The 72089-nt window shown below is 44.3% G+C and overlaps 1 long non-coding RNA gene across 3 annotated transcripts; it reads left to right on the forward strand.

Moving 5' to 3' along the window:
- Nucleotides 1–4564: 4564 nt before the first annotated feature.
- Nucleotides 4565–53351, forward strand: LOC115090667. 3 transcript variants are annotated; one of them, XR_003856462.1, is made up of 6 exons: nucleotides 4565–5259; nucleotides 7439–7655; nucleotides 16443–16624; nucleotides 21581–21716; nucleotides 46998–47056; nucleotides 52426–53351. It is a non-coding gene; the product is annotated as an uncharacterized LOC115090667 (long non-coding RNA). The 3 variants fall into 3 exon arrangements; XR_003856463.1 differs by having other exon boundaries at nucleotides 16443–16496; XR_003856464.1 differs by having other exon boundaries at nucleotides 16447–16624.
- The last annotated feature ends 18738 nt before the right edge of the window (nucleotides 53352–72089 follow it).

The following is a 72089-nucleotide window of genomic DNA, read 5'->3' on the forward strand; positions in this document are numbered from 1 at the left end:
GATATGCTTTCCAAATACGATCATATTTAAATTGTTCATTTCTAAGTGTGCACCACAGGCGTTCTATGTTAGCCACCTCACAGACTTGGGCTCTCCAATTTTTAAGCAGGGAGACCGTTTCTAAATAGTGGCAATTGTAAAGTAAGTAGCCAGCAATAACTGACCAACTAAACCTCTAAAAGGTACCAGAATACCAGAGCCAGCCAATTTTCCCAATAGTCTGGTTAGTGGCGTAATATTCACTGGAATGTTAAGAATATCAGCCAACTCTTGAGTGACAACAATCCAAAACATCCGAACTTCTGGGCATTGCCACCACACATGGAGGAAGAATCCAATACCACCGCAGCCCCGCCAACACTCTGGACTCAGGTAAAGATAAATGGCTGCAAAAAAGGCAGGGGTAGGGTATGTCCTGAGCAATAATCTGACCATCAACTCCACACGTTTCTTACAAATGGAACTTCGATGTGCCACCACCCAAATACCCTTCCAAGCACGAGCATCCAAAGAAACCCCAAGATCACCATTCCAGGCGTCCATTAACCGAGAGGAAGTATCTGACCCTAGTTTACCCTGTAAAATTCCCCAATACATTAAAGAAATTCCTCAGGTAAGTGAACAACACATTCATCGGACAAATTGGCACAGATAAATCGAGAAGCCAATGCCTCACAAAACTGAAAATAATAAACCTTGGTCTCCCACATCTAAATCAAATTCCTCACACAGAGAAGCAAATTAAGCAAACTGACCCTCATCCCACAATTGGGCAATACTGAATAGCCCTTTAGCACACGCCATCCCTTAAAGGCTGGCAAAAAAGTCAAGCCTGAAACCAGTGAATTCCATAAATAGGGGATACTAAAAGCACATTGGTATTTTGCAGATCCAAGAAACACAAAACCTGGCCCCACACACCAAGGGGCTGTCTTGGCTGCAGCTCTTCCCATCCAGGATCCCCATTTATGTTCCAATTGACCCCTCTCCTCACCCAGCCCCCAACAGTCTTGTTCCGCAGCTCCTCCCCTCCAAGACCCCCCTCCTCACTCAGTCCCCAGCCCCCTCTCCTCCCAGTCCCCAATAATCTTGCTCCCCTCTCCCATTCTCCAGTCATCTTGGTTCCAGCCTCCCCTCCTCTCCTCTCTCACTGTCACTCATAGATCACTAAACATTTTCTCAGCTCAGTTCAAACACCGGCACTGAGATCCTAGAAGAAATAGCTTCACAGAATTTACATATCCTCCTACCGTCTGCCCTTAGATCCACATGGGTATAGAAGCTGGCTCAGAGTTTAAAGATGTCCCATCCCACACTACCTTCTGGCCTGTTTTTCACATGGGGAATAAGGTTCCACCGTCTACCCCAAGTAGCGTTGCCAACTGGCTCCAGATTTTCAAGACAGGTTGATTCAGTCATGGTTTTACCCCATTGCATGCGGAGATTTATTTGCTTTCCCTATTGCATTCCCTAAGAAAAGCAAGACTATAAATACCTGCATGCAGGTGAGTAAAAGCAGAACTGGATCAACCTGTCCTGGAAATCTGGAGCCAGTTGGCAACCCTAACTCCAAGTCCTACCTTCTACCTCATGTTGTGCTGCTGCTTCAATCAGTACCTGAGTTCAGCTGCCATTTGACTGCATTCAGTCCCCACGATTGGTCCCACCTATGAAGCCCCCAACCTGTTCTGCCAAAACTTATTTTTATTGGCTCCCTCTGAGGTGCAACCTGCAGGCAGCCACAGCCTGCTGTTTCAATTAGCTGCACAGATATGCTGCTGAAAAAAAAGTTCTAGGGCTGAGGAGTCATTGAATCCCTTGAAAGCCCTGACCACATGCCACTATAGATAGACATGGTTTAATGGGACACAGCCAGCATGCATTTACCCAAGGGAAATTTTGCCTCACAAATCTGCTACATTTTTTTGACGGGGTTAATAAGCATCTGGATAAAGGTGAACCAGTGGATGTAATATATTTGGATTTTCAGAAGGCATTTGACAAAATCCCTCATGAGCGGCTTCTAAGAAAACTAAAAAGTCATAAGATAGGAGGTGATGTCCTTTCATGGACAGGTTAAAAGACAGGAAAGGAAGAATAGGATTAAATGGTCAATTTTCTCAGCGGGCCATGTGACAGGGGCTCCTACCATGTGACAGGGGCCGGCCAATGGCATGGCTTCCCTGTCACATGGTAAGGGCAAAGGGCCATCGGCGCCATTTTTATTAGTGGCAGCCGATGGTACGAGAGCAGGAGATCGCTCCCCACGCCCCCACTGGACCACCAGGTAATTTTAAAAGGTTTTGGGGGGTCGGGAGGGTGGGGGAGGCTAAGGGGTAAGTTTTAAAGGGTCAGGTGGGTTTTTTTTTATCGGGCCATCGGCTGAGGGGGGATATGATAGAGGTCTATAAAATCATGACAGGTTTAGAACAGGTAAATGTGAATTGGCTATTTACTCTTTCAGACAATAGAAGGACTAGGGGGCACTCAGTGAAGTTAGTTGGGATGCCCTGACTCTCCTGTTTCATTAGTATCCTTCTAGGATACATTTCTCTGAACCATGTTCCTGGAGAAGTCCATAAACTGTTATTAATCAAGTTGACTTAGGGAATAGACACTGCTACTACTGGCATCAGTAGTATGGGATCTGTTTAATGTTTGGTACTTGCCAGGTACTTGTTACCTGGAATGGCCACTGTTGGAAACAGGATGGTGGGCATGATAGGCTCTCACTCTGACCCAGTATAGCAACTTCTTCTGTTATGTTCTTCACAGACCCAACAAGAAGGATGACTGCCACTAATCAGTACGTAATGTGTCTTGAAGGAGGCTCTTCTCCAGACCTTAAGCTGGAAAGCATGCTATAAAGTTTAGGGATGATCAAACATGAGAGAGGAAGGGAAAAATGGAAAATAAAGGTATTTTTTTGAGTATCTGCCTATTCTACCAGGGTGGGGGGTCATAAAAAATGTGATTCTCTTCAGGGCTGGATTCTCTCAGCAGCTGGCCCTTTCACATTCCCTCTTACTCCCAGGGATGGATCCTTTGTAGGTGTGGGGGGAGAGGAAGATATACTTCCAGGGCCCTATGTGACAGGATTGACCTTTTTACACATTCTTGTTTGTCCTTTACTGTTCCCTTAGGGAAGGATACTCTGCTCTCAACACTGTAGATGCTGTGGTTACCATAAATAAGAGACAGGAAACTTGGGTTGACTGTCCAAATATCTTTACTGATGAGTAATCAGATGTAAAATGTAAGTCTATGTCTATGTGTGCAACAGTCTCTTTACTTGGTGCCAGGGGCAAGGGAAAGATTCACCATCCAGGGCTTGAATTAATGAGGTTCCAAGGTGGTCAAGAATCTTCTTGTTGGGGAGGAAAAAAACCCTTCCAAATGTCCAAAAATATATTACTGTTATTGTTTGTAAGGTTTTGGGTGGACCCTTGGACACTGTGACTGCTGACAACGCCCATGGGGGAAAGTCCCGTGAGGGGCCACAGGTCAGGCTCAGCTTTAGGACACACAACACAGATAGATCTTTTAATAACAGTATTGAGGAGCCACCAGAGGTGGCAGTAGTGAGCAGAGATGAAGCCCGGCTGGGCTTGTGGTCCCTCAGGGCTCTGGAACAGTGATCCCACAATGGCTGTGCTGTAGTGAAAAGAAACTGAGATAGTGAGTACAATGAAGTATATGCAGGGTTCTGGAATAGAGCCTCGTTGGTTGAGTACTCACGCAGCGGTTTCTCTCGGTAGGAATCACAGGAGCTGGAGTAGAGGCAGGTACTCGAGGAGCGAGTACCTGGTTCCAGGGAACAGCTCTGAGAGAGAAGCAGATAGTAACTCACTGATGGTGTAGGCAGCGGTATCTTCCAGGCTGAAGTGAAGTCCAGGCAGCGAGTCCAGGAACATGGGCTCTCGAGGAGCGAGTACCGGTTCCAGACAGCGACCTGAAAGAGAAGAGAGAGGCCCCCGAGGAGCGGGTACCCCAAATAGAGTAAGTCCAATAATGGAGAGGCAGAGTAGCTAGGTACGGAGAGCGAATCCCATCCGTAAGGAGTTCACCAGTATGAATACCTGTTGCTAACTCGATTAGCTAGCAGTAGTGTAGGCTTTTTGTATCCAGGATGTGTGACATCATCACAGGGGGTTGCCCTTGGGGTTCGCGCCAAAGAAAGTATTTGAAGCAGGGCCACGTGGCATGCACACCCTAAGGCAGCTGGACAGCATAGCGGGATGCAGCGCCCAAGCCGGATCGGGGACGCCGGAGAGGACCGCAGGCAGACGCCGCGGCAGCCAAACATCCGTCAACCGCGGGAGGAGTCGCCAGAGAGGTAAGGAGGGCAGAGTGGAGGCGTCAGGCAGCGACAGTTGTAACAATTACCCAGTCTCTGCCTAGGGAAGAGAGATAATTGAGAACTCTGTGCAAAGACTCCAGAAGGGTGGGTCCTCAGATGTAACTCAAATTGGAGAAATTACTTACCTGATAATTTTGTTTTCCTTAGTGTAGACAGATGGACTCAGGACCAATGGGTAGTGTACTCCTGATAGTGAAGATAGAATGGATAAAAAAATAAATAATAAAAAGACTAATTCAGCAAAAATGGAGCACAAGTGAAAAACAGGCATTTCTGTGAGAAACATGAGCAGCCCAAGGCCAAGAAGCCAGTGAACAGAAAAAGTATATCTCAGATAAGACACTTGGCAACCTGTAACATTAGCCATAGTTTTAGAGAAGATTCAGTATTTTTCCATCTCTTATATGGAAGTCCCGGAAAAGAAAAAAATAGTAAAGCACTTTGCTGTCAATGATTGTATATAAGAAAGTTGTATGCCATGTATAATTTGAGTAGATTCTGGGACAAGTCATTATTGGAACTGTCTCAAACTATTCCCGAGAATCGACTGTATTTCTCGCATTCTTAAACTGTCTCTTATTTCCTACTGTTACTTAATAAAAAGATAATTGCTTAGTTACAAGGCTGAGAAATTTCTTTACCAGTTATACAAACCCGAGAGGAATGGTCCTCGGGAGGTAAGCGCAGAGAGAAAAGGTCCCCTGTGAAGGACTTTTACCTGGAGACACCTTCCCCACAGATGAACATTTCTGGCGAGCAAAGCCAGGAGGGCTGTAAGCCAGGAGTCGAGCACTGTGTGGATATCCCCAGGAGAAGGCGGTCAGCTGAACTCACGGATCCTGATAACATTGCTGATGAGACATTGGTAAGCGATTGAACGCGCACCTACCATCAATGGGGTGAGTCACAGCCTTGTTGTAACCTTTTATATTTTTTGTGTTAACTTCAGGTGTGTTTATCATAAGTTTTGTTGTTCTTTTTATTTTGCGAATTTCCTATCTTTTTCTATTGATAAGAATGCGACAGTTTTGTAAGAAAGTTTTTACTTCCACATCAGAAGCCCAGGCTTTTCAGTCTATGCCCATAGCACACGTGATAAGCTATTATCGTCCTACTGAGAAGCAAATTAATGTTCATCTGTGGGGAAGGTGTCTCCAGGTAAAAGTCCTTCACAGGGGACCTTTTCTCTCTGTGCTTACCTCCCGAGGACCATTCCTCTTGGGTTTGTATAACTGGTAAAGAAATTTCTCAGCCTTGTAACTAAGCAATTATCTTTTTATTAAGTAACAGTAGGAAATAAGAGACAGTTTAAGAATGCGAGAAATACAGTCGATTCTCGGGAATAGTTTGAGACAGTTCCAATAATGACTTGTCCCAGAATCTACTCAAATTATACATGGCATACAACTTTCTTATATACAATCATTGACAGCAAAGTGCTTTACTATTTTTTTCTTTTCCGGGACTTCCATATAAGAGATGGAAAAATACTGAATCTTCTCTAAAACTATGGCTAATGTTACAGGTTGCCAAGTGTCTTATCTGAGATATACTTTTTCTGTTCACTGGCTTCTTGGCCTTGGGCTGCTCATGTTTCTCACAGAAATGCCTGTTTTTCACTTGTGCTCCATTTTTGCTGAATTAGTCTTTTTATTATTTATTTTTTTATCCATTCTGTCTTCATTCCCCTCTTGAAGAATTATAGCTAATAATTCTTCATACCTGATGGCTCGTATCCGGCTGTCTTAGGTTGCCCAGTATCACCCATCCTAGTGATAGGAGACCCAGATCTTACTCGTCATAGCCAAGCATACCATTCTTACCATCGGTTTTACATAAGGGATTCAGTTTCAAGAGCACGTGGTTCAGCGTATAGAGTAGACACAAAGTTATTCTGAGAGACCATAATCTCAGAAGTGGAAAGCATCTGAGGTCGAAATTGTTGCAGGCATGAGCAAATGCACGGGAGACAGAAACATAACAGTAGGCATAAGGCAAGGAATCCAATAGCAAAGCCGACTAGGCCTCGCAGGTGAATGGCCAAACTAGAGAACCAGGAAGAGAAAGAATCCCACCAAGATATAGATAACCCTCCTTTAAAATCACTAACTTGAAGTCTAGCTAAATCTTGTATCTTTTGCATAGCGTTGCATACAATGTCAAAACGAATTACCACAACTGTACAATATTCTGAACTATTTAACACAGTGCATAAGCCATCTTGAGCAGCAAGCATATAATCCAAGCCATGTCGATTATATGTAGAAACTATGGTAAGTTCATCAACAGTTTGCTGTAAAGCTCTTAAAGCAATTCCTAGCTCATGCGTCACTTCATGTAACACAGATTGTAATTGTCTAATAGCCATACCTAATTCAGCAGCTACTGCAGGCTGAGCGAAGGGTAACCAAGAAGTGTAACCTAGTTTTGGTTAAAGGGTAGGTAGGGTGCAATAGTGGAATAACTCTGGAAAAAATAGTTAAACGTAACTACACAAAAATCAAAGCATGTGGGGAGTTTGAGGAAAACTATTCCATCATATAACCAATAATGTCCAACATAAAGATTTGTGAAATTTTGTATCACAGTATAATTAACACTGTCATAAGGACCATAAACAAAAGGAGAATTAAATCTACCTAGTATAACACAAGGTATAAAGGGAGAGTCAAGCTCAGGTGTACAGGCAATGTATGTGGAATTGAAAATATGAGTGTACTGAGTTTCTGTGGCTACATTCACAGTTTCTGATAGTGTTAACACACATGTGAGGCAGAGCGGACTAACAGTCATAGAAAGGGAAATAATTGTACAATTGCATTTCAGTAGGAGTTCAGTGATGGGAGTTTTAGGTAAAATGGTTCCCTTATGAATAATCCATGTTTTATTGTATGTGTAGTAAGTGTAGTTGCAAGGAATGAGGTTCAGGGAAGTAACATTACTAAGGCACAGGCAACCATTTCTAGGTGGATCAGCAGTAAGTGGGGGATGTACAATATTACCCAAATGTGTCCATGTTTTTTTCCTGCTAATGGATCCAGGGTAACATTATGTTCTTTACTGTCTTTAAATCCTAAGATGTGGTGCAATGGTACTGGTATGGTGATAACTAGGACGTGAGAGATGACCGCAGGCAGACGCCGCGGCAGCCAAACATCCGTCAACTGCAGGAGGAGTCGCCAGAGAGATAAGGAGGGCGGAGTGGAGGCGTCAGGCAGCGACAGTCGTAACAATTACCCAGTCTCTGCCTAGGGAAGAGAGATAATTGAGAACTCTGTGCAAAGACTCCAGAAGGGTGGGTCCTCAGATGTAACTCAAATTGGAGAAATTACTTACCTGATAATTTTGTTTTCCTTAGTGTAGACAGATGGACTCAGGACCAATGGGTAGTGTACTCCTGATAGCAGTTGGAGATGGATCAGATTTCAATCTGTCATCAGCCACTAGTACATATACCCCTGCAGGAAGTGCAGCTCTTCAGTATTCTCCTTGAAAAGCATTGTGGATATATGTGTGACTGACTAATTTGATTAACTTGGATAACTTCATAACTTGGTTAACTTTATAACTTGATTAACTTGATCTGGTTGATTGACTATAACTGGAGACCGCCAGTGTACTCAACCGGAAAGCGTCGACACCTGGTAGGGTAGGTGTCCTAAGTGAATGAAAACATGGCTTACCCTTGAATCATTCGAATTCCATGCATAACGGCAGCCAAGGGTGGGATGCTGAGTCCATCTGTCTACACTAAGGAAAACGAAATTATCAGGTAAGTAATTTCTCCATTTCCTAGCGTGTAGCAGATGGACTCAGGACCAATGGGATGTATAAAAGCTGCTCCCGAACCGGGTGGGAGGCTGCCCGTGACCCACTTAGTACTGCCTTGCAAATGCCGTGTCCTCCCAAGCCTGAACATCCAGGCGGTAGAATCTGGAAAAGGTGTGATGGAGGACCATGTCGCCGCCCTGCAAATCTCGGCGGGGTGGTCAGCATTCTGGTTCTGCCCAGGATACTGCCTGGGCTTGGTAGAATGGGCCTTGACCTGTAGAGGCGGTGGCTTGCCTGCTTCTACGTAGGCCGCCTTGATGACTTTCCTTGATCCAGCGGGCTATGGTTGCCCGCGAGTGGACCGCTTCCCCTTGTCTCTTCCAGCTGTGAAGGATGAAAAGGTGGTCCGTTTTTCGTATGGGTTCCGACATTTCCAGACATCTGAATAGGAGTCTGCCGATGTTGAGGTGGCATAGACTCCGAGCTTCTTCCGAATTCTTCAAGACATCCGGCGATGGTAGCGAGATGGTTTGGTTAAGATGGAAGTGTGACACCACTTTGGGAAGGAACGAAGGGACCGTGCATAGCTGGATGGATCCCGGGGTGAGCCTGAGGAAAGGTTCACGGCAGGACAGTGCTTGTAGTTCTGAAATGCGGCGGGCTGAACAAACCGCCAGCAGAAATGCTGTCTTTAACGTTAATAGGCAGAGGAACAGACCTCAGAGGAGCCTGAAGGAGGTTCCTGCTAGGAAATCCAGGACCAGGTTGAGATTCCAAAGAGGTACCGGCCACTTTAGTGGTGGGCGAATGTGTTTGACTCCTTTCAGGAAACTTGACACGTCCAGGTGAGAGGCTATGCTGTCGCCCTCGCTCTTGGAGCCGTAGCATGACAATGCAGCCACCTGTACCTTGATGGAATTCAGGGACAGCCCCTTCTGTAGCCCATTCTGTAAGAATTCCAGGATCACGGGGACTTTAATTGAGTGTGGCTTGATGTCATGGCCTTCGCACCAGGCTTCAAATACTCTCCAAATCCTTATGTACGTTAAGGATGTGAAGAACTTGCGTGCTCAGAGTATGGTGTCGATTACAGCCCCTGAGTATCCGCTCTTTCTCAGGCGAGCCCTCTCATTGGCCAGGCCATAAGAGAGAATCGAGCTGGATCCTCGTGGAGGATCGATCCTTGTTGAAGCAGGTCTCTGTGTGGAGGCAGTGGCAGGGGGTTCCCTGCCAGTAGTCTTCTCATGTCTGTGTACCACGGTCTTCTTGGCCAGTCCGGTGCCACTAGAAGTACTAGTCCCCTGTGTAGCTGTATCTTGTGAATGATTGCGCCCAAAAGGGGCCACGGCGGGAAGGCGTATAATAGGGTCCCCTGTGGCCAGGTCTGTACCAGGGCATCGATCCCCTGGGACTGAGGTTCCTGCCTGCGGCTGAAGTACCTGGGTACTTGGGCGTTGGACCGGTTTGCCAGAAGGTCCATGTCCAGTGTCCCCATCGGTTCACTATCAGTTGGAACGCTGCGAACGACAGCTTCCATTCTCCTGGGTCTAGACTTTTCCTGCTGAGGTAGTCCGCCGCGATGTTGTCTTTCCCGGCGATGTGGACGGCCGAGATCTCCTGGAGGTTTACTTCCACCCACGCCATTAGGGGGTCTATTTCCAGAGACATCTGCTGGCTTCTGGTTTCCCCTGCCGGTTGATGTAGGCCACTGTTGTGGCGTTGTCCGACATTACTCTGACCGCTTTGTCTCGAAGTCTGTGAGCGAATCATAGACAGGCTAGTCTGACTGCTCGCGCTTCTAGGCGGTTGATGTTCCATCCCGACTCTTCTGCATTCCACTGCCCTTGGGTGGTTAACTCCTCGCAGTGTGCTCCCCAACCTCGTAGGCTGGCATCTGTGGTGAGCAGAGTCCAGGTTGGGGAAGATAGTATTGTTTCCCAGCTCAGGTGGCTGTCCTGCAGCCACCACCTTAGCTGTGTCCGGACTCTGCCCGAGAGTGATAGACGTACGGTGTAATTCTGAGACAGTGGATTCCATCGTGATAGAAGTGAGCGCTGCAGGGGTCTCATGTGAGCTCGCGCCCATGGCACTACTTCCAGTGTGGATGCCATCAGACCGAGGACTTGCAGGTAATCCCATGCTGTGGGACGAGGTTCGCTCAGCAGGATTTGTAACCAGTCCCACAGTTTTGATCTCCTTGTGGGAGTCAGGCTGACCTTGTCTTCTTTGGTGTCGAATCGGACTCCTAGGTATTCTAGAGACTGTGAGGGCTGTAGACAACTTTTGTTTGTGTTTACCACCCAACCTAGGCTCTCCAGTAGAGTTTTGACTCTGTTGGTTGCTTGGTGGCTTTCCTCTGGGGATTTTGCCCTGATCAGCCAGTCGTCTAGATAAGGTGTACAAGGATTCCTTCCTTCCTCAGTGTTGCCGCCACCACCACTATGATCTTGGTGAACATCCAGGGAGCTGTGGCTAACCCGAAGGGTAGTGCCCGGAACTGGTAGTGACGGTCCAGGATTTTGAAGCGTAGATAGCGCTGGTGTTCCTGATGAATTGGGATGTGTAGGTAGGCCTCCAAAAGATCCAGGGATGTGAGAAACTCTCCCGATTGTATCGCCCTTATTAAGGAGCATAGGGTTTCCATGCAGAAGCGGGGAATCCTCAGGTGGCAGTTGACCGACTTGAGATCCAGGATGGGCCTGAACGTCCTCTCTTTCTTGGGGACGATAAAATAAATGGAATAATGCCCAGTATTTATTTCCTGTGGAGGCACTGGGGTTATGGCCTCGAAGGCCAGTAGTCTGGTCAGTGTAGCTTCCACTGTCGCCCTCTTGGAGAGGTCGTGGCAGGTGGACTCCACGAATTTGTCCGGAGGGATTCACAGGAAATCCAGGTAGTACCCCTCCCGAATGATGGCTAGGACCCACTTGTCCGAAGTTATCTCGACCCATCTGTGGTAGAATAGGGCTAGTCTGCCCCATATAGCTTCTTCCCTCGGACGGGTCGGCTGAATCTCATTGTGGGGTATGGCTGGGGCCTGAACCTGAGCTGGTTCCCCTTTTGTTGTGCTTGTTCCGAAAGGACTGGTTCCTGCCCGCCGGGTGGGGCGCTTGATAGTTACTTCTGTATGGATTGAAGCGCTGTGAACTTCTGCCCCTGGAGGACCGGGGAAAGGGTCGCTGGTTTCTCTTAGTCCTGTCCTCTGTTAGGCAAGGCAATGGGACTCGCCTCATTTGTTGGCCAGTTTCTCTAGCTTGCTACTGAACAGGAGGGATCCTTTGAGGCGAGTTTTGGAAGATGTGTTGGCCGACCAGCTTCGGAGCCAGAGTTGTCTCCTGGCCGCCACCGCAGATGACACTCCTCTGGCCGCTGTGCGCACCAGATCTGAAGCAGCATCCGCAAGGAATGATACTGCTGGTTCCATGGCCTCTCCCGGGGTGTTGCTCCTGGTCTGAGATAAGCAGGCACGTGTCACTATGGTGCAGCAGGTCGCTATTTGTAGGGACATAGCGGCTACGTCAAAAGACTGTTTAAGGATGGATTCCAGACGCCGGTCATGAGCATCTTTGGGTGCTACTCCTCCCTCCACTGGGATAGTAGTGCACTTCGAGACCACACAGACCATGGCATCCACTCTTGGGCATGTCAGAAGGTCTTTGGCCGCTGGGTCCAGGGGGTACATGGCTGCCATGGCTCGTCCCCCTTTGAATGTGGACTCTGGAGCACTCCATTCCAGGTCAATTAGCTTCTGGATGGCTTGTAACAGAGGGAAATGGCGGGAGGTCTGTCGGAGGCCCTCTAGCAGGGGATTCGGCTTAGGCTCCCCTGAAGTACCTGCGCCCGGGATAGCGAACTCCTTCAGGCTGTGGGTGACCAGGTCAGGGAGCTCGTCCTTGGTGAAGAAACGTCTCATGGTTCGATGGGGCTCTGTCCCCGGGGAGAGTTCCCCCTCTTCTAGGGGCTCTGCTTCCTCTTCATAGTTGTCCGTGTCCCCATAGGTGAGGTTTCTCGGCGGTGGAAACCTTTGTCTAGGCCTCAAGGGGCCTGGTGCATACAGGTCTTCTGGTGGAAGATGTGGCTGATCACCCGGAGGTTTCGATTGCATGTGAACAAAGGTGTGTAGCCCTTTGAAGAACTCCCTCCATGAGATAGACGCTGGATCCAAGCTAAGGGACGTTGAGTCCCTGGGGGTCCCCGTCTGTGGGGGTGTCCCGCTGGAATGTACTAGATCCGGGGTACCCACTGAGGAGCTATTACTCAGCCCTGGGTGGGGACTGGCCCTGGGCTGGATCTCCCAGGGCCTCCTCGCAGTGAGCGCACAGGGCATTGGCCTCCTCGCTTTGTGCAGCTCTGATATGGCATGCTGGGCAGAGGCCTTGTGCCCTTTATCTCTGTTTCCAGTGGTGCCATGGCTATCGGCGGGTAAAACTCTTATGCGCTCCGGCGCGTCTAAGATGTGCATGCGGGTTGTGCGCGCAGTTGTGTGCCTAAGTCGTGGTTATGCGCTTAGCCCGGTAGGCGAGCAACGCGCGTATATCTTATGCGCACGGCCCTTGTGCGTGTAACTTTGTGTGCACAAGGATTATGTGCGTGTAACTTTATGCGCACATGCAACTTGTGCGCCTAGCTAGACTTGAGCACTCGGTCGACGAACGGAGCGGTGAATAGGGCCAAGATGGCGACGGCAACCACGCGGGCAATATGACGACCACCTCGGAGGGTCTCCACATGGGTAGACCCTTGGAACTAACCGGGGCCTGGCCCTGCTAGGGCAGATCAACCCGGTGGCACTGGTCCCAGCCGGTGACCTGTGCGACTCCTCGAACCTCGGAGACCGGAGTCGACGCTGAAGATTTCTACCTTACCTTGTCTTCGGCGCTTTCCGGTTTCATTCCGAGTGGTCTCCGGCTGCGGGGGGAGAGGGCAAATACCTTCACCGCCGCGCTCGAGGGTGCACCCGCTGCCTCTCAGCCGCGCCCAGGATTGGGACTAGGTCCTCGCCGCGATTCGGCTGCCGGACCGAGGCTCACCTCCGAGGGACCACGGAAATCACCTCGGGAAATCTCAACTGGGGGAGGGACCCGAGGGTATCACTGCAGGAGAGTGGGGCTCATCTTCAGAGGTAGGATTTTCTTCAAATTTGGGTTTTCTTTGTTGATTTGGTTCTAACGCTGTGAGAGCGTGCAGATAGTCCCTAACTGCTATGGAGACGGAAAATACTGAAGAGCTGCACTTCCCGCAGGGGTATATGTACTAGGGGCTGACGTCAAATTGAAATCTGATCTGTCTCCAACTGCTATCAGGAGTACACTATACCCATTGGTCCTGAGTCCATCTGCTACATGCTAGGAAATTAGTATTACTCAGTTTTCATCAGTCCTTCTTGATCTCACTCATTTCACAGATCCCAAGTTGGGAAGGGATCCTGGAACACACAGCTTTTGATGTTCCTTACTAGGACAGGAAGAAGGAGCAACATAATTCTCCCTCCCAGATCTTCTAACAAAATGTCTTAGCCCCAAAAACTGATATTAACACTAGAGGTATTCCTTGCAGTGGGTCACCACCAATTCAGGGACAGGTCTTCCCTATCCCTGGGCATCTCAAATACAGGATTCCCCAGTCCCTGAGTCCAAGAAGGCCCAGATGTCTCACAAAGCGCATACCACAAAAATTCAAAAACCTGAAACAACCCAGAGGAAAAATCCCAACCAGCCAGTGAGTGGCTGGAAGAGGAAATGCCTCCCAATCCTGGTCAAAACCACCAAGCAGTGCTTGCCTGGCTCTTTTGACTGGGCCTGAAAAACAACATAAGCAAAAGCTCCTCACTTCCTCCTAACTTCAACTCTGTTCTGCACTGCCTCCAAAACCTACTCTTACAAGCTGCTTTTGTTAATCCTCTGGAGGCGGATCATCCCATCACCCTCAATAGGAGGGGCTGCATTTGCATGAATCCTCCCCTATCTCTAACCAACACTAGACTGCTCTCTGTATAATAGTGAGGGGTCCGTCATAAATATATACTGTCTTTGCTACTCATTCATCCATTTATTGGTACTTGCCTGTTGCATGGTATGAGTGTATATTATTTTGCTTTCTGTCTGTAGCTGCCTTCTCCCACTGCTTAGTGCTTCCAGGTCAATTGAAACTGGTATCTATTGAGCTTTCAGGGTTTTTTCCTCAATTTTTCTTTCTCCCCTTGTCTTCTAGCCTATTACAGCAACAGTCATAGAAACATAGAAATGACGGCAGAAGAAGACCAAACGGCCCATCCAGTCTGCCAGCAAGCTTTTGCACTTTTTTTTTCTCTCACATACTTATCTGTTTCTCTTGGCTCTTAGTAACCTTTTTTTATTCTATTCCCTTCACCCCCACCATTAATGTAGAGAGCAGTGTTGGAACTCCATCTAAGTGAAATAGCTTAATTTAGTTAGGGGTATTAACCACCGCAATAAGCAAGCTACACCCATGCTTATCTGTTTATTCAGACTGTGTAATTCAGTCCTTGTTGATTGTTGCCTGAATATAGATCAACCTTTCTTCATCTCCCCTGTCGTTGAAGCAGAGAGCCATGCTGGCTATGTATTGAAAGTGAAGTATCAGTCTTGCCTCCCCTGCCCTTGAAGCAGAGGACTATGCTGAGATATGCGTGAAGTGTCAACTTCCTCCCTGCAGTTGAAGAGAGAGCTATGCTTGGCTTTGCATTGAAGTGAAAATCAGACTTGCTCCCCTTGCTCCTTGGCTAAAAGCCACAGACCCTAACTACTATGGGAACAATCCTTGGCTAAAGCCACACAAAGACCCTGACTACCATGGGAACCTGGCGCATGCGTACCTTGAATCTGACCACCAAGTATTGCCACTGAGCAATGGCTGAGATTCCCTTTCCTCAGGGGCTTTGAATGCTCATTACCTGAAACAGGCCTTCATATTCATTAAACACAATTGATTTTATTCAAAAATATTTAGTTGGTTAAATTCTTACACCCGCAAATTAATAGCTGACACCCAAAGCATTTTATTACAAATACACAGCAACAAAAAGTCCAGGTTTTGAATTATTGCGCATGTAGTTTAAAGTATATGATTGCATAAAAGAGTATAATACAATGCAAATGAATGTATTTCCCAGGTAGTTACCTGAAAGGCAGACAGTACCCAGGCTAGATCTGAAAGGTATTTGAAAGCAGAAGGAGAAAATCTCTTATTCCTACTAAATAATGCATTAAAGTAATTATAACATTTTGTACAACAAAGCTGAAAAAGGGGTAATTTTTGGCCTAAAGGCAGGGAATTTCCATCCTAAAGAATGAGATTGACAGCTTTTCTTTAGGGATCTCCTAAGATAAAAGCAAAACTATGGGATCCAACTGCCATTTGTGTCATTATTTCTTTTAAAACGCTCACATTAAGGGGGCAGTTTTATAACAGAACTGCCTAATTTAGGTGGCAAAAATATACAAGTCCACTTTAAAAATTAAGGTCACCATATTTACCTGTGCACATTACCTCTGCTATTATGTTTGCTGAAAACTTTCAGGAAAGTTTTGAAAATCCAAAGTATGTGTGTAAGACCCTAACCCCTCCCACCCTCCACTCAGTCCAAGTAAATTGAAACAGGCATATCAGGTGGGCAATTTTGTAAAGGGCTATTTCTGCTAGAGAAAACACTTACACCCTATAGAAACGCTTTTGAAAAGTGTCCTCTTAGGGACTTATTCCATAGGCATAGAACAGAAAAAAAAATGTCTTTTTGACTTAAGTTCCCAGTAGAGTAAGAGCATTCTTAAAAATGCATTAGTTAGATTAAGCTACACTATTTCTGAACTGATAGCATTCACCATTTTTATTGCCTGTTTTTACTGTAAGAAAGTCTGTGCCATTCAAACAACTATCTTGCATGCCTGCTATAGAACTGAGCTTTGCATGCAGAATCCCATAGTTGTAACTGATGGCTTGGAGCATAAGGACAACATTGGAGAGATGGAAGTAGATAGATCACTATTGTTCCAATCCAAATAACCATAGGAATTTGCAACCAAAATCCACTTTAAATATAATTACTAGACAGATATGAGTCATGTAGTTCCAATTTTATTAGGAAAATAAAAAATCCATCTGTATAGTGGGGTGAAAGTGGCTCAGCCTGTTCCTGATGACCTGGAGCCATCTGGTAACCCTACAGAGCAGTAAATTAAGCTCTGAAACAGGGCAATGAAGGGGTGTTATGCATTTCAATGCATTACTCATCATTGCACAGCAAATCATACACTGTACATTTCATTCTTGTGCTTTCTTGCTGATATCTCAGGCAGTCTGACTTCATGGAGCTGGTGATTCTTCTTCTCGAGAACTAGCGCAATAGGTAAGCATACTACTAGTATGAAGAGAGCGACAGACAATAGCACAGTGATCACCACCATTCCCCCAGATCGCCTTGAAGCCCCGAATCATCGCTGAAACGTCCTGTCACTGCAAACACAGATATAAAAGGTATTTAATGCATACAACTCTTTGCAATGTCACAAGTATACCAGCAGCAGTTTCACCTACCCTTGTGTGGGAGGGGAAAGTAAAGAAGAATAAAGTGAGACAGCTACTTGTCCAAAACTTTTTTTTAAACCCAGCTATGCTAACTGCCTTTACCAGATCATCTAGCAATGAGTTCCAGAGATTAATTGGGCATTGAGTGAGACATTTTTTTCTGATTTGTTTTAAATGTGCTACTTGCTAACTTCATGGAGTGCCTTCTAGTCCTTGCATTATCTGAAAGAGTATACAACCAATTCACATTTACCCATTCTAGTTCTGTCATGATTTTGTAGATAGAACTCTGTCATATCCCGCCTCAGCCATCTCGTCGCCAAGCTGAACAGTCCTAATCTCTTTAGCTTTTCCTCATAGGGGAGCCATTTCATCCCCTTTATCATTTTGGTTGAGAAAGTATAGCTTGGCAACTGTAGTTAAAGAACACTGTTGAAACTTAAATCTTGTGATTTTGCAGAGATTTATTTAATCTACTGAAAAGTCACTTTAAATATATCAGTTGTTCTACCATATAGCCCCAGTCTACCACCATTGAAGGCCTACTTTTGGATTTAAATTTTTTAAATTGCTCTCCTTTCCACATCTGAGTTCAAATTAGACATGGTAGGTCCCTGCTGAGAGGGCTTACAATGCAAGGGATATATTTTAGGGGTGTGCATTCGTTTTCGACGTATTGGGAATCCGCAACGTATATGTCCCTATTCGTTGTATTCGTGGGGTCACAAAACGTATGGCGAACCCCCACGAATACAACATATCTAACGAATAAACCCCCCACCCTCCTGACCCCCCCCCCCCCCAAGGCTTGCCAAAAATCCCTGGTGGTCCAGCGGGGGTCCTGGAGCGATCTCCTGCACTCGGGCCGTCGGCTGCCGGTATTCAAAATGGTGCTGATAGCCTTTGCCCTTACTATGTCACAGGGGGCCTACCAATGGCACCAGTAGCCCCTGTGACATAGTAAGGGCAAAGGCTATCGGCCGCCATTTTGAATACTGGCAAGCCGACGGCCCAGAGTGTAGGATATGGCTCCAGGACCTCCACTAGACCACCAGGGACTTTTAGCAAACTTGGGGGGAACCTCCTGCCCTGTGACATAGTGAGGGCAAAGGCTATCTGTACCATTTTGAATACCGGCAGCCGACAGCCTGAGTGCAGGAGATCGTGGTAGGACCGCCGCTAGACCACCAGGGACTTTTGGTAAGTCTTGGGGAGGTTAGGAGGGTGGGGGGTTATAGTTAATTACATTTAAAAAGGGTTGGGATGGGGTTTTTTTGGGGAAACGAATACATACGTAACTAATGAACGGATCGGGGTCCTCCTGAGAACAGATGCAAACGGATTTGGCTCCCCACGAATTCGAATACCGAATGGGACGAATCCATCCCTGCTGCACATCCCTAATATATTTGCTAAGTTGCAGTATTTTCCCCCAAAATACCATGAGATTGACAAAGATGTGGTACTCACTCGTGCAGATATCCTGTGGTATTTTTCCTGGTGTTAAAAAACCACCAGAAAATGTACCACCCCCAGAGCAATGGTAGCCTTACAGCCAGGGCCACCATTTATTTATTTGTATTTACAGGCCTGAAATACCAAGGCCCATAGTGGTTTACAATTAAAATATGCATAATAAAACAACAACAAATTAAAATTCAGAGCATAAACACATTAAAAAACATTAAATCCTATTATACAGCTCCTTTAAATTAAAAAATAACAGAATGCCTGCTTGAATAGGAATGTTTTTAGAGCACATTTTTATAAATTTGTTTTTATTATAGTTTAAATATAATTACATTTAAACAGAAGAAAGAATGTGTATACACATTCCAATTCCAAAAGAAAAGTATAAAAACCAACAAAAGAAATATTCATCATACTGTCATGATACAAGTCCTCTTCACAGTTAGGAGGGAGGTTATTCCAAGTAATAAAAAAATAGAAATAACCAGAGGCACTAAGGGGCTGGATGTTAAAAGCTCTACTCGCGTAAATCCAGTGGATTTACGCGCATAGAGGGGGGCTACACGCACCGGGTCTATTTTATAAACGCCCAGCGACGTGCATAAAGCCCCGAGATGCTAAATCCTGGGACTTCAAAAAAGGGGTGGTCCGGGGGCGGGGCAGGGCCAGAGACCTCTGGCACAGCGTCCATTTGCCGCTGTGTTGGAGGATCACGTGCCAGCAGGCTGCGGCGCATGCAACTTGCGCCTGTCCGGAGGCAGGTGCAAAAGGTAAGATAGAGATCGGGGGGGGGGGGGGGGGAAAGGTCGCGGACGTCGACGCATGCAAGATGCACTAGTGTGCACCCCCTTGCGCATGCTGACCCCGATTTTATAACGTGCACGCCTGCGTGTGCATGTTATAAAATAGGGCATCCATGTGTGCGCGCCGGGTAGCGCGTGCATATGGATGCCCGCGCGTACCTTTGAAAATCTACCCCTAATATTTTATCCAGCCTAGATTGCACTTAACCAGATTACAATTCTCGGGGTTCTGGAAAAAATGTATTCTTCTGAAATGTTATGAAGCATTTACATGGAAATTTGAAAAAGAGGCCCCTAACACTAAAACTTTGGGCCTCAATTGAAGAAATTGTTTCCTCTGAACTTGGGTTACCTTAGACACATCAGGAAATATAGAGATTTTTTTGCCCACAAAACAAAAAATTCTTATTGAAATATTTTCTGCAAAACTATATTTTTATCTATTCTGAACAAAAGAAACTAATAATGTTGCTCTTATTGGAATTTTAACAATAGATGTTTCAAAAAAATCTATCAAATTGGGACTAATAGCAATCAAGGTATTAGCCATTCCTTCATCATTTGCCAAATCTCTCTTAAATCCAAAAACATACTGAATTGTACTAGATAATATAATTTCTCTATCAGATGAAAAACTTTAAACCTTCCATAAGTTATTCCATAGGTGACAATAAATGTTATACAAGGAAATACAATAAACACAGATTTTAGCATATAACATTCTCTAAATTCTCATATTGACCATGAAGATATAAGCTATCTCTAACATGAGCCTTATTCAAAGCTTAAACTGATGAAACTCGAGTCCCCATAGTCTATTCCAGAGATGTTACTCTTACCTCAAGATCAATCGTTTTTAACGTTCTTTCAGTAGAAAATTTATCATGTTGGTTCAAAGATTTAGTAAGAGTCTTATCCACCTTGCAGATTAACCTCCACACATTAATTGTGATACCTGATGGTTCCCTTATATTACTAGAATCTTGATCAAGAGGTAAAGGGTTAGTGGCAGCCTCTGCCATCTCAGAAACTCCGTCCACAGACACAGGCATGGAATCTCTAATACTTATCCTACAAAAAACCAGGTGGTATAGCTAGAGCTATAAGTGTTAAAGCCTCAAGTTACAACCCAGTCAGTTGTACTGTTGGCTGGTTCTGACCAGGGCTCAAAGATACCTCGGAACCCTGAAGATGCCTCGGAACCCTGAAAGGAATCCAAAGTCAGCATGGCTTTACCCAGGGCAAGTCTTGCCTCACAAATCTGCTTCACTTTTTTGAAGGAGTTAATAAACATGTGGATAAAGATGAACCGGTAGATATAGTATACTTGGATTTTCAGAAGGCGTTTGACAAAGTTCCTCACGAGAGGCTTCTAGGAAAAGTAAAAAGTCATGGGATAGGTGGTGATGTCCTTTCGTGGATTGCAAACTGGCTAAAAGACAGGAAACAGAGAGTAGGATTAAATGGACAATTTTCTCAGTGGAAGGGAGTGGACAGAGGAGTGCCTCAGGGATCTGTATTGGGACCCTTACTTTTCAATATATTTATAAATGATCTGGAAAGAAATACGACGAGTGAGATAATCAAATTTGCAGATGACACAAAATTGTTCAGAGTAGTTAAAACACAAGCAGATTGTGATAAATTGCAGGAAGACCTTGTGAGACTGGAAAATTGGGCATCCAAATGGCAGATGAAATTTAATGTGGATAAGTGCAAGGTGATGCATATAGGGAAAAATAACCCATGCTATAATTACACAATGTTGGGTTCCATATTAGGTGCTACAACCCAAGAAAGAGATCTAGGCGTCATAGTGGATAACACATTGAAATCGTCAGTTCAGTGTGCTGCGGCACTCAAAAAAGCAAACAGAATGTTGGGAATTATTAGAAAGGGAATGGTGAATAAAACGGAAAATGTCATAATGCCTCTGTATCGCTCCATGGTGAGACCGCACCTTGAATACTATGTATAATTCTGGTCGCCGCATCTCAAAAAAGATATAATTGCGATGGAGAAGGTACAGAGAAGGGCTACCAAAATGATAAGGGGAATGGAACAACTCCCCTATGAGGAAAGACTAAAGAGGTTAGGACTTTTCAGCTTGGAGAAGAGACGACTGAGGGGGGATATGATAGAGATGTTTAAAATCATGAGAGGTCTAGAACGGGTAGATGTGAATCGGTTATTTACTCTTTTGGATAGTAGAAAGACTAGGGGGCACTCCATGAAGTTAGCATGGGGCACATTTAAAACTAATAGGAGAAAGTTCTTTTTTACTCAACGCACAATTAAACTCTGGAATTTGTTGCCAGAGGATGTGGTTAGTGCAGTTAGTATAGCTGTGTTTAAAAAAGGATTGGATAAGTTCTTGGAGGAGAAGTCCATTACCTGCTATTAAGTTCGCTTAGAGAATAGCCACTGCCATTAGCAATGGTAACATGGAATAGACTTAGTTTTTGGGTACTTGCCAGGTTCTTATGGCCTGGATTGGCCACTGTTGGAAACAGGATGCTGGGCTTGATGGACCCTTGGTCTGACCCAGTATGGCATGTTCTTATGTCCATGAAGACCACTGGCCTATGAAATGCACATCATTAGAACCAAAGGTCTTACTTTTTACCCTTAGCTGGAGAAGCCACTATTTTCACCTTTCGTTACCTCCCTATCAATGAAGATTCAAATGGAAATCCAGAAATCAAATTCTCCAGAAGAGGTGTGCATCTTTGTTACGCAACTTCAGCAGTGCCCTGTCTTAAATAGAGGTAGGTAAGTGCCAGCTGATGTTACTCATTGCAAGGTGGAAGCAGATGCCCCAGGCAAACAGCCGCAGCCTCCTGGTCACACGGAACTTCTCTTTTCCATGCTCCCTCACTCGCATACCGCAGGGCCTGGTCCCAAATAGAGGTAGGTAAGTGCCGGCTGATGTCACTCACTGCAGGCTGGGAGCAGATGTCTCAGGCAGTCAGTCACAGCCCTCTGGCCACATGGGACCACCTCTCCCACGCTCCATTGCTTGCACACCGCAGGACCCAGTCTTAAATAGAGGCAAGGAAGCGCTGGCCAACGATGTTGCTCACTGCGGGGCAGGAGCAAATGCCCCAGGCAATTAATCACAGCCCACTGGTCACACGGGACTTCTCTCTCTCTCACACTCCCTTCCCTTTTAGAGCACTTTTAAATTCGTTTAGACACTCCATCATCCTGAATTCTTGTGGGAAAGTGTTCCGGACCATAGGTCCCTCAATAGAAAAAGCGCATTCCCTTGTTTCACAAAACCTAGCCTGTTGGACAGAGGGCACATCCAACAGGGCCCTCTGTAAAGAATGCAATGATCTTGTAGAGTTATATACCTGGAGCATCGCATTTATCCAAGGTAAAGCAGTGATGGCTATCAATTTGTGTATTAAAATTGCAACCTTGTACTTAATCCTTGATTGGACTGGGAGCCAATGTAAATTTACAAATGCTGGGGAAATATGGTCAGTTTTGCTACCAATGATTAAATGTGCTGCAGCATTCTGCAATAGTTGCAAAGGTTTGATTGATGTGGATGGAAGGCCCATAAAAAGGGAGCTGTAGTAATCCAATGTTGACATCAGGAAGCCTTGCACCATCTACTGGAAGTTATTGGGGAGTAAAAGTAGCTTAAGAGCTTTTTAGTAGCTGTAATTTATAAAACCCTGATCGGATAAATGTTCTTATTTGGGGGATGCAAGACAGCCTAGAATCAATTATTACTCCAAGACTTTGGGCCTGTGAAGAGATCAATAAACCAGCCCCTTCAATTTGTATGGTATTGTTTTACTATGACTGATCAGTACAACTTCCATTTTTTCCACATTTAATACTGGCCTATTATGTGTGAGCCATTTGCTTGATAGCACTCAAACACAATGAAATCAGTGCAGAAGTGTCAAACCATGAAGTAGATAACACAATATAAAACTGAACATCATTTGCATAGATTCGATATTCTTTGCAAACAGTAGCTAACAGCTGACCAATAGATTCCAAGTAGATATTAAATAAGAGGGCCGATAACTCAGAGCCCTTCAGGATATCTGAACGCATAGGAAAACAGAATTAAGTTAATCAATTTTCAGTTGTTGCTGTTTATTAGTTAAGTAGGAGTTAAACCACCTCCAGACTGTGCCAGAAATGCTTATCTCCCTTAAGCCTGGATTTTCAAAGGCCCACAAGTGTAAAAACCGGGGTTTATGCGCATGACTGGGCCTTGCGTGCGCTGAGCGCATTTTAAAACAGACCCAGCCACACATGTAAATCCTGGAATGCGCACAAGTGCCGGACCCTGAAAAGGAGTGGGCTGGGGGACGGGGTTTGGGCGGTGAGGGGTGGGATGGAGGCCAGCTGGGACAGTGACCATTAGCCGCTGTCCCGGGGAACTGCACGCTGGCCACCGGCCAGCAAGTAGAAACTACTTCTGCTCCGGAGCAGCAATAAGTGGTAAAAAAAAGACATTTCAGGTAGCTAGGTAGGGGTTGGGGTCGGGGTGGACAAGGGAAAGGGGAAAGGGAAAGAAGGTTAAGGAGGGGGGTAGGGAAGTTCCCTCCCAGTCCACTCCTCAATTGGAGCAGACTGAGAGGGAACTGGAGGAGGCCAGATGGTGTTGCTGTGCATATTACTCGTAAACTCGCCCCCCCTGTGCGGCATTCAGATTTTATAACATGTGTGCGCCGGTGCATCCATGTGCGCGTGCCAGGAACCGCTCACACATGGACGGCCACATGCTGCTTTGAAAATCTACCCCTTAGCCTGGACAAAAGGATCTTATGTTCACAGTGTCGAACGCTGAGAATATATCTAGCATGACTAGGACATATCCTGGAGAAGATTCTAATCCTTTCCTGATGGAATCAGAGAGAGCAATAAAATCTCTGTACTTAAGTAGCGCTGGAAGCCAAACTGAAATTCATTGAGAATTTCATTATCTTCAACAAACTCGACCAGTTGTTTTAATATCATGGATTCAATGATTTTAGTCACAAATCCAGCAGAAGAAATGGGCCTATACTTGGCCTCTAGTTGGATCGAGGTTAGGATGGATTCATATTTGAAATGATTTTAACAATGTCAAATTCACTGATTTCATAGAATGTGTCCCATTTTGCAACAAAAGAATCTGGGACTGGTTCAAACCATAGAGGTACCTTAGCAAAACTGTCAGTGATTTTTTTCCATTTTATTCTCTAAAAATTTAATATAGTCATTGCCCTTAAAGATAAAATAGTTGTTACTCACACATTAAGGGTCAGTATTAAGATCTGAAGTTAGGCTTTGCACAATCCTATACAAGACCTTTGGATTATTGTCACTATTTTAGATTAGGGTAATAAAGGCTGATTTGCTTTGCCTTCTCTATCTGGTCCCAAACGGACCCCCTAGTACCCCTTTCCCCAGTTGCTATAAAACCCCTGGAGATCTCGAGACCCTCTTTTCCACGCTCCACTGCATAGGGGAGCAAAAGAATATATAAGGCTGATCAGCACTAATTTATTTATTTATTTATTTAAATTCTTTTACTATACCGATACTCAAGACGAATGTCTTATCGTACCGGTTTACAATGGAACAGGGGGGAAACCAAATTAACAATTTAAGAAGAAGGTAAAGTTACATTAAATAGGGAGCGAAAACCTGGAAGATGGAATTTAAAGAACCTGGAAGATGGAATTTAAAAAGCCGGACCCAAGCCTGGAGTATTAGGAAGCACTCCAGGCTCCACTATACCACCAGAGATTCTAAGGTAATGGACTGAGCAGGGGGTGAGTTGGGGAAGGGATAATTTTCTTGACATAAAGGGTCGGGGCTTGAAAGGACGAGCATGAGCTGACACTGAATATAAAGCTCACTTTTTCATTATTACATTTTGGCTGCCTCAAGGAGCAGTGGTGTGAGGGTGGGAGAGGAGGGTCGGGGGGGGAGGGCATTATACACGCCATTCAGATCATTTAAGAGGAGCATTGGGATATGCGTTAATGTCCTGATGCTCCCAGGGAAAGTTAACTATATTTCTTGAGATGTAGCTAACTGTTGCGCACCCCGGCCGCACTAAGGCCACTGCACTAAGGCCACTGCCAGGTCTGCCGCAGCGAGTCACCTGCGCCCCAGACGCCCAGCGCCCGCGTCTCTGGCTCCTTCCAGCTCCCAGACCTCACAGCGTGGTTCGCGTCGGGGCTCCGCGGCCTCAGCCTCGCCCCTAGGCACGCATGCGTGCACTAGGCTGACCTTTAAAAACGCCATGGCGGGAAACTGTTCCGCGGCGCCCGGCAATGATGTCACCTGAGCCCTGTATAAGAGGCAGGGCTCAGTCACTCACTCTTCGCCTTGGCAAATGGGTCATCACCTTGAGTGAAGCTAGTTGCCATCCTTGTTCCTGTGCCTGTTCCAGTGTTCCAGCGTCTGTTCCTGAGTTCCTTCGTTCCTGTGTCTTGTTCTACATTCCGCTACCCAGGTAGTACCTCCTCGGACTGATACCCAGTACTGACCTCGGCCTGCCTCTGACCTCGCTTGGACTGATTACATGGTACTGACCTCTGTTTGCCCTGACAACGCTTGGACTGATTCCTGGAATTGACCCTTGCTTTGGCTGACCACCCTCCGGCGGATACCCTGGCTTTGACCCTTGCGCTCCATTCGGACACTCTCTTTGCTCCTCCTGCGACCACCAGGTCCACCTGCCTTGAAGCTGTCTGCGGCCTTCCTTGAGCTAGACCACTAGGTGCTGCGTACCCCGCCCGGAGGACCTTCAGTTCCTGCCTCATACCCGTGGTCTCCGGTACTCTCTGTTTCGGTCTAGCTTGCCTGTTCACCGACAGCTGCGCACCTCTTCTCTTGGTGGGCATCTCTCCGGGCCCATCTAAGCCCATGCGATCCAGGAGGCCCACCTAAGCCCAGGCGATCTGGGAATCCAAGAGCTCAACCCACGGAGCCCCCGGACTGTTATTGGTGAAGCTCCTGCTAGCCTCTGTCTCCTTGTGTGTTCCGCCTCCTGGCGGCAGCGCCCTCTGGGATCCCTCAGAGGGCAGTACCAATCCTGCGCCAGGCCAAGGGTCCACCTCCAGTGCAACACTAACTTTAGATCAACTCAGCTTGAGAATTTTGAGGCAAGGTATGTAATTTGGTTACCATGATATTGCCTAGTAATGAACTGATTTGCATGCAAATCAGCTTATTTAAATCCCGATGTTGCATCATGTTTTTTAGGGGAGCGATAACATGCGGTATTTGAAATATTGCACGTTATCTCTGCATTGGGGCATTTACCATGTGGTAAAGCCCTAACGCAGCTTAGTAAATGATCCCTTAAATTTGCACTTGAAGCAATAAGAATGAAGGGACTTGCCCAAGGTCAGAAAAAGCATCAGCAAGTGAAGAAGAATTCAAAACCTGGCTTCCCTAGTTTTCAGAGCAACTACTCGGCTACTCTTCCACTTGCAAATTTCTTTATCTTTGGAACTACTATCACTTACATCCAGTGTGGAACTCAGACCATTGTGTACTTCAAAGTGTTATTGACTGCATATATCTGCACTCTTTCTTTCCCTAAAGAATTCAGAAGTACAAGTGCATGCATGCAACAAAATAAAATAAAGGTTGGATCAGCCTGTTGTGCAATAGCCTAGACTTTTATTGCATGTACATTTCTGTTCTGAACTGAAATATGCAAGCCATAGATTTTGCAATGCAAGATCAATAATACAGGAAATGCACAGAAGGATGAATGAGGACAAACTGCAGTAAATGGTCTGTCCAAGCCCACAGCTCAAAAGACAGAAAGTAGAGGCCATAGTCCTCCAAATGCAATGATTTCATATTCTTTCCCAGTTAAGAATCAAAACTTTCCTCTTCTACTAGGAAAAAACTGAGAAGGGGCAATAAAGGGGCATAAATAAGCAGAGAAAAAAAAATAAAGTCAGGGCTTAATTTAATAGCTTGACATGAAGCTTTTATTGTAGCTGCATTATATTTATATAATGGAGGTTGCATATTGCAACAAACATTTGTGTATTTTTTACACATGCATTCACTTTGAAAATAAACAGGCAGAGAAGGCAGGGGCCAAGCTGCTCTTAATCTTAGTCAGTTTCTTTGTTACTTTGGATATCAGGCTGTCAAAATTATCCTGGCATTTGAAAACAAGGCCTGTGGCAGTAGTCAGTATTTTACTATTAGGACAACTTACCATTTAAAGTCTTCACAACATCAGACCAGTCAGTGTAAGCTCTTGGGCTGCCATTTTCATCCAAAATAAAGAAATTCACCCTTAAATAAACAGGAAACCATTGCAAATTAAAAATGCATATTAGGTGATACACTATTGGCATAGTTATAACTAGATTATCTAATCCATGTTTTTCTCTTTGTACTTTCAGTACATTCATGATAAAGAAAGGACATTGTTGATTAAAATATATTTTATTAATTTGTGGAATTCAGCATGATATCTTTCCCTGGGTTTTTTTTGGCTTTTTATTACTTTATTGAAATTTTGAAATATAACAAATAAGTTAACCCTGTATCAAGAAACATGGGTTGCCTGTCAATACAATTCAAAAGTCAATATAAGGAAAAAGAAGAAAATGATTACATTGACCTAACAGCCCACATTTCTAAAAAAAAATCCTGTTTTCATTTTGTTTGACTGCACATACATTATCCACTGAAACATTCAACCTACAACAAATTTTCATTATAGGTCAATCTATATATAAACTAGAAAACTGTAATAATGTTCCCTAAAATTAGGGAAAAGGTTTTTGTGCTGCCATACTAGCATTGGTCAACAGGTGGCAGTAGCCTATTACTTATGATAGATTACACTGCCACCTTGTAGTCACTCCGAGTACTGGAACCTGCAGGAACAAATGGATAACAGGAGTTCCCAAGTAATCAGTGTTTTGAGTAAAAAAAATTACTCTGTGATTCTTTTCTTACTTGTTTAAATTCACTTCTGTTGATTATGCGAAAGGGCTCCACTGTTTGGAAGTGGAATCCAAGGAGGTGTAGAATGAGGATTATATGTAATCCAAACTTGTATTAGAAATCAAAATATCTTTATATTAAAAAAAATGCCTTTTCATAATAAAATATTTGATTTACAGTTCAATTAGATTTTCCGTACAAGAGTTCCATTGTTTTCTAAATAAAATATTGTCAGAGTTAGAAAATCAGATCCCACTTTATAAAAACGGGAGTGTAATGTCTATATTCAGTCTAATTGATGGTTTATAAGTCATATTTCCACGAGTCTACATTTTTACCCCCCCCCCCTTATTTATGCACAAAAGAAACAGTATATGAAGATTAATGTGTTCTCTTTTCATGCTATCGTCAGACATCCTTTTGTAAAATGATGATTATCAGTAAGAAGTGAGAGGGAACGAGGCAGAGCCAAGAGGGGAAGTGAAAGAGGAAAGAAGAAGAAATAGACAGCAAAGGGAAGCACACATGAGGGAAGAGAAGAGGTTGCAAACAGGATGGGAGAGAGTGAAGGAGAATAAGGGAAGGGTAGAGTGAGCAAAGAAGAAAAGTAAAGAATGCAGAAAGGGAAGAGGGAAGGGGAGAGGAGAGGGAAAGCAAAATGTGGGGGGTGTTGCGTGGGAAAGACGTGCTTGGTAGGTATAACGTCCTGGTGAGACATGTCCCAGTAATCTTGACCAAGATTTGTTTATGCTTCCTACTAGTTCAGTTCAATTCATATTCCAACCCAGGTTTTGGGGATAGCACCACCAAGTTGCCAGAAGTTCAAGCTCCAGGCACGCAGGCAGACTAAGGAAGCATGAGTTCAGCTGCACTGATTGTAAACTGTTTCTGGTAATAAATATGTTTATTTTAGCCTTGGACCTTAGTCCTGATTTCTGAAAACACACTGGGACACTACAGTGGTGGCCAAAGCGTGGACTACAAGGGCCATGGTCTAACCAAAATCTGGCTCTTACTGCAGAATCACGGTGGGAGATCTGGGGCTGGGTCGGGCAGGCAGCAGAAGAGGAGAGCAGTGGTGCATCAGCCACATCCTTCACCTCTGTACAGATGTGCAATTAGTTCAAAGCAGCAGTCAGGCCCACATCTGCAGAGTCCCACGTGTGCAATTCAAAGCAGCAGTCAGACCCACATCTGCAGAGTCCCACGTGTGCAATTCAAAGCAGCAGTCAGGCCCACATCTGCAGAGTCCCACGTGTGCAATTCAAAGCAGCAGTCAGGCCCACATCTGCAGAGTCCCACGTGTGCAATTCAAAGCAGCAGTCAGGCCCACATCTGCAGAGTCCCACGTGTGCAATTCAAAGCAGCAGTCAGGCCCACATCTGCAGAGTCCCACGTGTGCAATTCAAAGCAGCAGTCAGGCCCACATCTGCAGAGTCCCACGTGTGCAATTCAAAGCAGCAGTCATGTCCACAGCTGCAGAGGCGAAGGATGCAGCTGATGCATTGGACTCTGTACAGATGCACATTTCAAAGCAGCACTTGGGCCTAGTTGGCAAAGGAGGAGAAGGAGGATGCAGCCCAAGGTACCACCACTATTCTCCTCCTGCTGCTGATCAGTATGGGTGGAGGGAAAGGGATCCGAGAAGGGGGAGAAAAGGAGAGAGAGAGAGAGAGAGAGAGAGAAGTGGGGGCAGGGGATAAGAGAGGGAGAGGTGGAAGAGAAAGAAAGAAGGGATGGAAGATGGGGGAGAGAGAGTGGTGGAGGGCAGGGGAACAAAGAGGGAGGGGGTGGATCTTGACTGGCTTGGGCTCCCCCAACCAAAAAAGTGTTTCTCTGCCCTGGCAGCGGGCACTAGACAGCTCTGTGCCATAGAAGCTTCAGTGCTGTGCTGTGAAGAGCACCAGACAAGGCTGGTGCAGCACGGAGAAGCCGTGGCCCTGCACAGGGGAGGAAGGAAGAAGCAAGCAAACCCAAGGAAAGTAAGCAGGGATGGATTTACATCTCATGCATCCCATTCCCTGTACACAGGGCTGGTGCTAGGTTTTTTTCTGCCCTGTGTGCAACAATTACTGTGCTGCCCTCCCATGATTCATTCAGTCTCTGTCCCGGCCCATCAAAGAAAGCCAAGCTCCCTCCTGCAAGCTATATTTTTAAAAAATGACATGCCCCACCCCCTCACAAAGGTCACAGATACAGAACACAGACAGACCCTGACCAAATACAGAATGAAGAGATCAGAATGTATAAACAGAAAGGTGCTGGGAAGCACTGAACTGGAACCCACAGCAAGCCAGCCTCTACGTGCAGAGCAACAATGGAAAACCAGGAACATTACCATTCTTCATAAAACATTAAATAATAAAATTAAGAAATACAAAACATCAATCATAATGGTAAAATCATATTCGTAAAATGAATAAATATTTCAAACCAGTTAATGAGCAGAATATCAAAAATTTCCCAAACAGCAATAATATATTTCAAAACATCTGTTGAATAAAAAATCCAATAATTAAAAAATGTTCTATTCCCCCCCAAAATTTAAATTTCAAAAGAGCAGACACATCAAATTACACCCAATAATTAAAACTAATAAGGATTTAAAAATCTCCTGCTCTCCATACCTGGGATCTTTTCATTTCCAGTCACCTTGAGATTGTTGTGGATTGGGGGAGATAGGGCCATACCAATTTTATTTTCCCTCTCTCTCTCTCACACACACACACACACACACACACACAATAGCACATTCACTCTCACACACGTTTTCTCTCACATAAACAGGCTCCTTCTCTCTCACAGATACTTTGTTTGTGTGTGTGTGTGTGTATGTGTGCCTGTGAGAACCTATATATGACACATAGGCTCTCACAGGCACATAAACATACACACAAGCAAACAGGCTCTCACAGACACATTTACAGGCACATAGGCTATCACACAGACACACACACATAAACTCTCATACAGATACACACAAATACACACACAAGCTCTCACAGACATATGTGCTCAAACAGACACATAAGCTGTCACAGACACAGGCTCTCACACAAACACCCACACACACATACACAGGGCCTCCTGTTGTCATCGAACTGTAGTGGGACGAGCTCCACCACAGCTCTGCAGGCCTCCTGTTGTCATCGGGCCATGGTGGGATGAGCTCCACCACGGCCCCGTGCGCCTCCTAATGTCATCGGGCTGTGGTGGGACAAGCTCCACTACTGCCCCATGGGCCTCTTGTTGTTGTTGAGCCACGGTGGGATAAGCTCCACCATGGCCCACCGGCCTTCCTGCTTGGGAGGGGGTGGAAGCTGTGCACGGGCGCGTGGGCACACGCAAATAAAAACACGGGCCTCTCCTTCTTCAGCCGCCAGCGGGTTAAGCTCCGCTGGTACCCCTGCAGCAACTCCTGCTGCTGCCGGCCTGTTGCCCCCCGGGTGTTGCTGCCCCGTGCAAATGCTTGGTAGGCACACTTGTTCGCACCGGGCCTGCCTGTACAATCCTCTCCCTTCTCCCTCCCTCCCTCCTAATCTGCATCTACCTCCTCTTCTGCCCAGTTCTAGCTGCTCTGAGCATGAGTCAACTTCTCAAAGGTGTAGGATTTAGATGGTCTGGAAGCACTGGAATCACTGCCAGTCCATGATGCCTTTAAGAGGGTTAACCTGAATGGGAAACACCATGTCCTTGGGCTGGACAAGTAAAAGTATGGGAGATCAAACTCTTTTTCTTTACTTTTGAAAGATAATTTATTCCCCTCTCCTCTTAGCCTCTTTAAATAAATGCTTGGGCTAGGTAGAAGTCTGTTTACATAATTGCTTTCAGGATCCTGAGAGATTAACCCTTCTATGAAGTAGATACCTTAACCATAGAGGGAGAGTGAGAAACAGCAGAGACAGGCAGGGAGAGAATGAAGAGACAGGTATACAGTGCTGCCAGAAATTAAAAGGATTTTGTAGCCCTTGTCATGAAGATCCATAAAGCATGGGATAAGGGGTGGGGAAGGTGGTCTGGCTGCAGTGCCCATCTATAATGCAGTTCTGACTACCCCCCCCCCCCCTCTGGTATGGAGGTAAGATGCTGCTGGGGTAGGGAGTGAAGTGGAGGTGCAGGACAGTGGTTGAACAGTTCATTTTGTCTTTGTAGTTGTAATTTAAAGATAGAATAGAGTTTCTTCAATAGCCAGGCCTATGTAGGGCTGAGCAGCACCCTTAGTTTTTCTTCCTATGCTTAGCTAAACAGATCTAGAGTTTAAGGGTCCATGAAAAACTGAAATGCAGATCAACAGGTTTCAGCAGCCCATTCAGGACTAAAATCAGTGGCACAGCCTCAGGCAATCTACTCAGATCAAACACATCCAGCATCACCAAGAGCAAACTGAGCAGAACTGCAGAGGAGATGGTAGGAAAGAGAAAAGAGAAAAAAAAGAGTAAAAAGGGCATAAGGAGAGGAGTAGAAGGACAGATAGGGTATCAGGACTATCCTTTCTGGTACTGAGATTGTCCAAGCTATGTCCAATTTAAAGATACACAATGCTAGCCTGCCATTACTTCTGCTGATCTAACTGTCGAGGAAGCGGGGAGGTAGAAGAAAAAGGTCTGCCTTTTGAAGGTGGCAGGGGAGATCCTGTATTCTGAGGATGTTAGTGACCACTCTTTCTCTAGAGTTAGTGACCACTCTAGAGACAGAGGGTGATGATGCATCAAACCATGTGCTTCCCCCCTTTCAAAATTCTAGATCAACCCATGTGAATATTTATCTAAAAAGCTAATGAAATAGAACTAAGGTGCTGATTTCAGGTTTTAACCGATAAAACATCCCAATACAAAATAAAAAGGGATAAACCCTGGAAAAATACCACTACCTTTAGTATTCTGTCACCCCCTTCCCTTGTATCTTCCACTCTGTTTTTGTGTTTGTTTGTTTTTTGTGGTGAAGAGTCCTCAGTTGCATAATTTTTTAGCAGTCAATGGGCCTCAATTCTCCTCCTCCCACCTGCTCCACTGCTGTTCCCAAGATCAAGAGAATCAGAGCTAGTGGAAAGAAGAGAGAATGAGCGAGGTTGGGGAGTTGAGAGTGGAAGGTATGGGATTGGGGTGAAAGTTTAGGACTGGATGATGGAGCGGGAGAAAAATGGTGGTTGTGTGTGGGAAGAGTCCTGGCATTTCTTATTTAGGGGCCGATGCAACATCCTGCGCTCAGGCCAGTGCAGCGCTTCACCAGTGATTGGACGTGCGTTTTGGATGCACTAAGCTACCACCCGATGCAATAAGGGGATTAGCGCGTCCAAAATGTGCGTCCAAACTTGCAGGTAGCTAATAGCGCTTATCACATGCAAATGCCATATAGAGGAGTCTATTAGCTATTACCCCCCCTCCCGATGCCAAAAATGGCCGTGCGCCCGATGTGCACTTTTTAACATAGCAAATTTAACGCCAGTCCTGGAGCTGGCATTAAGTCTTGCTGGGGGTCAAGGGCTCACTAAAAAACAAAAAATCCTGCTTTCTGTGGTTCCTCCTACTTTTAGAATCATCACAATACTAAGTAGGAGGAACCACAGAAAGCAGCAACAGGAAAATAAGTCTTGACAGCAGCCAGCTTAGGAAAATGGATGCTCAGTGTCCATTTTCCTAACCCGTGGCTGTGCGCCTGATACCAAGGTGCTCTAAGGATGTACAACTGATCCCTAACATGTCCTTTTTAGCGTGGCACTTCATTTCCATATGGCATTTGGCGGCCAGGAGACCTGGCTGTGCGCACATAAAAAAAAAAAACTGAGTGCCCAGTTTGGACGCACGGTTTTATGTGAGGCTTATTGCTTTAGCCCCTCAGGGTGGAATGCGAGTATTGCTATGGAAGTATATTTTATGTTGTGAAAATGTATGTATTTTGATTCATCCAGAAAAGGTACGCAGCAATAGTACTTGTGCTACCAAAATATCGATAAACGCTGCTTTTTGTACCCTAAAAAAAATAAATCCTAATTATCTGGAAAATAAACGTTAAATTTACAAATTTATAAACACCTAAAAATAGAAGCCCTACATATAACTGAAGGACACAGAGTAGACACATTAAATTAACTCTATTTCTCTCGCTTATCCCTTTACTTTAGAATTATAGGAAGCACTTCCAAGTCCCCCTGGTATCAGAAGGTTGCATGCAAAATGTCCTTCCAGGCCCTTCTGTACCCGCCACCTATGATTCACTATTGCACCAATGACCTTGTTGGGCATCACAAAGCATAGTATTGTTAACCATCCATGTGATCAAAACTACAAGATTCCTTCTACAATTGCTTTCAATATGTCTAGATATGAAGACTTGTAAGCAAATAAACAATCACAAAAAGGTTCACTGTGAACCCATATAAAGTGATAATTACCAGACATTTTTTGCTATCCTGTAGTTTACTGATTTAAGATTGCTCAGTGGGCTAGACAGTTCCTACCTGTACAGAGATGCTGGCTGGAGGACTCGATTACAAAAGACTCCTTTAGTATTTGCACAGACTTCTGTTCCAACCTGGTAGCCTAAAACCGTGTCGAGGGTGAAGCTGGGATTCCTGTAGTTCAGCTGGACTACATCTCTGGTCACTCTGCAAGGTATGACACCAATTGTCCAGCATAGTACACTTTGGCTGTAGGATCATCTTTGAGGGATTTGATGTCATCAGTGTCTGTCACACCTTGAAAGCCAGAGGTATGAAAAATACATTTTAAACTAAAAGGGTTTGTCAATAAAATAGCAATATCACTGTTTGAAACAAACCAAACCCTGGCCTAGGAATAAATTAGCACTGAAAATTAGCTTTCTTTTTTTTTTTTTAAAGTACAGAGGGTTGATCCTATAAATTACATTTACTTTGTAATACATGAATGATCCAATTCACATCTTTTATGCAGTTGATTATGTCACAGCACATCTGGGATTTCTTTACTAGACAAGTCAACATAAGTTAATTTTAATTGCCCAACATAGTCTTTTCCAGTAAACAAACCCTAGGTGTAGGATCATGAATTGACTATATGAAGGATCTGAATCATATTTTGGATGAATCATATGGGTATGACCACCTTTTCTTTACTCATGCCTGGCAGAATTCAAACACTGTTCCAGTAATAATCATTTATGGCTGTATATCTGCCATGGCAATGGTTGGATTTATCTAGTGTTTTGAATATACAAGGTAAATCAAAGTTTCTCACTTTCCCAAGATTCCTTATTTCTGTGATGTGTTAAACAGTACAGGAGTTAGAAAAAAAGACTCATTTTGTGACCTGAAGATTATTTATGACGGTCACACATCTCACATACTGGTTTAAACTGAGGCTCAGTTTAAAGATATGCAATAATTAACCTTTATACTGCTTAATATATGTTTTCTTGTTAAAAATTAATAAAAATGCCCCTGGGATGAAGAGATGGGTTGTTGTCTCTTTGAGATGCAGCATCCCATTCCCACTTTAGCTGCATGTTTACCTCACAGTCTTTTTGTAGAGGCCAAGTCCTCATGAGCAGGAACTAGCTCAAGCCTACCCCCACCCCCCCCAGTAGATGTGGTGAGCAGAATTCTCAAGAAGCAAAAGCTAGAATTAGGATTGGCAGTCAATGCGCCCATTTCCTGAACAAAGAGAAAAGCAGAGGTAGCTCAAGGCAATCTGCTGCCTGATGCAGATTTGCCCCCCCTCCCCCCCCATGGCCCGATGCAGGTGAAATCACCGAGGGCCAGGGCAGGGGGAAGGCAATGGAGGGTGAAGTGACTTGACCAAGGTCACAAGGAATGGAAATAGGATTTGCACCCTGGCTTCCTTTGTTTGCAACCCACTGCTCTAACCACTCAGTTTTTGGGCTTGTTATTTTTTTGTTCTCAGCAATCGGTGTCCGCATTAGGGGGCACCAGGAGAAATGTTTAATTGGGCGGGGTGGCCTTTGGCTGTCCCACCTCCTGGGTCTAGAAATAGAACTTCTCTTTTCCCTATTGCCTGCCTCCCACCCTTCTCCAGGATCTGCCCCCTGGGGTGTGAGAGGTTAGTGAATGGTGGGAGTCTGTGTGTGTGACACTCTCTCTCTTAGGGCTGATACAAGGGTATTAGATGCCCTAGACAAACCTTACAGTCTTTCATTCCCCCTTCCCACCCCTCCCCACATAATTAAAACTTATGCATTCTTTTCCATTTTAAAAGTTATTAACTTTCCCAACCTAAAAAGGCAGATTGCATATGGAAAATAGACATTCAAAGTACAATCTTCTGAAGTAAAAAAATCACTTACAACAACATGTATATTAGATAGGCATACACTGCAAAAACCACACACTTTCAATAATAATAATTTAATAGACTTACTATCTCTCTCATAGTAATCAAGGCAGTTTATTGGATCCCATATGGTATTAGGCCTATGATAAAGTGCACTGGGTGTGGACTTGGCCCACAGAAAGTCAGGAATAAACTGAACTACAATTTCAATATAGTAAGCCTTTCATATCATAATTGCCAGCACTCAACCTATGAAAAAGCCATACTGCAAATATTACATCAGGCCCTAAACACAAATATACCTTCTATTAGGAAAACAGATTAAAGCTAGGTTGTTGTAAATCCCTACACAGAAGCCAGCAGAATACATAAAGCCTCAGTCACACAAACAGAACACAGATAGACTCTCACCAAATACAGAATAAAGAGATCATAAAATATAAATTGAAATGTGCAAACAAAAACTGAACTGGAAATCATAAGAAGCCAAATTCTGTAAGCAATGCAAACACAATCAAAAAATAAAAAACATTAAACATACCAATAAAAAGAATGTCAAATCTGGTGATAAATTCAGTCAATTAAAAACACATATAAAAATGTTTAAAATATTACCAAACACTAATAAAATATTTCAAAACAGCAGATACATCACATCCAATAATTAAAACTAACAAGGATAAAAATAAAAAATTCCCATTCTTCATACCTGGGAACTTTAGATTTCCAGTCTTCCTGAGATTGTTGTAGATTGAAGGAGAGTGCACAAACTTTAACCTCTCTCACACACACATATATTACAGGTACTCTCATGCACGTACGGCACTCTCCCTCATAGAGACACATATACACACACAAAACCCCTCTCATATATAAACATACATACACATACCCCCACAACCAGGTTCTTATGGCCTGGATTGGCCACTGTTGGAAACAGGATGCTGGGCTTGATGGACCCTTGGTCTGACCCAGTATGGCATGTTCTTATGTTCTTAACCCTCTCATATACACACACCACCTCCACCACCACTCATACACACACACACACACACACACACACACCACGCACCCTCACCCACACACTCCCCTCATCCACCCACCCATACATACACACACCCTTACCAACCCATCCTTTCATATTCACACACATGCTCTCACCCCCCCTCCAACACACACAAAAGCATTCACCCATCTACCCAGGTAGGCAGTCATCCACCCGCACACACACACAGGCAGTCACCCACACACATCCATAGGGCCTAGACCTTTTTTTTTCAGCCACCAATAGGATGGGGTCCTCTGTCAGACAATATGTCCTCCTCTGCTGCTGCGACTGGCCCTGCGGCAGCAGGATATGACGTCGGAATAAACGTGACTCCTGCTGCCCTGGGTTAGGGACGTGTGTTGACACTGAGCGGATCAGGCAGGGATTTGGTTTATCCCTGTCCTGATATGATGTTTGACTCTGGAGGCAGGGTGAGGCGGCGGCTGCGGTAGAGGTGTTTTGGAGGGGCACTTTTTGCCGCTTCAAAATTCTGCCGCCTGAGGCCACCGCCTCACCCTGCCTCATGATAGACATGATAGAACCACCCCTGGAGAAAAGCTTTTTACAATTCTATGGCCTACTACAGAAAGAAAAATGTGCATAATTAGAAACCCATGTATCTCTTACATGTTCATTATGGATATCCTGCTGATGTGACTGATATGGCATCAATAGACAAGTTTGGAAAGCCTTGGTCTATTGGCTTTGTTTGCTGAGGGAGGCCTTCAAGATAGCACTTGTGTCGAAAATGTTATACTGCTGACTCAGCCACTTTCAGAAAATGCACAGTTCACTTGAAGAAGGGCTTTACATGTTTGAAAAGGTCAAAATGACCTTTTCCACTGAGTGATTATAGTTATTTTCAGTATATAAAATCCTTCTGCATGGGCAAAAATCTTTGATCAATAATATTTAAATTGGCCTCTTGTAATTTTAAGGTTTATGCTTCCACGTGGGAGCCACTGATTCTAAATAATGATTCTGACCGCCCGTGACCAACTTAGATTGCATTCACATCAATAAATAATTAGACGAGATCAACAAAACATCCATACCTGGTTGATCAATACTTGCAACTGCTACTTTAATTGTGGTGGCTCTGTAGCCTGTGCCAGCAAGACAACTTGGAATGTTAACAAGGAAAGAATTGCCCATTATCTTTCCTAAAATGTTGTTGTCGACTGGAAAGAACTGAAATGCTGGAGTGAGAAAAGCATGGGAAAAAAAAAAACAACAAGAAGATAATAAGAGTTCATTTGTTTCAACCAAAACATCACATGCAAGCTTTCAATAGAACCAGTGACCCAAAATGCTAAGATCCAAAGATACAGCAAGCCATTTACCAGCATGTTTTAAATATTTTTCCACATTTCTGATGAAACCTTATCCAAACAAAATTGCTGGTACTCAAAATTAAGTTTTAGATATGTAAGTTCGAACTACATGGCAACAATTAAGAGCCTTCATTTGAACAATCAAATTCAGGTCACTATTCTACTTAAAACTCCTATTAGATGTTAATTCTCGATCTGCTAATTGTATGCATTTTCAGGCACAGGATGGTCTCTGACCTTTTCCAGCATAAATTTTGCAGTTATGTTGCTTTTTAAATGAGATATGAAAAGAAAATGTTATAGCGGTTGGGAGGCATGCAACTTTGTTTTGTACATATTATGCATAGCTCATTTCAGATTTTTTTATCCATAAATAATTAAGACATTCTTAAGGTATGTAAATAACTGTTTTATTAAATCCTAGCCAAGATAGGACCTGTGTGGCCTCCAAAACTCATGACCTATACATATTTTTTCTCTTGGTCCATTTAAAGATATCACAGCCTACGAAACTCCACTTTTTCTTGGGACCAGTATGGAAGGTGGAACTGACTTATTAAATTCTACTCCAAATGAACTAGATGCCAGTGCATTTTAATAACAGACTGTTTTCCTAGCACATGGAAATCTATAAATGCTGCAGGGAACTAACAAGTTCAGTATAAGCAGTGCCATGACCTTCTGTCTGCCAGTTGTAAAAGAGGCATCCCTATCTCATAAGGATAGAATAATAATTTGTAATAAATGATACCTTATCTACACACTGCTTTAATCCAAAGGATTTTACAGATATAATATGCAATTATTACTCAGTCACAATCAGAACTCTCACTTTATCTAATTTGGAATATTGTAAGGCTGATTTGAAAATGAAATAGAACAATATGACTGCAGAAGTGCTATAGGTAGATCTGTTAGAATTGTTATTAAACTTTCTCTGGCTCTGTATGTTAATATACATGCTATAAAGGTTGGTTTTTGTCATTTTAAATACAGTAAATAGAATTAATATTTTGCAACATTTTAAATAAAATCCAGAAGCATACAACACATATTTTACAGAATGAAAATGTTCACTAAATAGTCTTTGATTTTACATGTGGCAGTTATCATACAGAATAATAAATCCTGCTATGAAAAAATGCACATGATCAATATTACACAGTCTAACAACTGCATCTGTTCTGGCAGGCCAATCAATAATATAAAATAGAACCACTGTTTTAGTGTTCACTGTATCTACTAGATCTATTTCTATGATAAAACAATGTTAATCATTTTTATTTTCCTCATAATGCTACAATCAAAAAATTAAAATATATTACTGACATAGTCTCCAGAGGTGGGAAATAAACGCATACTACTTACTGGTTTTGTTTAAGGAGGAAAATGGGACAGCCCATCCTGTTCCAAGCGCACCAAGGAAGCAGGTAAGGAAGATCAGCCTCATGGTGGAGTGTGTGTAGTGCTAATAGCTAACTTGGCAAACTGAGGAAACAAACTGCTCAACTGGGAGATTTACTTCTCTTAAGAAGTGGGAGGGGTCTATAGCTAATAATGAGGTGAAATCTCAGCTTGTCAGGTATAGCTAGTAGAATTCAAGTATTCCTGCCTAGAAATCATTTGTTACATACTCAAGAGACTCCTGGGACTATGTTGTGCACATTGGGGCAAATACAATACAGCTTTCTGATTGCTTATATGAGTTTTGCATTTGCAACACATCATATTCTCAGTAACCGGATTAATAACATTTAGGGTATTATTAGTATTAATATTATTTCACAGAGAATCTCAGCAAAAGATAAACATAGGACACAGGCATGGACTGCTGGTCCAGCATGCACTGCTTTTTTTGCTATATGCATTTAATATTATGGCAAAACAGGTAAAAACTTAATGTGAGTGTGCAGTAAAGGCTTATATTAGTTTGCCAGAAATAGCACTGCATATCTTACAATATGCATCCAGGAAAAAGAAAACATTATTGGAAAAATATTTTGAGGGCAAATGTATTCTGGCCTGTTCCAATGGTAAAGAATATTAAAGCCTGATTTACTAAGGCTTTTTCCTCATTCTGTCTATGGTGGAAAAAGCTTAGTGAGATCTGATTGGGCAGTTTGGAACTGATTTCCACATGTACATGGATGATGTCCAGTTGTGTATATATATATATATATCCCTTGGTGCAGAGGGGGTCTCGATATTTGACAGATTAAATGTATATCTTGATGCATTATGCAATTGGTTTTCAGCAAATAAGCTAAAATTAAACCCAAATAAAACAGAAGTTCATGGAATCAACAAGAATCAGGAAACTGGATTGAGTTGCAAAGGAACGCGGTTCCATTTTCTATGAAAAAGGAGGTCCGTAACCTGGGGGTTTATCTAGAGGCAAACTTAATTCCCAAATATATACAGTTACCAGCAGTGTATTTTGTCGGCTATGAGGGATTTGGAAGCTTAAGCTATGATTTAACAGGAAGGAGCTGGCTATCATAATACCCGCTGCAGGTACACCATATTTGGATTATTGCAATGTGCTGTATGTTGGCTTGTCAGTGAAGGAAATCGGTCATTTGCAATCAGTCCAAAACATGCCAGTGCACTTGCTGGAGCACTGTGATCTAACAGAAGATGTCACCCTATTTGAAAAAGTTACATTGGCTCACAATCCAGAGCTGGATGTAGTTCAAGGTACTATGCTTGACCTTTAAGTCCTTGACAGTACGGTCCAGGATATCTGTGGCAGTGAATAAGCCCCAAAATTCCGACCAATCCATTGTGATCCCAAGGAGACTGTTTGTTGTCTGTCCCATCAGTTCAGGAGGGCAGGCATGAGGCAGTGCGAAGGAGAGCATTCTCCTGCATCACCCCAGTGTTTGTGGAACAAACTCCTTTGGAAAATGTATGGCCTTCCAGAGAAATGTGACTATTTCAAAATGCGTGTATTAGGTAGGCAGATGTAATCTCAGTTAGCCAAATGAGTTCAGGAGTTAGAGATCAGGGGGGATTCTTAGGATACTTGTCAGTGGGGAAGGTGAATACTGGAATAAATAGGAAATGGAGATTGGATTGTAGAGGTTATGGGTAGTGGCATTTTATGGAAAAGTTGGGGCAAGTTTGGAGAATTGCTTGTGAGAAATAGATTACTATTCTCTAGTCCTGATTGTTATAAATAGGTAGGCATTTTGGAGATGTTAATGTCTATTGGTCTATGTCCTGCATGTTGATTTAATTTTGTAATTCCATGCCCTGAGTGCTATTTGCAAAAGAGAGTGTAAGAACTATTTTAAATAAACAATTATTTCTGTATATGCTCAAATTGCTATAATGTTTCAACACTGCTAAGAAAAATGTTCACTTTGTAAACCGTTAGGATGGCTCTACCGAATAACGGTATATAAAACTCATCAAATAAATAAATAAATAAATTAGGCCCTTAATTGAGGGAAAACCAACCACACAATAACATAAAGACAAAGAAGTGGTAGTCAAAATCTATCAAAAAAATAGAAGGTGTTGCAGAAGGACATAATAAGTGAGTAAATCACTACTTCTGTTTTATAATCATAGTCCCAGTCTAGTCAATTCTTTTAAAGTATTTTTATTTCCACAGAGAACTTAACACATCCACCTTCAATCTCAAAGCAACATAAACCCCATGAGGTCCACTCCACTAAATTTACTATAAGATCTTAGTGGACACCAGGATATTATTGTACTCTGACCTGGCTGAGGTTTGAGACATTGTCAGATTTTGGGCATCCTTGGGTTGGATATAGTGGGCAGTGGTGGAGTGAAGCAGAGAGATTAAGAGGTCAGGTAGAAGACAATGAGGAAGGGGAGTTGGTGTAGGGTTGCATATAGGAATCTGTATGCACATCTACCCAAAATGTATGAATCTCCACTGGGCAGTCCGGATGGTCAATTTTGGTCTTTATCTACCGACATTTACTATTTTACTGTAATATCTGCATCTGGGTGAATTGGAGACAAAAATCTAAACCTGAAAACTAATGTAATGGCACTGATCAACCTTCAAGAAACTTTTTGAGGACAAATATATTCTGGCCTGTTCTTTCATGGGGTATATACTAGAGGTCACATGGAGAAGCAATGGTACAAGAAGATAAACTGCTATATTTCAATCTGCAGTAATGCAAATTGCACTAGGAATCAGGGCAGAAGAACATGAACATGTACTCTGTGGCATTTTTCAACCTATTGAATATTATGTTGTGGTTTGCACTGCTAGTATAGCAGAGGCCTAGAACCAACATCCACTGCCAGCTAGGGCCAATGCTTCTCTGTTTCCATTAGGCAAACTAGGCCTAGAGCACCAAGTTTTGGGGGTGCCAGAATCCTGCCAGCATGAGGTCCTGAGTGGTGCTGCACCAGAGCTGATACCACCGAAGGAGCGCTGAGCTGGAGCCTACAGCTAGAAGCTGGGGGGAGGAGGGGGAAATGAATGACCAGAGGTTTGCCTAGGGCACCAAATATGGTTGCACCTGCTCTGTGCCAACTCTCACCCTGTGCTGTTGAACAAAGTCATTTTAATCTCTCTGCTCTAGTTTAGACTGAAGATTATTTTGGGTCAGGGATGCTGTGTGATATATTCTGTACTTCCTATTATTCACTGGTAGCACTCCATAAGTAATATATTTTCTGAACATCTGCTTTTGTTGAGATCTTTAAACCGTTGCTTCTGTAGGATTATGTAGAATGGTTGGTGTATAGTGTAGTCCAAGAGTAACAGTTACACAAATTTTGGACCATAATATATACACTTCAGTTCTTTGTTGTCCTCATCTCCTCATAAGAGCATGCATCAAATAACCTAGAATTGCTCTTAATAGCCAGAGCTTCTGCCTGCTTCTTAGCAAGGAGAATGGTCAGGGAAAATGTTAAGAAACCATTCTGTCTTTTCCCAGAACATCCTTACAGCAAATGTTTGATTCTGATTGTCAATGTAATACAGATGTTTGCAGTATACAATAACAGACTTTTTTTTGTAAGTATTGAGCAGTGATGGCAAAATTAGATTAATAGGAAGAAAGGGAAAAATAAGGGAAAGCAAAACGAGAGAGTTGGCATCCTCCCAGCTCTATCAATTAGGGCTGCATTTACTGTAGAAGAAGCTACTCCTTCTTATGTTAATGATAATTAGCATTCCTACAACTACTTTCTTGCAAACAGAATTATAATGTACTTGCAAATTCTAATATTTAACAAATGTAGACACTGGGATGGAATCTGTGGCTACTAATTTTGGTACCTGATCTACCTGAGAGCTTCGAAAGGGAAGCCCAAAGAAGGAACAATGCACTACAGTTTATCCTCTACCGTTTTGCCTCAGGTTTCCATTTTGCCATACTATCATGGTTTTCATATGTAAATAATGTAAATACTTGAGGGGGAGGAGAGCATCAGTATCAAACAAAATTCCTCATAATGTATGACATAAACCGCAGTAATAACTCAGTAAACTGCAATGTTACTTGTATGACAGTCTGAGAAGTGCTCAGCTATTATACAGTATTCCCATGTGTGAAGCCCTAAAGCAAGGTTTATTAGGGATGTGCATTAATTATTACATCCGTTTTGGCGGAACCCGCATACCTTGCCGACTTTATAGTACATGGATAAAAATGGATAGTATGCGCCTAACTCATTATTAAAAACACACGCATACTATCCATTTATTCCTGTGAACCATAAAGTCAGCGAGGTATGCAGGTAATGCCGAATTGGATATCGACGCGATATTAAGTAGGAGAAACCACCGAAAAGCAGTATTTTCTGCTTTTCTAATCAACTTTGGGGGCTCCTCCAAACTTAAAGCCAGCTCTGGGGCTGGCGTTAATTTTTAAGGGTTAAACTATGCGCATCGTGCGCACGGTTATTTTTTTACATGGGGGGGGGGGGGGGGGGTGTTTAAATAGCTAATAGCCTCATCAACAAGGCATTTACATAGTACCAACCTACAAAAGACCAAGACCATACAGTTACAAGGGAACAAACAGAACCCACAAAGTAGCAGAACCCGCAAAAGGACACTACTAAACCCACACTAATGTGATTTTTTAAGGGGAGAAAGAGCATTATGAAGACACTGAAATATGAGACATCCAGAAAAAGAGACAAAAATAAACCATCTTTGTTACTGTGTATACTTTGAATTTCAGACTAATTTACTAGGCATCCTTTCTTGTTCTAACACTGCTTGTGTTTTCCATCATTTCTTTTTGTTTGGAACCTGGCAGTTTCCTCCTGATCTTTTGGGCTTCTAGCTCAATTGGCAGCAGCGCTGGGATCTGGCACCCTGAGCCTTCATTTGCAACTACCTGGAGTGTTCTCCTCTATTCTATATTGCCTCCCTCCCAACTTACTATAATTCAGTCATTACAGTTGCAGTCAGTGCACAAAAAATACCCATATTATTTGCATTATACTGGCACATAGCACACAAGTTTGAATGCAGCTTATAAAAAGTTGCCCAAAAGAAAATGTTTGTACATGTAGTCTTTCAAAAATTAGAGACAATATTGTTTGCCTTAAATTTAGGTGTTGCTTTTGCAAGATTATTATAGCTCTTTTCCCCTAAGTGGTTGTGGAATCAAACCCAGATCCCTCTGTATGGTAGTACACAATGCAGCTACCAAGCCACTGGGCTGGGCTCTGTATTTCTAAAATGACCAAGACAACAGAACACACACACAAAGTCCTTGGGTGGAGAAAATACATTGTTTAAGATGTAAATTAAAACCCATCAAGATCCCTTTCTCAGCATCAGGTGACACATTTTAGGAAGTACCCCCTATGTGTTCACTTTATGTCCAGTAATATATGTACTGCTATGTATGCATCTTGTGCCAGGACTGTCTTTTGAGATTATCTTTCCTTTATACCATAAAAATATGTGGTGCATAAAATGCAACTTTGCAGCACCAGTAGGGTGGGATTTGCAAATACAGTATTAAGTGCTCCTCCTGCTATTCAGTGAATAGGAGCAATTAACACCAAATTCACAGCAGGTGCTCAAATGCACTACACCCAGTATCAGCCGATCTCCAGGACATCAACAGGATCAGTCCAGTTTTCCCTTCCTAGTGAAAATCAAATAATTGGCATACCATTTGGAGTCTTTTTTCCTTTAGATATTCTTTTACAGGCTCCAACTGACTTTTCCAGTCATGTGTAAACAGCAGTTTAACACATTCTTTTGTCTCTGATCCCTGACCCCTGAAAAAGTGCCCAGTTCCCTGTGATTAGGGTCTTATTCAATCTGCTTTTACCCAAGGGCACTTTTTTGTCTTTGGGAATGCAGATATGGGTAGGGTGCAGGGTTAAATGCTCCCTTAGAAGCAGTTTGAGGTCAGGTGTGGAGTTTTGAAGGCAGATGGGGCAGAGTTACACAATGAGGAGATCTGTCAGGGGCCAATATTACAATTCAGGCTTCATGCAGTCAATCTTTTTTCTTGGATGAGGAGAAATGTTCAATCTATATTACAACAGCATACACATCACGAAAAAATAATTAAGGTAGATTTATGCATCACTTTTTTTTTTTTAACCATAAAAGAGGCAACTGAGAAGATTTGGCAGGTTAATGGTTCTTTTCATATGACATCCACTATGTAGCTATATTACAAAATTATTATATCTATCAGGTTACACATGGGTAAACTCAGACACAGGGTCACACTGAAAGCTAGAGGGATCTGGGAGACTCAAGCATGTGGTCAGGATTTCTGTTGTCTCCCAGTTCAATGATGTAACCTCTAGGCCACATTTCCCCTAGATTATTAAGACCTGATGTAATGTTTTATGCCTGTATACAGTACTTGTTTGTAAGATACTCTAGAATGCAAAATGATAGTATTGAAGGTATTCTATGAAGCCTTGTGACATAGTATATGCAGAGGAAGGGGCAGGTTCCATTTTAAATGTTCATCAGCTTTTTAGAAATCAAATTACACTAAAAAAAACATTCATAGGAAATTAAGAAATGTCTCAATGTGTACACTTTTATAATGAAGAATAAAGAGCAAAAGAAAAAGGCATTTTAAGAAAGAAATATGTTTGCTTGAGGTTTAATTGTAAAAATGTAATAAACAGAATTTAATTTAAACAGTCAGATGCACACTTTTGTGATTAGGAGTCAAAACTGGATGCATTATATTAAGGGCATAATAAAGAAATATTGCAGTGAATGTACATTTAGACCTCTAAGGGGTGATATACAGAAATGGACTACCCATACATATGACCACTAGTACTTAGTGGTTAAAGGAGCTATTGCAATGTATACTATGCTTCCATGCCTCTGTTTCATTCCCCTCTGCTACAGAGCACATGGCACTGTTACATATCTGTTGATAAATGATAAAGTGTGATAGATAATGAACAGAAAGTAGGTAGACTGACCAGTTTTTCTTTGTATCATAGCAAAAGATAATTTACAGAAGAATCAGGGTTCAAAAGAATTTTGAAACTCACAGCTAGAGGTAATGATTCCAAAACTACTATATAGTCCGAGGTATTGCAATAAAAAGAGGTAATAGGAGAGCAAACATTCTATTGGTTTGTTGACTTTCAGCCTGAAATATGTCTCTTGCTAGGCAATAGCTCAAATTCTTTTTTCCAGCACAGTTTTGTCTTTAGATCATGACAAAGATCAATGGCTGTCTAGAATGTGCACCTTTTTAAAAGGATAGATAAGTTATAGTGTGAGCAAAGAAAATATCTAGGAGGACTCAGAAAACAAATAAAAACCTTTCATAAAATGAAAAATAACAATCTCACAAAAAACACACAGAACTTGATCTGCAAGCAAACGTCCTCACAGGCAGAGAGTGGCAGAAAGCCATGGATAAATTTGACTTTTGTTATGTGAGATTTGGTGCATCTGTATTTGGGTTTACTGAGTTTTCCATAATATAGGCAACCAGAACCCCTTCCCCCAGCTTATGCATGTGATACAGTTAAAACTGAATACACCAACATTACTGTATAAAAAAGCAAAGTCTGCAGCTCTAATTTAAAAATATAGTACTTAATGCAAAACCATAGCTAAACCATGAAATTCTCAGCAACCATATCAACTTTCACCTATTTGCTACCACCATAGGATGGGGAGGGCCATCAGTTATGCACTGAAGAATGCCGGCAGTCATCTTTGCCAAAGTTCGGGCCCCCACCTTGTAAACTAAGCTCAGGGCCAGTGCATCCATTAGGTGAACTAGGCAGTTGTCTAGAGCGTCAACATTTGGGGGGCAGCAAAATTCCACCAGCATGAAGCCCAGGGTGTTCATTACCAGAGCCAAATCACCAATGCCCAGCCTTGGGTGAATTTTGTATTCATAAAGGTGGATAATAAATTCGAAGAATAAATAAAGATTAAATAGAAAGAAGGGAGCATTGTGCTGGAGCCACTATTGCCAGTAGGTGGAAGCGCTCGCCTGGAACTGGAAACAGTCCCAGCTAGGCTGCCCACTAACAACACAGCTAAATCCATCATGTGTCTGGCGGTATAACCGGGTCCCCTTACGTTGTCTCTGGCTGCCTTACAGGTGTCTGATCAATGGCACACTCCAACTGCAACTTCTCCCCATCCACATTGAACATACTCAGGTAAGGGACTCCCTCTCTGGCCATTTGCTTGGTGTGAAGGAATGATCATCCGATCTCTGTTGCAAATTACTCAAATCCTTGCCCCCCTTTTCAGCTTGGGCAGAACAGTAGTCAATAGTAATCCAGTCATAGGAATGTAAGAATTGCCATACTGGGTCAGACCAAGGGTCCATCAAGCCCAGTATCCTGTTTCCAACAGTGGCTAATCCAAGTCACAAGTACTTGGCAAGTATCCAAACATTAAATAAATCTCAAGCTACTCTTGCTTAATAATTAATAGCAGCTAATGGATTTTTCCTCTAGGAACTTATCCAAACCTTTTTTAAACTCAGCCTCACTAACTGCTGTAACCACATCCTCTGGCAATGAATTCCACAGCTTAACTATATGCTGAGTGAAAAAGAATTTTCTTCGATTTGTTTTAAATGAGCTACTTGCTAACTTGATGGAGTGCCCCCTAATCCTTCTATTATCGGAAAGAGTAATCGAATTACATTAACTTGATCAAGTCCTTTCATGATTTTGTAGACCTCTATCATATCCCCCCCTTAGTCGTCTCTTCCCCAAACTAAACAGCCCTAGCTTCTTTAGCCTTTCCTCATAGGACAGCCATTCCATGCCATTTATTTTGGTCACCCTTCTCTGCACGTTCTCCAGTGCAACTATATCTTTTTTGAGATATGGTGACCAGAATTACCCACAGTATTCAAAATGCGGTCTCACCATGGAGCAATACAGAGTATTTTGATGCTGCTCGCGGAGCTCATCCCACGAGCAACCTCTCACCTGCACCTGTGCCCGACTATTCCCCAGCCCGACGCCGCTCCTTCTTTGCAGTCTGTGCCGCCCGGACCGCCGCTGCCAATGCTGCCTCTTCCAGCGGGGAGCCACCTTCCTGCTGCTCCCCGCGGCCTGGGACGCTGATGACTCTGAGGCCTTGCTCTTCGCGGCAGGAGTGCCACCACCATAGACTCTGCCTCCTTAAGCAGCTAGGAAGCCGCCATCGTCTTCGTCTTCTTCATGGCCCTGGTGCCGCTGCCGACTGCACCTTCGCAGCAGCAACGCCACTGATGCCTGCTCCTGCCTGTCCCTGGGCCTCTAAGCGTGTGTGCATGCCCCTTCACAATATTTAAAGGGCCAGTGGTGGGAAATGCCCCGCGACCCCAATGGATGACATCATTAGCCTGCTTCTTCTCCAGCCCCATAAAAGGTCTCTCTTCCACTTCCTCGGGGCCTTCAAATCAGATCTCCATGGTCGTCCATGCATCTCTTCTCTGGTCAAGGTCCTCATGTCTAGATGGCTCTTCGTTTGATGTTCCAGATGTTCCTGATGTTCCCGGTCTCCTTCGTCTGATGTTCCTGGTCCTGTTCCTCGTTGGATCTCCTTTGTCATCTCTTCGGTGTCCTGATGTTCCATGTCCTGATGTTCCTGATATTCCATGTTCCTGACGTTCCTGATGTTTCGCATTCCGGTCCTGATGTCCTCGTCTTCGGCTCTTCGTCTTGCTTCCAGGTTTCCTGCTTGTCTACCTTTCCTGGTGTGCCACCGTCATGGTCCGTGACCAGCCCATGGGGGGCTGTATTGGGCGCTTCATAGCACAAGGCCTGTCTTCACGTCTGCAGCGCAAGTCTCCGGAAGGCCCTTGTTTTTAATGCCGAGGTCTGTTCCTGAATCCGAGTTCCAAGTCTTGAATCCTGAGTCTTAAATCCTGAGTCTTGAATCTTGTTCCCAGTCTTTGGAATACCTTGTTCCTTCTTCTGTCCATGCCCTAGACTCAAGCCAGAACCTGCTCTGCTTCAGTGTGGTCCGCAACCAGCCACGGGGACTGTGTAGGGCGAGCCTCGGTGCAGGCCTCTCCTGAATCTTCGACATGTTTCCGGTTCCTAGTCTTCACTTTCTCACCTGGAGTCTGATTTGCTTTCAGCGTGGTCCGCGACCAGCCATGGGATGCTGTGTAGGGCGCGCTGCGATGCAGTACTCACCCTGTACTAGTGCCTGAATCCTGAATCCTCGCCTGAGTCTTCCAAGTATCCTGGATCCTTGTCCGAGTCTTCTAAGTATCCTGAAACCTTGTCTGAGTCTTCCAAGTTCCTCGAACCCTCGTCTAAGTCTTCCAAGTTCCAGAGTTAGATGTCTCGTTTTGTTTCTGCTCTCAGCCTCCATCTGGCCTCATGCACTCGTTGTTCCTAAGCAGCAGGTCTGGAAGGGCTACCGAGTGGCTGGAGGGCTACTCTTGGGACCAGCATTGCGTTGCTGGGTCTTACCGGTGCGTACAGGTCCAGTGGAGGTCTGAGCTGCCTTGCTTCAGTTCCTCAATGTTCCATGCCTTGATCCCAGTCCAGCCTTATCCCAGCTCCAGCCCATGCCTGAACACTCTCACCTCCCACGGCATGTGTCTTGGGGCTCCTCCCTGAGCCACACCATAGCCCAAGGGTTTAGAATCCCCCTAGAGCAAGCGACCGCCCTTCTGCGCTCGCAACAAAGAGGCTTTATGCATCCATCATTCTATTTGCTATTCCCTTCTTAATAATTCACAACATTCGGTTTGTTTTTTGATCATCACAGCACATTGAGCTGACAATTTCAATGTATTATCCACTATGACACCTAGATCTCTTTCCTGGGTGGTAACTCCTAAGATAGAACCTAACATTGCACAACTACAACAAGGGTTATTTTTCCCTATATGCATCACTTTACAGTTACAGTTTGTTCATACTAGGAGGGTGTCAGCACTGGAAGAGAGTGATGGCATTGGCAGCTATGCTGCCACCTTCACTCTTAAACCTCTGAGTGGATACAGCTCATGCTCCCAGCAATCAATGTGAGGCTCTGTTGGGAGTTTTACTGCCAGGGGAAAGGGGAGAGGGCAGCAGAGGAGAGGCTGATGGATGGTGCCATGTTATTTTTGGCTGCCATGTACACAGCTTAGCATATTCTACATAAAGATGGTAAAATGCAGATGTGATATGTTATATTCTGTGGGGGCAATATTTAGCAGCTAAGCTATCTGGCTAACTCTGCTTCCTCCCCCCCCCCCCAATCACCTCCTGCCTGCCCCCAGAATGCCCCTAATGTATCTGGTTAAATTCTAGCAATTAAATAGTTACTCAGGATTTAGCCGGATAAGTGCTGAATATACCCGGGTAAACCATTTAGATGGATAACTTTTCAATTATCCATCTAAATGTCTTTTGAATATTATTGACCTCTGTATGTTTTCTTTGTCACTTGGATATATATATATAATGCAATTTATTATACTATCCCTACCCAAAATGTCTTACAATTTTAGTGCCCTAGTTTCTAAGCATTTTTCCCATATACACAAAATGAGAGAAAATTCTTCAGTCTCAGAGAAGGCCTGCTTTGATTGATTTGCCCTAGACCCTACACAATCGTAAAATCACCCCAATATGAGGTGTATGGGCAAATGAAATGTTGGCCAGGCTTACTCCTTCTCTGAGATAGAGTTGAGGGGGCCAGGAGGGATATTTGGCTTGGGCCTCAAGCTCAAAGGGAACCTCAAGTTTAGACATCTGTTAATTTCCAGGCATTTGATAACTTTTTGCAAATTGTTTTTATGTGCATCCCTAACAGGCCGAAATGTGACATGCTCAGCTTAGAGCTGCTGATTTGTTTATACTCTTATCTAACCTTTTAGGACCATTCCGATATCACTTTCTGCAGCTAGCAGCACATGAATTCTGTGCCACGCTACAAACAAATACAATGCCCACCACCAGATCAGCACCCTGCTCACAAAACCACAATCAACAAAAGGAGTAGAAAATTAAAGCTCTTGCAGCCATTCTACCAGGCAGAACAACCGGAGGAAGGGATAGTGGCAAGATAATAATTAAACTATTACCATTATTATTGCTATTTGTAGCATCTGCTGCAGGGTAATAACCCCCCCCCCCCCCCAGAATATAAAACAGTTTATCACTTCACTAGGGGTTGATTCATCCCCTGTAGTTTTGGCTTCCAGGAGGCAAATAGCTGCCAGCTGTCAGGTTTTGGACTTTTTTATAGGGGGTGATATCATTTGAGTATGATGTTGTTATAAATATGTAAAACTATACAATTGTTTAAGTAATATGGGTTTTGAGTAATGAGGGACTGCTAGGTATAAGCACATGTAAATTATTAAAGCAAATATCTCTTTCGTAATATTATATTGAAGTGACTATAAATTACTTATGGATTCCTTTTTTTTGTATCTGATTTCTATGCTTGCAGTTCAAATTGAAATTCCTGTGTTAATGAGCAATGAAGACATGGCTGGCAACTCTTCTTGAAAAGGACTGCTTTCTGTTGTGAGAGAAGCTGAAGTGCTGTGAGTTCAGTTTTGGGCCAGTTTACATGCCTGTGCGTCCAGGATAAAATAGAAAAATTCTCCCATTTTCAACAGGAATGCAGACAATGTCAGCAGCTGGCATGTGCTCAGATCTGCCCCTCCATCCCTTTTCCAGATGACTGTGCATGATATCTCCATAGAGAGGGGTCCTCAAACGTTTTAAGTGAAGGGCTGAGAGCGGGATTTCCAATCACTGACAGGCCTTGGATTCTGTCCCTCTCAATGATTTGAAATGCTATGGAAAAGGGGAGGTAGGTGCCAGGGTTCCCATAAAGGTATGGCAGATAGGGTAAAAATAATTCCTAGGAAGTTGGCAACCCTACCATCTGAATTCCTCCTCCTTCACCATCTGTATCTCTCCGCTGGGGATGGGGGAAGGAGGTGAATGGCAAGAAGATGTATTTTTGGCAGGGCCGGCAGAACCACTAGGTAAACTAGGCGGAGGCCTAGGGCGCCACGGTCCCAGGGGCAGCAGCCAAGTGAGAGACCCAACCGTCCTTACCCGACCCAGCACTTCTCTCAGCTGTAAGATAACCTGGCCCCTCCTCTTTTGCAGCGGCTCCCTCAGGCTGAACCTCGGCTCACGCCACTTCCCACCATAGGTGGGAAGTGGCGTGAGCACATCAGACCACAATAGGCCTACCCCCTTTTTTCTCATATTGAGGAACTATGTTTGTTATACTCCATCTCCTCATCTCGAGGACCTTGTTTTAGTTAACCTGTCTTTCTGAGCTGCCTGTCGTTACCCCCCCTCCCAGTTGAATTTCCTGTTAAAATGTAATTTTCCAAACCTTTTTGTTTACTGTAAACCGACATGATGTCCACAACGAATGCCGGTATATAAAATGTTCAAATAAATAAATAAATAAATAAATCAATCTTGCTCCAGCTTCCTCCGCATGGAGGAGTGGGAGAGAGTGCGGCAGCCCGTGCACGGCAGCATCATGGGGGGGTGGGGGGGCAGGGGGGCACAAAGCTGAAGGTGCCTAGGGCACCTAATACCCTTGCACTGCCCTGAGTTTTGGCAAACTCTCTCCCACTCACATCACCTATAACACTCTTGCTTTCTTCTTTCCTCCTCTTTCTCATCCTTCTTCTCCATCCCTCTCCCTTCACACTTCTTTTCCTTCCTCTCACCCCCTCTCACACACATTCACACAACACAGGGTTTTTCTCATACACACATGCACCCCAGGCTGTGGTTCACACACACATATGCATTCACCCAGGCTCTCTCACACACACATACACACTCACCTACACAGGCACTCAGGTCCTGGGTCTCTTCTTCAGCTGCCAGTGGGTGGAGGTCCTCTGACAGCTGCTGATTCTCCCTCTCTTCAGTTGCCATCGGGTGGGCTCTGTGATGGCCTGCCCAGCCTCTTTTGCTCTTCAGCTGCCAGTGGGATGGGGTACACTGGCAGCCACCATGTTCTCCTCTTATTGGCCACTGTGGGATGTGCTTTGAGCAGCCTGCTGGATCCTGCCTGGCCTCTCTTGCTCTTCAGCTGCCAACTGGATGGGATCTGCTGGTGGCCACCACATTCTCCTTCTTGGTCACTGCAGGATGGGCTTCATGGCAGCCTACCAGGTCCTGGTGTGGGCGGCAGCAGGAGTCACGTTGAAGTGATGATGTTCACTTCAACGTGACTCCTGCTGCAGGCTGGGCAAGGGAAGGGAGGTTGATCACCACTTCTTTTCTGGTGGCGAGGATTGGGGACCCGCCAGTACTTCCTTCTGCCCTGTTGCTGTGGGAGACTTCCTGACTAGATGATGGGGGTTGGGGGTCCCACTAACACTTTCTTCTTTGTCACTATGTGAGACTTCCTGTCTGGCTGGCAAGGATTGGGGACCCAATCAGCACTTCCTGCTTATGACAATGCATGTAATTAAAAACAACAAAACAAATGTAAACCTTGCTCTGGGGGCCAATTCGGCCACAGGCAGAAAAGTATTTGGTGAGCCAGGAAAAATTGCCGTTTGGGCCGGATGTGGCCTTCAAGCCTTAGTTTTTCGACCCCTGCCATAGAGTATTGATGTCCCATAAGAGATGAGGGTACACTTTAATGAGACAAATTATGTGATCCACAACTGACAGAAGGAGCAGAAACCAACATAAACCCCATTTACAGGAAATGACCGAGATGTACAGCAAAGCCAAGGACCTAATTTTGAAGTGGATATACAAATTTTTTTCCTGCATGTTGTTAGAGAAACCCTTCTATGTACACATGAGAGCAGTAAAGGGGAAGGCCAGATATGAATAAACAAGTACTTGATAACAGTGAAGTAGTGCAAGAACACATCCCAAATATGGTCTTTGGCAATCAGTTGTCATAAAGATATGATTGAAAAATAACATGCATTAAATTATGAATGTGATGAAAATTTCCTGTAAGAGAGTAGCTTTGATAAAAAGCACTTTCAAAGCTGTTATTTTTAAGGAACATAAAAGTACATTTAGAAAGATTCCCATTATAGATCCTCAGAACAATTTTCAAATGCCATTTATCTGGGTATAAGCTCTCTGAATATTGCCCACCCTGTATGTGGGTAAATGAATGCATGAGGATCAATAATGCACATTATTTTCCTGGGGGGAGGGGGCACAAAGTAAGTGGGATCAAAGGCAGAGTTAGATCAAGGGAGTCTTAGTAACATAGTAATGACAGCAGAAAAAGACCAAATGGTCCATCCAGTCTGCCCAGCAAGTTTCATTAGGTAGTAACTGCCAATCCATGCAGGTTACCCCTATGTCTCTGTTTAGGGTAGCAACTGCCACTCCTAGCTGGTTACCCCCAAGCCTTATGTTAATGGCAGCAATATTTAGTCAGACATGTTGCTTTAACATGCTTTGTTTTTGGTTTTACCTGTAGAAACAGTCCAGTGCTTTGTTCCCAGATGTCTTCATATCAGTACCCTGGACCGTAAAAGTCAGGGCCCAGCGCTGGCTGGCTGAATCCAATTTCCACCCCTCCCCCCTCTTTAAGCAGAGAGTGATATTGTAGTTGTACCAAAAGCATCAAGGCTAATCAGTTAATGGTAGCAAACCCATGCTTTCTGATTAAGGGTATTAACTGCCACTTTGTCTAACGTATAGGGATCCACAGTGTTTATCCCATGCTCTCTTGAATTCATTTACTGTTTTCATCTTCATCAACAACATGCATGGTTTTTCCATTTTCAAAACTGTGTATGTTGTTTTTCAGCAAAAAAAAATATAGCTGCAAGACAAGGAGGAGCAAATTTCTGTGGGTTTTAGATGTTTTGTTTTATATGTAGTGAACTAATATGTTTGTTTGATTGTCATCCACCTAGAACTGGCAATAGGCGGGCAACAAATATTTTAAATAAAGAAAATAAATGCGTACACTTTCTCTTTGAGAACTGGTGCAAAAGCTGAGGGAGAAAAAGTAGCCACTGACTTTGTAACAATCTGCATAATTTTGAGAATTGCTCCCCTTCAAGAAAAACTCACTCCACTAAATCAGTGTTTACCTTCTATACTAAGTGTAGTATAAAATAAAACCAATCTATCCTTGAGACAGAAAGATACTTGAAACCCACACTAAGACCTTGTCTGTTAACCTGTGACAAATCTCGACAAACTCCCCAAACAAGCTTCACCGCATACCTATGTGTTGAAACTTGTAGCTGAAAACTTTATCAATTTGTAGTATCAAAGGTGTGACTGATAGCATTCCTCAATCTCCTATCATACATTAATGCTCAGGACTCACATTAGATCCTATCAGGGAAGCTTTCATAGTCACTACTTTTTGCAAACTGATACATAGAAGCATGGACTATAAAGGATCCTGTGACTCCAGGCTCAGGGAGCAGCAGCATAACATGGGGAAGAGAAGGGATGTTCCTGGCCGGCCGGGGGGGATCGTAGGAGCAAGATGTATGAGGGGTTGCAGGTACATCAAAGGGGCAGGAGGGAGAGGACAGGGTGGGCCAAAAAGGGTAGGAAGGCTTAGGGTGGAGCGGGATCATAAGGAGGAGGCAATGAGCTAGCAGCCCCTTTTCCCACTGGCATTGAGGCGCTCGCAGTTGATCCGGCGCGTGAACCATCCCAATGCGAAAGCAGGCATCGGGCCTACCTTTTCCTGGCATGTCCCACAAAATGATCTCAGCGGCTTTCCTTCTGGGAAGAAGCATGCAACCCCTTTCACATCTATCGGAGTTGGCAGCTCTAATCGGGCAAGCATACGGTACAGTTAAAAAAAAAAAAAAATTGCCTATGGAGCAGGTTTGCTGGGCCTTGGCTGATAAAGGACCTGTGGCTTCCTGGGGCTATCGTCACGTACGTGGGTTGTTTCAGGGGCCCAGCAGGAAGCACTGGAGCTAGGCCTTGGGCAGCAGGGGCAGTAAAGCAAATAAGAGCCACCCAGTAGCTCAATGATAGAGCACCAGCCACTCAATTCAGCATGTTGCTGGTTCAGGATTAGCCATAGCATTTTGGTCAGTTGACAGGTAAAGTCTTTAAGGGCCTCCTGTTGGTCCATGGGATGTTGTCTGTTGCTTGGCGGATTGCACAATTGCAAGGCCTCAGGCAGGAAAGGCGATTTAAAAAAAACACGCTACTAGTCACCCACGTGATGTAGGAAAAGGTATTCTGAGGTGCGGGCACACAAGTTGAGATAGAGCACACAATCACATTTCCCCTTGCAGGGGATGCAGATATCACAGCCTCCGTTGTACACTCCCCGCCTCTTTCCCTCACCCAACATGGCGCAACAGGGGGGAGTTGTTCGCGCACGTCAGAGTGTGGCCAATTTGGCATGCGGGTCTGTCAGGAGGCACAAAAGGCTCGGTGGGCCACTGCAAATCTAAGAGGGGAGGGATGGGAGTTGGCCATGCGGCAGAGCTCGGCTCGTTCCAGCAGAGCTCAACTCAGTGATTGGTAGGGCTGGAGATGGGGGTTCCAGCCTCAGGAGACACGGGCCTTCACTGTTGGGTGGACCCAGGCAGTGCTTGTTTTGTTTGCAAGGTTTGGGGTTTTGTCAGGCTTGGGGGGAGCCTTGCCATGGGTTACTGCCTCCTGCGAAAGGTAGTACATTGGGAACAGAAAAGAAGAAGGAAAGAAATAAGGGCCCGGTGAATTAGTGGAGTGCCTTGGCTGTGTGGAAATGGCGGAATGCTGACCAAGCAGTGGGACTGTTTGGATGTGATGTGCTAATATATAGTAACATAGTAATGATGGCAGAAAAAGATCAAATGGTCCATCCAGCCTGCCCAGCAAGCTTCCCATAGTAGTAAATGCCGCTCCGTGCAGGTTACTCCATGTTTCTGTTAAGGGTAGTAACTGCCACTCTGTGCAGGTTACCCCCAGGCCCATTACCCCCATGCTTCTATTCATTCATTCCCATCTTCTAGCCTTTAGGGATCCACAGTGTTTATCCCATGCCCCTTTGAAATCCTTCACGGTTTTAGTCTTCACCACTTCCTCTGGAAGGTTATTCCAGGCATCCACCACCCTCTCCGTGAAGAAATATTTTCTGACATTGGTTCTAAGTCTTTCTCCCTGGAGTTTCAAATTGTGACCCCTAGTTCTACTAAATTGTTTCCAATGGAAAAGGTCTGTTGTTTATCATGGATCATTAAAACCTTTCAAGTATTTGAAGGTCTATATCATATCACCCGTGCTCCTCCTCTCCTCCAGAGTATACATATTCAGGTTCTTCAACCTCTCCTCATAAGTCATTTGATGGAGACCACCCACCATTTTGGTCACCCTTCTCTGGACCGCCTCCATCCTGTCTCTGTCCCTTTTGAGATATGGTCTCCAGAACTGAACTTAGGTGAGGCCTCTCCAAGGACCTGTACAAGGGAATTAACACTTCCCTTTTTTTTTTTTTTTACTAGATATTTCTTTCTCTATGTAGTCCAGCATTCTTCTGGCTTTAGCTATTGCCCTGACATATTGCTGTTGCGTCCGTCAGTCCCAGATGGCTTCGACCTCTGTGCCTCACCTTTCTTCCTTCTCTCTCCTCAAGTCTTGGGAAGATGGCTGCTGCCGCGTCTTCATGCTGCTCTCTCCGGTGTCCCCGGATCGGCAACGGCGACGGTGCTCACCATGATTTTCCTGAGGGCCTCCTAGGGTGCGCATGCGCGCATGCTACCCACGTCTTTATCCCCATCATGGCGGGAACCTCAGGTGACGTCATCACATCCTGGTGTTTAGCCTGCCCTTCGTTTGCTAACAAACTGAGTTAGCAAGGATTGGATTGCTTCCAGTCTAAGCTGCTCTGCCGCTTCCCAGCTGCCACAGGAAGCTCTCTCTGCCCTTCTGGGTAATTCTTCACTAACCTGGGTACCCGCTCCTCAGGGGCCCTTCTGCTCTATTTCAGGAACCTATCTTGGGATACCGGGTACTTGCTCCTTGAGGGCGTGCTCTCCCTAATCTGGTGCCTGCCACTGAACAACTTCTGCCTGCCAAGACCTTCAACTATACGGCTGTCTGCTTCAGTGAGTACTAACCTTTTCAGTCTGTCTCATCTTCAGCTTCAGCACTCTGTGTCTACATCTGGAACCTGTCCCTGCTACGCCACGCTGCCTATCACCTAGTCGAGTGTGAGACAGGTCTCTGTTAGTGATCACCCCTCCAGGAGGGCAGAGTTAGCAATCTGTTATAATCTGTTATCGATCCTGATAGGGAGTTAGCAATCTCCCCCTTCTCAGTCGTCTGCGGTAGACAACTGCAGACACCTCTGCCAATGCCGCTCTCGGTTCCTTCACCCGTGGCTCAGGCCACCGCAGAAGCCATTCATGCAGTTTGGTCCCGCACCTTCAAAATGATCCAAAAGGCGGCTGGCCATTCCAAGGGAACCTCTGAAGCGCACTGGAGACCCGCTCCCAAATACCAACCTGGCAACAAGGTGTGGCTCAGTATGTGCCACATCCACTTAAGGCTCCCATCAAAACGCCTGGCTCCTAAGTTCATCGGCCCATTTCCGATAATCAGATGTGTTGGACCAGTGACCTATTAACTCCACCTTCCTCAGTTGTTGGGCATACACAGTACCTTCCACGTCTCCCTCTTGAAACCTCTAATCCTCTCATGGCCTACTCGCAAGATTCTGAAGCTCTCTCCTCTCGTCTCCGCGTCAGATACCACTTACCATGCGAGAAGTTGTTATGATTTTGAGGTGTTGGAGTGGATTGGGTACTGTGGTGATGACCACTCCCACGGGGAGGAGCCCCGTGAGGAACCACATTACTAGGTTAGACTCTAGACACGCAAACACAGAAATTTGTTTTTTATTATACAGCAGAATAATACCACCAGAGGTGGCACTAGTGAGGTGATCCAGAGGTAGCAGTCCAGGGGCCCTTGGTAGAGGAGACCCGTCTCGCAATGATAGTATAGGGAGTGCAGGATGCAGGTTCCCAGTGCTGATCTGTAGATGAGACAAACTGACAATGTTAGATTACTCACTAAATTGGTAACTGTATAGATGGAGATCCCAGCATGCAGAAGTAGTTGAATACAGGCACCAAGGCAGGGAGAGCAGGCCCTCGAGGAGCGAGTACCTGATCCATGATAGGCACCTGAAAGAAAGCAAAGGGCCCCCGAGGAGCTGGTACCCAGGTTAGAGAAATACCCCGAAGGGTAGAGAGAGCTTCCAGCGGCAGCAAGGAAGTAGCAGAGTAGCTTAGACCGAACAAGTCCAATCCTTGCTAAATCGAATTGTTAGCAAACAAAGGGCAGGCTAAATACCCGGATGATGTGACATCACTCGAGGGGGCCGCCCCCCGAGGTTCCCGCCATGACGTGGATAAAGATGTGGATGGAGTGCGCGCGCATCCTAGGAGGCCCTCAGGAGAAACATGGCGGATTGCCTTGCCATTGCCGTTCCAGGGATGCCGGAGAGAGTGGCATGCAGACGTGGCGGTAGCCATCTTCCCAAGGCTAGCAGGGAGAGCAGGGAAAAAAGTGAGGCACAGAGGTCAAAGCCATCTGAGACAGACGGACGCAATAGAAGTCCTCAATGTCCGTAGGAGAGGCCATAGATGGGAGTACCTCCTTTCCTGGGAGGGATATAGCCCAGAAGAAAATTCCTGAGAATCTGCCATCAACATTCTTGATAAGGAGCTTTTCAAGTGGTTCCATGCTAACTACTCCAGGAAACTGAGACCTCCTGGAGGGGGCTGTAAGGAGGCCTTGGGCCGGGACCTCCTACCTTCCGATGCTGGGCCCGAGCTCAGTCCCCTCCTGCTCTTGCGGCGCTGGGCAGCCTTCTTCGCAGCTGTGCCACTGCTGCATGTCCTGGTTCCCCCGGAGCGGCGAGGGGTTCCCCTTCGCTGGCCCACATCTCCTCTCCTCTGTCAGCAGCTGCCATCACGCAGCCCATGCCACTGCCGCAGCCTTCCTTAGCATCCTGTTCCTAGGTGTGCGCACCTCCCACCAAGATTTAAAGGGGCCACGGGAGGGGGGGGGAGCTCCCGTGGCCCCTATTGATGACATCAGCGACTCAGGGTATTTATGGCAAGCTCTGACAATCAGAGCTTGCCTTGGCAACAGGTCACATCGCTTGTCTTTAGCAAAGTTCCTGAGTTGCCGCATTCCTGCTTGTACCTGATCCTGAGTTTCAGTATCAGTTCCTACCTTGCTTTAGTTCTTTCGCCCTGCTCTTTGGACTGACTTTGACCCCTGGACTAGACCTGACTTCCCTCATTGCCTACTATGGCCCCTGGACTGGATTCTCGCTGTTCCTTGTCTCGCTCCATGCTTGGCCGTCCCCGGGATCATCCAAGCAGAGGCCCACCTAAGGCCAGCCAAGGGCTCAACCTGCGGGGAATGAGGGCTGGTATTGGTGAAGTTCCTGCTTGTCTCTGCTTCCCGTCTGGCCTCGCCTCCCGATGGTGGGGACCTGTGGGGGTCCTCCCTCACAGGTAGCGTAATCCCACCTCGGGCCAAGGTCCACCTCTGCACCACATAGCAAATGATTTTGGAATCTCCTTGGCTCCAGATAAAACAGAGGGTCCCTGTAGTTCAATTGTATTTCTGGGCATTGAACTAGATGTGCATGCGCAGATTTCCAGACTACCTGAAGAAAAATTGGCAAGATTAAGGGATACCCTGAGTGAAATGCAATGGAAATGTAAAGCCACATTAAGGCATTTTCAGTCTCTACTGTGTCTGCTCACTTTTGCTTGCCGCATCATCCCCATGGGCAGGGATTTCTGATGCAGGCTGGCCCTGGCCACTTCCAGCATCACAAAGAAGCATCATCACATCCAGGTTAGCAATGCCCTAAAATAGGATTTGATAATTTAGGTTTGTTTCTTACAGAACATTAATGGGGTAACTTTCTGGCAGGAGGCATCCAGAGACAACAATGATCTGCAGCTCTTCACTGATGCATCAGGGGGCCATGGGTTCAGCATCTACTTCATTGGGGCATGGTGTACAGAGGCACGGCCCCCCAAATGGCATATGAGCATGATCACCAGAAATATAACCTTTTTAGAGCTCTTCTCGATCTTGGTGGCATTGTTAATTTGGGGTGATTGTTTATCCAACACTGGAAATGTCTTCCGCTCTGACAATATGTTGGTGGTTCACACAATAAACAGGCTATCGGTCAAGACATGGGGTGGCAATGCACTGCTAAAGGAACTGGTTCTATGTTATCTGCAGTGCAATATTACATTCCGTACTGCACACATTCCAGGGATTAACAACAATATAGCTGACTCTTTCGCTTTCAGTGGGTCACTTTTAGATACCTGGCACCAGAGGCAGACCCAGTCGGCACCCCAATCCCTACAGAAGCACGGCTGAGTGGGGGATATGAGAGAGGTCTTTAAGATGATGAGAGGTCTTGAACGAGTAGATGTGACTCGGTTATTTACACTTTCAAATAATAGAAGGACTAGGGGGCATGCCATGAAGTTAGCAAGTAGCACAGTTAAGACTAATCGGAGAAAATTCTTTTTCACTCAATGCACAATAAAGCTCTGGAATTTGTTGCCAGAAGATGTGGTTGGTGTAGTTAGTGTAGCTGGGTTCAAAAAAGGTTTGGATAAGTTCTTGGAGGAGAAGTCCATTAATGGCTATTTAGGGAGGAGGAATAGCCTAGTGGTTAGAGCAGTGGACTATGACCCAGGAGACCAGGGTTCAAGTCCTACTTGTGACCTTGGGCAAGTCACTTTACCCTCCATTGCCTCAGGTACAAAACTTAGATTGTAAGCCCTCTGGGGATAGGGAAATACCAACAGTACCTGAATGTAAACTGGTGTGATATCTTGATTGAGATTGAATGTTGGAATATAAAAATAATAAATAAATAATCAATTATACTTAGGGAATAGCCTTAGCCACTGCTATTAGTGTTTGGGTAATTGCCAGGTTCTTTTGGCCTCTGTTGGAAACAGGATGCTGGGCTTGATGGACCCTTGGTCTGACCCAGCATGGCAATTTCTTATGTTCTTATGTTTTGGCCCCCCAATATTTGGGATATGATTCTCAATTCACTCACAGACAACTCAAGAAAGAACTATCTGGCAGTAGTGTCCAACTTCCAGGCATTGTTAGCAGGGCATGGCAGTGCTTTAGAGTGGCTGGTCCCCTCAGAAATAGTAATGTAGTATATAGTCCAGCAGAAAAAGGAAAGCCTGGCAAGATCCAAAGTGGCTACCTGGTTGGCAGGCATTGCATTCTTCTCTAGAGCCCTAGGATTTACGAACCCCACAGCCAACTTTGTGATAAAGATGTTCATGATGGTGTGGGCAAGAGCTCAGGGTATAACCAAGGACCCAAGGCGCCCCATTACACAGGGATGCCTAAGGCAATTGTTTCAGACAGTAGAACGAGTATGTTTTGATGAATTTGAAACCAGTCTGTTTTGCTGTACGTTTGTCTTAGTGTTTTTTGCCACTTTGCAAGTCAGCAAATTAGTGGCCCACTCATCATCAGGTATGTTATTCTACTTTCTAGGTATAGGAGATATCACCCTGTCCCCAACAAACTGACCATCACTATATGCAAATCTAAGACTGACCAGAACTCTAAAGGGATGGAATTAACATTATATAGGTTGAGGGATGACAATACCTGCCCATGGGATAATCTAAGAAGATATTTAGCCATAAGTCCAGCCGTGAGTGGCATCTTGTTAATTCACAAGGATTAACGTCCACTGTTCCATTATCAATTTGCTAAGGTACTGCAGCTGTCCCTAAAATTAGCAGGCATTCAGAATCAAGGTTTCTTGACCCACTCATTCTGAATAGGAGAAGCAACCACAGCCTTGGCAATGGTGATGTCCCCAGAGGCAACTATGGCCATAGGCTGATGGTGCTCCAGGAGATATCAATTATATGTGCGGCCAGCAGCATACTTCAATGAGTAGTATTCCCTAAACACGTTCTCTCTTCTCTTTCAGGTCTATGTCCCCAGTTGCACCATGTCTAGGTCATAGGGCACTCTTTTGTTCGATGGGCCCATGTCACAGCTAAGACCAGACCACTGGGCGAAAACCTGGGCATGGCCCTGTGCCACATATTCCTTGACATGGAAAGGCATCCCAGGAATGAGTTGGGACCAACTGATGCCAGTAGTACAACACATGATTAGAGGGTGAAACACCCCCCCCCCCATGGGCGGTAATTCTTCACCTGGGGGGGGCAATGATTTAGCGCCTACCCATAGTATAGCACTCTTACAAAAAATACAAGGAGATTGCATTTCAGTATTGGGTTTACTACCGGACACATGCATTATTTGGTCCTGCATTACTCCCAGGTGCGTCTGGCGAGCATTCTCACCAGGCAATAGAGCAAACCAGAAAATAAACAAGTGGATGAACAGGTTCATGCCCAGCATTCAGGGACATTCCCATTCTGCATGAATTGATAAAAAGAAATTGCCTAGGCTTATTTCGCTCAGATGGAGTGCACTTGTCGGACATAGGCCTCGACATATTTCTCAGTGGAATACATGATGTGTTTTATTTTCTGCACGATTATCATGTCTGCAGCACCTAGAAGTTGGGGAGCCCCCAGCAAATGAAGGATCGCTACTGGGGGCTGGTGGCTGGGTGACCAGCAGACTAATGAGCTAATCCAGTGCAAGTATTGAGCTAATCCAGTGCAAGTAGCCCCGCAGGGGCAGGACTTATGCCCACAGCAATGTAGAAAAACCCACCTGGACAGAAGGGGGTAGGGTTTGATGAGGGCAGCAACGACGATGGAAGGGTCACTGCTGGGGGGTGGGACAACCCACGAGCAGCACGTACCCTGGACTGTTGGTCTTCTACGGATTGGGGGCCCTGGGATCTTGGCAAATCCCCCGGCAGAAGAGATATCATTGGTAGAAAATGCATAAAGGGGGTCAATGGCCTAGTTGACATTTATAGGGGAGTGGTCACACAGAGAGTTAATGTAGGTTAAAAGTTAGGCCTCCAGTTACAGAATTGTATTAAAAGTTTTATAGTTAAGGTGTGTTATTTAAGAGTGGAGGAGTAACAGGTTATGAACCAGGATTTAAATCCCAATGCTGCTTCTTTTTTTTTTTTTTTGAGAGAGAGAGAGAGAAAGAGAGAGAAAGAAAGAAAGAGAGAGACTCTATAGAGACCACTCTGTAACATTGCTATTTATACCACTGAAAGAGAGGGCATCTTTAACTCGGGGTGGAGTAGGTTTGGTTGGGGTGGGGGGGGGGGCAGTTTTCCCAAACACAGTCAGAGGTGCGAACAGTAAAGTTGACAAATGAAGATTTTCTGTCATTTGGAGCAATGAAAGGTAAAAGAGGAGTTGATTTGTACAATGTACTCTCTACCTAGCTGATGCACTCTCCACCTAGCTGCAATCAAACTAGGTAGAGAGGACATTGTACAAATCAACTCATCATCGCTCCAAATGACAGAAAATCTTCACGGATGTCAACTTTGTTGTTCATACTTCTACCCCAAACCTACCCCACCCGAGTTAAAAGTGCCCCCTCTTACAGTAGTATAAATAGCAAAGTTACATAGTGGTCTCTATAGAGTCCCTCTCTTTCTCTCTCTCTCTCAAAACCTTTTTAGTTAGTAACATGCCTGTGGTGGATTAATCGGCAAGCAATGTGAAAATTAGCACTAGTGCAATAAATTTATGGCAGCTTGCAGAAATAACCCATAAGATGCAGGAGCAGGGAAATTAGCCTAACCATGCCCCCTTTTCTTGTTTTTTTTTTATCAAGGGCACTTTTCATTATAGCTTTTTTATCTAGGCCTTAGATAGTAAGACCTCTGGGGATAGAGAAATACCTACAGTACCTGAATGTAATCCACTTTCAAGTGGTAACAAGTGGAATATAAAAATCAGATAAAATTATAAACTATCCATTTGAAGAAAAAGCAATCCACTTTTCTTAAGATTTGGGACTCACCTTCCAGATGTGTGGCAGAGACAATTCAACATCTATTGGATCAAAGGATATCCTTAGTCGAAGATAACATAGCAAAGTTAACTGACTGTTGGGATATTTTGCACTTACACAAGTGATGCCTCGGGTTTAATCTCTTTGGATTCTGGGGGAAGGGGAGGGTGGTTGGGGTAGAGGGGGTAGTTTGGGGGGTTAAGATTGGTCTTGATAATTATTTCTAGCTATTGTATATTTCGGTCAAGAACTTTGTTAAAATTTCAATAAAGACATTTATAAAAAAAAAAAACCCAAAAAACTATCCATTTGTATGCTGTGGCCATGATTGTCCAAATAAATGTTCTAAATGTGGAACTCTAAATCTGGCATTTCTTTAAGCGTCGTAGTGAATTGGGTACTAATGCGGTCAGAACAGTCTCCCAGGGACCTAACTACAGGAACCCTGCCTCCCAACCTTCAGGAAGAGTCTTAAGACTTGGCTCTTCAAACAAGCTTTCCCGGACTCCAGCTAATGTCCTTCAACTTCAAGTTCTATAACACAACCAGCTCATTTCACTGTTCATTGTAAATATTTAAAATGCTATTAACATTTTCTTTTCCTTCCTCTCCCAGTTTAAGCATCCCTGTTTTTTGTAACTGCTTTCTTCCACACTACAGTTCCAGTTTGTTTTTTCTTTCTATGCACCACTGTTTTAATGTAAACCAGCATGATGTGATTTTATCATGAATGCCGGTATATAAAAACCTTAAAGAAAGAAAGAAAGAAAGAAAGAAATAAATAAATAAATAAATGTTGTGGCACATACAGATTGCAAAGCCTATCTAATCTAATTTTTCCCATGTTGCTGCTGTACCATTTACTAGGGATGTGCAGCCATTTCAAACGACATATGAAAAATCTAATTCTTGACATTTCATTTCTAAAATGAAATTAAACAAAAAATCCTGAAATTTTTGGTATTTTTTCCTTGTGTTTTTTGAAATAGCACATACTATTTGTAAATAGCACACAAATTATTTTTAAAAACAAAATGAAATAAAAAAAATAATGGAGTGAAATGAAACAAAAATGAAAAAGAAACAAAAACCTGAACAAAATGAGACATTTTAGCATGCATATCCCTACTGCTTACTACTCTCTGATTGTATCCTCACTTTTACCACTTCACGTATCCCATCCTTTCCTGAATTCCAATCCAATAGTGTTTTTGTCTTCACCACTTCCAATGGGAGACTATTCTATGCATTTCCTTATGTTACTCTTCAGTCTACCCACTCTCAGCCTTAAAGCATGCCCACTTATTCTAGAACTTCCTTTCCATTAAAAATGAATTGCCTCTTGTGCATTATTATACGTTTTAGATATTAGGGTGTATTTTCCTTGTATCACTTTATAGGGCTTATGGTGCAGACTGCACCATTTTGATAGCCCAATTCTGGATTATAGCCAGAATCCAATTCTGGATTATAGCCCAATTCTGGATTATAAGAACAAAAGAAAGCTTCCATAAATTACTTATTCTAAAAAATCTGAAACCCCTCCTTCACCTGCAGGACTTCCGAACAGTTCTCCAAGCCATTTTATTCTCAAAAATAGATTACTGCAACTCCCTTCTAATCGGCCTCCCAGCTATCACCACCAAACCACTTCAAATGCTACAGAACTCTGCAGCAAGGATCTTAACCAATACCAGCAGAGGAGATCACATCACCCCCGTCCTTATGTATTTACATTGGCTCCCTATTAAATTCAGAATTCAGTATAAAGTGCTAACCATGATCCACAAAACTATTCACTCTCAAACCTCGCTCGAACTATCCTGCTCTCTTCAACATCACTCAGCCTCCAGACCTATCAGAACAACATACCTAGGTACTCTTCAGGTTCCCCCCGCCAAGTCAGCACTCAAGAAACAAGCTTTCTCAATTGCTGGACCCATACAATGGAATAATCTTCCCTCGGAACTCCGCACAGAACCCTGCCAGCGGACGTTCAAAAAAAAACTGAAGACCTGGCTCTTCTCAAGAGCATTTAATTAAAGTTCCTTACCTGAACCTACTTTATAGAACTTAGATTCGGACATGTCTAACTGCTCGAAGTTCCCCCTACTCCTTATCATATATTCCTTGTTTCGATTCTCAAGTTTTCCTATTCGCTATTCACCATAATCCCCTCGTTATAAATGTTCTATTCTAATTCTATCCTAGTTCAATTTGTGTTAAATTATGTTCATATTGTTCGCTGTAATTTCCAACTGTTAGTTCGCTGTAAACCGAAGCGATATGTACTTGTACATGATCTTCGGTATAAAAAAGTCTTTAAATAAATAAATAAATTAATAACATAAAAACATAAGGCTTGCCATACTGGGTCAGATCAAGGGTCCCATCAAGCCCAATATCCTGTTTCCAACAGTGGCCAAGCAGAATCCCAAGGAGTAGATAGATTCCAAGCTGCTTATCCCAAGAACAAGCAGTGGATTACTATAACTCTACCCTGAGACTAATTTTCTCGTATTTTTCTGGAGATGCCTCCAGAATTGGGTACTATGCCCCAGATGAGTTTTCACCAATGATTTATATTGAGGCATTAACCTGGTGTAGCACGAAAGGATCCTGGAGCAAGGTCCTGCTCTCCAGGTGGTACATTGTCCTCTCACACTGAGGATGTCTCCAAGGGCTTCTGCCCAGGAGGGAAGGGTTAGGTTGACCATCATAGTTGGTGATTAGATTATTAGGAATGTAGACAGTGGGGTGGCTGGTGGGCGTGATTGCCTGGTCACATGCCTCTGTGGTGCGAAGGTGGCGGACCTCACGTGTCACCTAGATAGGATTTTAGACAGCGCTGGGGAGGAGACAGCTGTTGTACATGTGGGCACCAATGACATAGGAAAATGTGGGAGGGAGGTTCTGGAAGCTAAATTTAGGTTCTTAGGTAGAAAGCTGAAATCCAGAACCTCCAGAGTAGCATTCTCTGAAATGCTCCCTGTTCCACGCGCAGGTCCCCAGAGGCAGGCAGAGCTCCGGAGTCTCAATGCGTGGGTGAGACAATGGTGCAAGGAAGAGGGATTCAGTTTTCTAAAGAACTCGGGAACCTTTTGGGGAAGGAGGAGTCTTCCGAAGGGATGGCCTCCACCTTAAGCAGGGTGGAAACAAACTGCTTGTGCTAACCTTTAAAAAGGAGATAAAGCAGCTTTTAAACTAGAACAAAGGGGAAAGCGGACAGTCGCTTAGTAGCACATGGTTCGGAGAGAGGTATCTTCAAAAGATACTAATGACGCATTAGAATTAGAGCATCTCAACAGTGAGGTTCCATTAATAAGAAAAGTAATCCAAATGCCTGTAATTTAATAAATAAGAGCTAAACCGGCACAGAGCGGCAGTTACGCTTAAGAGAAACATGGTGTGGCCTGCACGGAGTAGCAGTTACTACCTTGGGAAGCTTGCAGGGCAGACTAGATGGACCTTGTTGGTCTTTTTCTGCCATCATTACTATGTTACTATATGTATGTTACTATTATGTTCTTTTATTTTCTGCTAGCAATACCTCTTCCAAAGACAGAAGGATGCATTGAAAGAAGCATAGCGAGTACAAATTTCTGTACAGGTTGTCAGTGAGCACTCACCTAGAATATTGTGTCCCTTTCTGGAGGCCAAACTTCAGAGAGTATGTAGACAGGGTGGAGACGGTCCAAAGGCTGTCAAAATGGTGCACAGTCTGCACCAAACATCTTGAGACTTAAGAATTTAAATATGTATACCCTTGAAGAGAGGAAAGACAAAGGTGGGGGGGGGGGGGGTAGGATATGATAGAGATATTAAAATTCCTCAAAGATATAAATGTATAAGACAAACATTTTCAGGGGAAAGAATGATTTGGAACCAAAGGTTCTCTCAGAACATGAGAAAATATTTAATCACAGAAAGTGTGGTGGATGCATGTAATGATTTCCCAGTGGAGGTGGTGGAGACAAAAACAGTAACAGAATTAAAGGAAACATGGAATAGGCACAGAAGATCCTTAATTGTGAAGATGTGAAGGCAAATCCAGAGATTAACTGGGTTTATAGCATTGCACCAAAAATGGAATTGGACAACTAGATGAGCCTTATGGACACTGTTTTCTATTATATTCTATGTTTCTATACACTTAGCATTCCTTTGGCTCACATCACTATCTTGTCATACTGTCTGGCAACCTTAAGACCATCATTCATGATCAGCGCCAGATCTCCGTCATATTTGGTACACACTCATTCTCTATCATATATTTACATTTGGGTTTTTGCATCTCAAGTGTATTGTCCTCCTTTTTTATTGCATTAAATCTTAAATGCAAATTCTTCAAGTTTTTTTGGATCACTCCTCAATTTTTACATAAAATCTGGAATGTACATCTTGTACCATATCTTAGTATCATGCAAAAAATGTTCCTACTACTCTCTTTGAAGTTTCACCACTAAAAACATTAACTGGGAAGCTGTCTGAAGCAAAATGGTGCTGTGTAATTTCTGTCTATGGCTCTCTCTGCTCCTGTGTTTACTTCTTTTACTTTGGGACTGATTTCTTACTGTCAATTATTTATGATGAAGGATAAAAGGAAAAACTAGCTGTATTGTTCTGCATATATGGCTAATACCTCTGGATCCATGGAATAGTTTGTAGTTTGGCCAGCTACCAGTGTTGAACCCCAGCAGTCCTTGAGGCCATGAAAAGCAGAGTTGCTTATCTGTAACAGGTGTTCCTCGAGGACAGCAGGATGTTAGTCCTCATACATGGGTGGCATCATTAGATGGAGCCCGGATGCAGAAAACTTATGTCAAAGTTTCTAGAAACCCAACTCTGCAGGGTGGTGGGCGGGTTTCATGAGGACTAACATCCTGCAGTCCTCAGAGAACACCTGTTACAGGTAAGCATTTCTGCTTTCTCCAAGGACAAGCAGGATGGTAGTCCTCACACATGGGTGAATACCTAGCTACAGGCTGCTCCCCAACAGAAAAAAGGACCAACAGTCATCTAACCACATGCAAACAGGCACAACAACATCAGTTCTATTGGTAACAGAGGGGGAGACAGCCTGAACCCAAACAACAGGTCCTAGGTTGGGAGAGTTGGGTTCTACACCTTAAACTGGCCGAACCTACTGTTACTTCGGCCATCCCTATTCAGATAGTAATGTGATGTGAATGTGTGGAGAGAACTCCACATTGCAGCTTTGCACATCTCCTCCACGGGAGCTGCTCGAAAGTGGGCCACTGATGCTGCCATGACTCTGACAGAATGAGCCTTAACATGACTCCCAAGATGCAATCCCACTTCGACATAACAGAAGGAGATGCAATCTGCTAGCCAATAGGATATTGTCTATTTGGCAATGGCAATGTCCAACCTATTCTTATCGAAAGAAACAAAAAGTTGGGTGGACTATCTATGGGCTTCTGTCTGCTCCAGATAGAAGGCTAAGGCTCGCTTGCAGTCCAAACCATGCAGTGTTCATTCGCCTTGGTGCGAACGGGACTGGGAAAGAATCTTGGCAGGACGATTGACTGGTTAAGATGGAAATCTGTCACCACCTTAGGCAGGAACTTAGGGTGCATACTCACCCTGTCTTGATAAATTTTAGAATAAGATGGATAAGTAACTAAGGCCTGGAACTTGCTGACCCTGTGCACTGAAGTGACCGCCACCAAAAATATGACCTTCCAAGTCATGTACTTGAGGTCACAGGCACTCAGGGGCTCTAAAGGAGCTTTCATCAGTTGAGCTAACACCACATTGAGGTCCCAAGACACAGCAGAAGGCCTTAAAGGAGGCTTCAACTGAAGCAGGCCCAACATGAAATGTACAACTATAGGCTGTACAGAGATAGGTATACCATATACCCCATGGTGCTACGTGCCAGTTTCATTCAGATGAACTCTAAAGGAGTTGGTTTTCAAGCCAGCCTCCGATAGGTATAGAAGCAGTTTTTGTGTTGGGGCGGGAAAACAGATTTAGGGCCTTCTGCTCACACTACACGGTAAACTTCCTCCACTTCAGACCATAGGACTTTCTAGTGGAAGGCTTTCTAGAAGCCACCAGGATTCAAGACACATCTTCTGAAAGATCAAGCAGTTGCAGAATCAACCTCTCAACATGCAGGCTGTGAGTGACAGGGCCTAGAGGTTGGGA

Source organism: Rhinatrema bivittatum, chromosome 4, assembly GCF_901001135.1.
Source record: "Rhinatrema bivittatum chromosome 4, aRhiBiv1.1, whole genome shotgun sequence".
NCBI classification, from domain to species: Eukaryota; Metazoa; Chordata; class Amphibia; order Gymnophiona; family Rhinatrematidae; genus Rhinatrema; species Rhinatrema bivittatum.